Source organism: Zea mays, chromosome 9, assembly GCF_902167145.1.
Source record: "Zea mays cultivar B73 chromosome 9, Zm-B73-REFERENCE-NAM-5.0, whole genome shotgun sequence".
In the NCBI taxonomy this organism is placed as follows: domain Eukaryota; kingdom Viridiplantae; phylum Streptophyta; class Magnoliopsida; order Poales; family Poaceae; genus Zea; species Zea mays.
Window position 1 is genome coordinate 149,662,191 of NC_050104.1, and position 71,590 is coordinate 149,733,780.

Here is a 71,590-nt window from a genome sequence, read left to right on the forward strand (position 1 = left end):
GGATGAGCCACGGCGGCCCAGTCCACCCGGATATGGTGATCCTCGCAAAAATCCAAGAATTTTTTGCCGGTGAACTGGGTGCCGTTGTCGGTGATGATGGAGTTCGGGACCCCGAAGCGATGGATGATGTTGGTGAAGAATGCCACCGCCTGCTCGGACCTGATGCTGTTCAGAGGTCGGACCTCGATCCACTTGGAGAATTTGTCGATGGCGACCAGCAGGTGCGTGTAGCCCCCGGGCGCCTTCTGCAAGGGACCGACGAGGTCCAGACCCCATACAGCGAAGGGCCAGGTGATGGGTATTGACTGCAGAGCCTGAGCGGGCAGGTGTGTCCGCTTCGCGTAGAATTGGCACCCTTCGCAGGTGCGGACAATTTTAGTGGCGTCAGCCACCGCCGTTGGCCAGTAGAAGCCTTGCCGGAAAGCATTTCCGACAAGGGCTCGGGGCGCTGCGTGGTGGCCGCAAGCCCCCGAGTGTATTTCTTGCAGCAGTTCCCGACCTTCGGCGATGGAGATGCATCGCTGGAGGATGCCCGAGGGGCTGCGATGGTAGAGCTCCTCTTCGTCGCCCAGTAAGACGAATGACTTGGCGCGTCGCGCTACCCGCCGAGCCTCGGCTTGGTCGAGGGGTAGCTCTCCTCGGCGGAGATATTGCAGGTACGGGGCCTGCCAATCTTGATCTGGCGTGGCCCCGCTCTGCCCTTCCTCGATGTTCAGTGCCCCGCCCTCGGGGGCCGAGGGTACCTCGGGCTGTGCCGAGGGTACCTCGGGCTGAGCCGAGGGTACCTCGGGCTCGGGCGCGTCGTCGAGCTTGACGGAGGGTCGATGCAGATCCCGGGAGAAGACGTCCGGGGGGACTGTCGTTCGCCCCGAGGCTATCTTAGCCAGCTCGTCTGCGGTTTCGTTGTAGCGCCGAGCGATGTGGTTGAGCTCGAGCCCGAAGAACTTGTCTTCCAGGCGCCGAACCTCGTCGCAGTAGGCCTCCATCTTCGGGTCGCGGCAGTGGGAGTTCTTCATGACTTGGTCGATGACGAGCTGCGAATCACCGCGGGCGTCGAGGCGTCTGACCCCTAGCTCGATGGCGATCCGCAATCCGTTGACCAGAGCTTCGTACTCGGCCACATTGTTGGACGTCGGGAAATGGAGGCGCAGCACGTAGCGCAAGTGCTTTCCGAGGGGCGAGATAAAGAGCAGGCCCGCGCCGGCCCCCGTCTTCATCAGCGACCCGTCGAAAAACATGGTCCAGAGCTCCGGTTGGATCGGAGTCGTTGGCAGCTGGGTGTCGACCCATTCGGCCACGAAATCCGCCAACACCTGGGACTTGATGGCCTTCCGAGGGGCGAACGAGATCGTTTCGCCCACGATTTCCACCGCCCACTTTGCGATCCTGCCCGAGGCCTCTCGGCACTGGATGATCTCCCCCAGGGGGAAGGATGACACCACAGTTACCGGATGAGACTCGAAGTAGTGTCGCAGCTTCCGCCTCGTCAGGATCACAGCATACAGCAGCTTTTGAACTTGTGGGTAGCGGATCTTAGTCTCGGACAGCACTTCGCTGATGAAGTAGACCGACCTCTGAACGGGCAATGCATGCCCTTCCTCTTGCCTTTCGACCACAATCGCGGCGCTAACCACCTGAGTGGTCGCGACGACGTAGACCAAGAGGGCTTCTCCGTCCGCCGGGGGCACCAAGACAGGCGCCTTTGTAAGGAGCGCCTTCAGGTTGCCGAGGGCTTCCTCGGCCTCAGGGATCCAAGCGAAACACTCGGCCTTCCTTAAGAGGCGGTACAGAGGCAGACCTCTTTCGCCGAGGCGTGAGATGAAGCGGCTCAAGGCCGCGAGGCATCCCATGACCCTCTGTACCCCTTTTAAGTCCTTGATGGGTCCCATGCTGGTGATGGCCGCGATCTTCTCCGGGTTGGCTTCGATGCCTCGCTCGGAGACGATGAACCCTAGGAGCATGCCTCGGGGGACCCCGAAGACACACTTCTCAGGATTAAGCTTGACTCCTTTCGCCTTGAGACACCGGAATGTCACTTCAAGGTCGGAGAGGAGGTCGGAGGCCTTCCTTGTCTTGACTACGATGTCATCGACGTAGGCCTCGACTGTGCGACCGATGTGTTCGTCGAACACATGGTTCATGCACCGCTGGTACGTCGCGCCCGCATTCCTCAATCCGAACGGCATGGTGACATAGCAGTACATGCCGAACGGCGTGATGAAAGAAGTCGCGAGCTGGTCGGACTCTTTCATCCGGATCTGGTGATACCCTGAGTAGGCATCGAGGAAGGACAGGGTTTCGCACCCAGCGGTGGAATCCACGATTTGGTCGATGCGAGGCAGAGGGTAGGGAACCTTCGGGCATGCTTTGTTGAGACCAGTGTAGTCTACACACATCCGCCATTTCCCCCCTTTCTTCCTCACAAGCACAGGGTTGGCAAGCCATTCGGGATGGAATACCTCTTTGATGAACCCTGCTGCCATTAGCTTGTGGATTTCTTCGCCAATCGCTCTGCGCTTCTCCTCGTCGAATCGGCACAGAGGCTGCCTGACGGGTCGGGCTCCGGCCCGAATATCCAGCGAGTGCTCGGCGACATCCCTCGGTATGCCGGGCATGTCCGAGGGACTCCACGCAAAGTCGTCGGCGTTTGCACGGAGAAAGTCGACGAGCACTGCTTCCTATTTGGGGTCGAGCCCGGAACCGATCCGGACCTGCTTGGTGGTGTCGCCACTGGGTCGAGAGGGACGGCCTTGACCGTCTCCGCTGGCTCGAAGTTGCCGGCGTGGCGCTTCACGTCTGGCACCTCCTTGGAGAGGTTCTCCAGGTCGGCGATGAGGGCCTCGGACTCGGCGAGGGCCTCGACGTACTCCACGCACTCCACGTCGCATTCGAACGCGTGTTTGTACGTGGGGCCGACGGTGATGACCCCGTTGGGGCCCGGCATCTTGAGCTTCAGGTAGGTGTAGTTGGGGACGGCCATGAACTTCGCGTAGCATGGCCTCCCTAGCACGGCGTGGTAGGTTCCTCGGAACCCGACCACCTCGAACGTCAGGGTCTCCCTTCGGAAGTTGGAGGGTGTCCCGAAGCAGACGGGGAGGTCGAGTCGCCCGAGGGGCTGGACGCGCTTCCCAGGGATGATCCCGTGGAAGGGCGCAGCGCCTGCTCGGACGGAGGACAGATCGACGCGCAGGAGCTTGAGGGTCTCGGCGTAGATGATGTTGAGGCAGCTGCCCCCATCCATCAGGACCTTGGTGAGCCTGACATCGTCGACAACGGGGTCGACGACGAGCGGGTATTTCCCCGGGCTCGGCACATGATCGGGGTGGTCGGCCTGGTCGAAAGTGATGGGCTTGTCGGACCAGTCTAGGTAGACTGGCGCCACCACCTTTACCGAGCAGACCTCCCGGCGCTCTTGCTTGCGGTGCCGAGCCGAGGTATTCGCCGCACGCCCTCCATAGATCATGAAGCAGTCGCGGACCTCGGGGAATTCTCCTGCTAGGTGATCTTCGTTCTTGTCGTCGTCGCGGGCCCTGCCACCCTCGGCGGGTGGCCCGGCCCTGTGGAAGTGACGCCGAAGCATAACGCACTCCTCGAGGGTGTGCTTGACGGGCCCCTGATGGTAGGGGCACGGCTCCTTGAGCATCTTGTCGAAGAGGTTCGCACCTCCGGGGGGCTTCCGAGGGTTCTTATACTCGGCGGCAGCGACAAGGTCCGCGTCAGCGGCGTCGCGTTTCGATTGCGACTTCTTCTTGCCTTTCTTCTTGGCGCCGCGCGGAGCAGACGCCTCGGGAGCCTCTTCCGATGGGCGGCCCTGGGGCTGCTTGTCTTTTCGGAAGATAGCCTCGACCGCCTCCTGGCCAGAGGCGAACTTGGTGGCGATGTCCATCAGCTCGCTCGCCCTGGTGGGGGTTTTGCGACCCAGCTTGCTCACCAGGTCGCGGCAAGTGGTGCCGGCGAGGAACGCGCCGATGACATCCGAGTCGGTGATGTTGGGCAGCTCGGTGCGCTGCTTCGAGAATCGCCGGATATAGTCCCGGAGCGACTCTCCCGGCTGTTGCCGGCAGCTTCGAAGGTCCCAGGAATTCCTGGGGCGCACGTATGTGCCCTGGAAATTGCCAGCGAAGGCTTGGACCAAGTCGTCCCAGTTGGAGATCTGCCCCGGAGGCAGGTGCTCCAACCAGGCGCGAGCAGTGTCGGAGAGGAACAGGGGGAGGTTACGGATGATGAGGTTGTCGTCGTCCGTTCCACCCAGTTGGCAGGCAAGGCGGTAGTCCGCGAGCCACAGTTTCGGTCTTGTTTCCCCCGAGTACTTTGTGATAGTAGTCGGGGGTCGGAACCGGGTCGGGAATGGCGCCCGTCGGATGGCCCGACTGAAGGCCTGCAGACCGGGTGGTTCGGGCGAAGGACTCCGATCCTCCCCGCTGTCGTAGCGCCCCCCACGCCTGGGGTGGTAGCCTCGGCGCACCCTTTCGTCGAGGTGAGCCCGACGGTCGCGTCGATGGTGCTCGTTGCCGAGGTGGCCCGGGGCCGCAGGCGCGGTGTTGCGCGTGCGCCCGGTGTAGACCGAGGCTTCCCGCATGAATCGAGAAGTCGCGACATGAGGTTCCGAGGGACAACCTTGCCTTCGGGAGGCAGTGCTCTCGGCCCGCCGGGCCGCAGCGCCTTCCAGGAGATTCTTGAGTTCTCCCTGGATTCGCCGACCCTCGGTGGTTGACGGCTCCGGCATCGCGCGGATGAGCATTGCTGCGGCTGCCAGGTTCTGACCAACCCCGCTGGATGCGGGCGGCGACCTGATCCTGACATCGTCGGCGACGCGGTGCTGGAGACCTTGGGGCAGGTGACGTATTTCTCCGGCCAGGGGTTGGCCCACCCACGCCTGTCCGGCGTCCCGACGGATCGGCTCAAGCGCTCCTGTTCCCTCGTTGAGCCTGGCCTGCGCCTCGCGGACTTGCTCGAGTTGTGGGTCGTAACCCCCCGCCGGAGCGGGGACCACAGCTAGCTCCCGTGGGATGTCGGCGCGAGGCACCGGCCTAGGGAGATCACCGTCCTCCGGCATGCCAAGATGGTTGCCTTCGGAGGGATCCCTTAGCTCGATGTGGAAACATTCGCGGCTTGGGCCGCAGCTCTCGTCGCCAAGGCTGCGGCTTCCATCGGAACAGTCGGATAGGCAGTAGTCACATGCGGTCATGGAGTCCCACACGGCGCTGGGGTTGCCAAGTTCGGAGAAATCCCAACCGATGCTGGGATCATCATCTTCCTCGGACCCAGAGGGCCCGTAGGTCGAGACGTCCGTCAGTCGGTCCCAAGGCGACCGCATACGGAACCTCAGTGGGGTTGCACTCGCCTTAATGAGAGCGCCCGCCAAAACGAGGTCGTTTGGCGGGTTGAGGCCGAGTCGAAATGACGCAAGATGGGAGTTAGTCGTTACCTTTTGGTCGACGAGGAGCGACGTAGTCACATCGGGGACTGGTTGCACCATCATCTCTGGTCCGAGGGCGACGTCCTGCAGGCTTTCCGTGAGCGCGCCGGCGCCGTCTTCTTGCTCGGGGTCAGCGTGCCGCGGGGGGACGGCGCTTGCCTCCGTCTTGAACGCGAGGTCGACGTCCGGCGTGCCTTCCGTCGGGGTGTCGGGGGCGTCGATTTGCTCGACGGCCGACGAAGCGCGGCCTCCCACCTGGCCTTGACGGCCCCGTCTCCTCCTCCGTTGGCGGGGGAGAGAACGGAGCGAGCCCGAATGTTGCCCTTCCACCACGCGGGGAAGACGTCGTCGATTCCGCCGCCGGCTGGCGGGTTGTCGGCCGCCATTGTCGTAGTCGCGCGGCGGTGGAAGGAGTATCATGTCGTAGCTGCCGTCGAAGGACATGAACTCAAGAGTCCCGAAACGAAGCACCGTCCCGGGGCAGAGAGGTTGCTGGAGACTGCCCATCTGGAGCTTGACGGGGAGCTGTTCGTCAACACGCAGCAGGCCCCTACCTGGCGCGCCAACTATCGGCGTTTCGAGACAGGGGGGGTCCCTAAGCCGACGAGTGAGTGTGCTGCGTGCCCCAGCCCAGATGGGTCGAGCGCGTGGGCGAGCGCGAAGGGGGGAGAGGCGAGGTGGCCGAAGTCGAGCGTGAGAGAGGTGGAAGTCCCGCGGCCTTCGTGTTCGTCCCGCGCCCAGGTCGGGTGCGCTTGCAGTAGGGGGGTTACAAGCGTCCACGCGGGTGAGGGAAGCGAGCGGCCCCAAGAGAGCGCCTGTCCCGTCCTCGGTCCCGCGCGGCCAACCTTCTCTGAGAAGGCCCTGGTCCTTCCTTTTATAGTCGTAAGGAGAGGATCCAGGTGTACAATGGGGGGTGTAGCAGAGCGCTACGTGTCTAGCGGAGGGAGAGCTAGCGCCCTAGGTACATGCCAATGTGGCAGCCGGAGAGATCTGGGCACCCTGCTGGTGTGATGTCGTGGCTGTCGGAGGTGCGGCGGAGCTTGGCGGAGGGACAGCTGTTGGAGCGGTCGAGTCCCTGTTGACGTCGTTCTGCTTCCGTAAGAGAGCTGGGGGCCGCCGTCGTCATAGAGCTTGTGGAGCGCCATTATTGCCCCTCTGGCGGAGCTGGCCGGATGGGACGCCGATCTTGTTCTCCGTGACCCGAGTCGATTCGGGGTAGGATGATGATGGCGCTTCCTGTTGACGTGGCGGTCTGTGCCCTAGGCAGGGCGACGTGGGGGTTCCTCCGAAGCCGAGGTCGAGTCCGTCTTCTGTTGCCGTGGCCGAGCCCGAGCCATGGGGTCGGGCGAGGCGGAAGTCGTTCGGCCGAGTCGAAGTCCGAGCCCTAGGGTCGGGCGAGGCGGAGTTTCGTTCGGCCGAGGCGAAGTCCGAGCCCTGGGGTCGGGCGAGGCGGAGTTTCGTCGTCTTCTGGGTCTTAGCCCGAGTCCGAGCCCTGGGGTCGGGCGGAGCGGAGTTTCGTCGTCTTCTGGGTCTTAGCCCGAGTCCGAGCCCTGGGGTCGGGTGGAGTGGAGTTCGCCGTCTTCCGGGTCTTAGCCCGAGTCCGAGCCCTGGGGTCGGGCGGAGCGGAGTTCGCCGTCTTCCGGGTCTTAGCCCGAGTCCGAGCCCTGGGGTCGGGCGGAGCGGAGTTCGCCGTCTTCCGGGTCTTAGCCCGAGTCCGAGCCCTGGGGTCGGGCGGAGCGGAGTTCGCCGTCTTCCGGGTCTTAGCCCGAGTCCGAGCCCTGGGGTCGGGCGGAGCGGAGTTCGCCGTGGCGCCTTTGTCAAGACCTGACTGCCGGTCAGACTCACTCTGTCGAGTGGTGCTGCAGTCGGAGTGGCGCAGGCGGCGCTGTCCCTCTGTCAGACTGGTTAGTGGAGCGGTGGAGTGACGTCGGTCACTTCGGCTCTGCCGGGGGCGCGTGTCAGGATAAAGGTGTCAGGCCACCTTTGCGTTAAATGCCCCTGCAATTTGGTCAGTCGGTGTGGCGATTTAGTCAAGGTTGCTTCTGAGCGAAGCCAAGGCCTCGGGCGAGCCGGTGATGTGTCCGCCATAAAAAGGGGGCCTCGGGCGAGACGGAAGTCTCTCGAGGTCGGCTGCCCTTGGCCGAGGCTAGGCTCGGGTGAAGCATGATCGAGTCACTCGTGTGGACTGATCCCTGACTTAATCGTACCCATCAGGCCTTTGCAGCTTTATGCTGATGGGGGTTACCAGCTGAGAATTAGGCGTCTTGAGGGTACCCCTAATTATGGTCCCCGACAATATGGCACAAGAAGGGGACACAATATTGATCTTCAGAAGAATGTTTTTTTAAAAAAAGGAGAAAATCATGCTAAGTCGTAAGCAGATACACTATTGATCTTCGGAAGTGTAGCTTCGGAAAATATCTTTACGAAGCTTGGATATCATTCATCAGAGCACTACGGATATTGTTGTGATAAATAAAAATTCTTCTTCACGAAGCATGAAAAGAAGGGAAGGTGTTTTTTCGTCAATGACTCAAAAACGGTACGTCTGTAAAATTTCATGCATCGTAAAGAATTGAACAATAAAAACAGGTATATTATATTTAGGGCTACAAGATGTTACACATGTTATATTTCAGAAGTTTTTACAATAGTACTTAATCTTCTCTCAGAACAACTTCCGCAGCTTCGTTCAGAAGCCGATCAACAACTTCATCCATGATAGCTTCAGCCATCTTTTTAATTTCATCATCTCCTTTCGGGTGAGGGCCCGGAGACGCTTTAGTAGGATCTGAAGGAGGACAAGATACGGCTACATTGCTATTACAAGTTGTGAACGAAGTGTAAAACCAAAAATTACAACACAATAAAAACCATTAGTTAATACCTATTTGCCCTTCGGGCTCTGCGCTTTTTTCAGCAGCCTCAGCTACTTCTCTAGCATCGTGAATACCCTTTTCGCTTTTTTGGATAATTTCTCGGGCCATTTCTCGGCCACCATTATCCCAGACATCGGTGAAAAATTTTCCACCAACCATGCTAGCTTCGGCTGAAGGATCTCTTGCATCTTCGAAGGACAAGGCAGCTTCGGATTGCGCTAAAATCTTTACATGCTCGCAGCCCTTTTTCTCCAAAATGGTGGCAATTCCTCTGGCACCCGAGAAAGCACATATGTCTCCGCGGCTATTTAAAATTTCCTCGAAGGCCTCAGCTTCGTGAGTAATCCATTCGATGGGACCTTCGGGGTTGCCTCTTGTAAAGTTCTCTTCGCTCGAGAACGCACCGACACTGGCGAAGCTAGCTTTCAACTTCGTGGCACACTCTATAGATTTGTTATAACATCTTTTCTTGGATGAACGAAGCTCTTCAACAGTTCCCTCTAAATGATTTGCCCATTGGTCGCTAAGTTCTCGCTTCGTTTCTTCAAGTATGTGTTCCTCTTTGGCTCTGGCCAGTTGTTTTCGAAGATCTTCAATTTCACGCTTCTGAGCCTCAGCTTGACCTTTAAAAGTAGCTTCGTCTTCTTTTATTCTATTTATCAATGAATGTAATATTTTATCTTTTCCGAGACCTTCGTTCCTCAGTTCAATTACTTCGGAACGAAGGTTGCTCAGGGCTATAGCGCACCCTTCGTCTTCGGCATCGTTTTGGGCCCTGAGGGCATTGCTAAGTATAAGGCCCTGCAAAGAAAAATGTATGTGCATCAATAGATTTAAGCAAACGAAAAATTTTTGGTCTCAAGAAAAATACAAAGATCTCATTTCTTGCACCTTTAAGCTATTGTATGCCAGGCTGTCGGCCAGTTCGTTTTTCGACAGCACCGAGAGCCCGTCTTCTAGTGTTGGGAATCCGAAGCTCTTGCTCATCTCCCGACAGACAGAAATCTCCTTGCTGTCAGGGAGACAATACAAAAAGTCTTCTTCTCCACTGCCGTTGAATATTAATGCCCCCTTTGGATACTTCAGTTTTTGGGCATAAAGCTGGGCCTCTTGTTTTTCTTTTTCTGATAATTTTTTCCCCGAAGCATGACGAACAATATAATCAAGGACTTTGGGGGATGCTTCGGGGGCAATAGCACTGATTTCTTCAACAAGAATTGGCTCCGTTATTTTTTCTTCCTCGATTTCCAAGGATTTTACTTTCGTGGGCTCTGAGGGCCCAGCTTCAGTTTCAGTTTCTTGCTCTGGAGCCTTAGTATCAGAAATTTCAGTTTTCGCTTCGGAAGTTGCAACAGTCTTCTTCGGAGTTGTGCTTGAAGACTTAATTGTTTCCAGAACATCTAACACATTGACCATTCTCTTTCTTTTCGGAGTCACCGCTGGCCCCTTTTGGATTTTTGTTGTCTCAACATTTGCTGAAGGACTTAAAACTTCTGATATTTTTGATCCTTCAGCTCATCCTTTTGCTTCTTCCATTTTTTCTGACGATGGCGCTTCGGCCATCTCTTTGGTTTCTGATAACATAATCTTTGGTTCTTCCAATTCTGTTTTTGTTGGCGCTTCGGCTATTTCTACGACTTCTGGCAGCAAGGTTGGCTTGATTGGCTTTTCAGCTTCGGTGGCCGAAGAGGCCTCTCCGGCGAACTCAGGCACCGAGGCTGGTTCAATATAGCGTGGCCGATGTGTGAGGACTTTTATCCTTTTTCTTTTCAGTGCTGGCTCACTAGGAGCAGTTGCAGCTTCTTCTTTCGCAGAGGTTGTGTTTTTTCTTTTCTGCCCTCGAATGGGATAACGATAGTCAGGGTAGACGAACCCAATTGCGTCAAACACCCGGTTCAGTCTTTTCTTTTTTCGGCCTCCGAAGGCTGCTGACAATGCAGTATCTTCGGCCTTCGAATAAGCCCCAAGCAGTTCATCACTTAAATTTTCAATACTTTTTAGCCAGTCATCATCTGGCTCAACGAATTTATCTCCGAACTTGAAAGTATACTTCAGCCTGATAAGTCCACCTTCGTCAGCCTCCTTTATGGTTTCTTGCGGCATTTCCCATTTTTCCGCGAGCGGCCATACTCTAAAGGCAATATGCTCTTGTACCAAATCTCTCGTTCCAATAAAAGAACAAATAACACCGAAGGCTCTCTGGCATTCTTCGGCAGCTTCATTCATTTCAACCTTCGGCCTCCGCAGGCCGAAACTTTGCCAAATGGGGCGCATAATTATACTTTTGATATCTTCTCGCACTTTCAGGTCATTCTTCACATAAAACCATTCTGTCATCCAGTCGTCGGGCCATCTCTTCCGAAAGGTTGGCACGGGACAGCTTGACCCAGACCGAGAAACGAAACTGTAGCAGCCAAAATTATTGTGATATTGTTCCTTACCCCAAGGTTTTGTCTCGTATAATAATTCGTGTATATTGCAGAAACTTTTCGCATCAGGTTCCAGACCTTGGCTTCTCACGGCCCACACGAAGATATTCAGCCTTATGATTGCTTCGGGGGTAAGTTGGTGAAGATAGACTTCGAATATTTTCAGCACCTCTACGACAAAGTTGCTCAGGGGAAATCTAAGTCCAGCTTTCAAAAAGCTTCGGTACACTATGACTTCATTTTCTTCAGGGTTCGGACAAGTCTTTTCTCCTTCATCGGCCCTCACAACGGACAAGTCCCGGAAATACCTTCCTCTCATGTTGACAAGATGATTTTCTTTGATATTTGATTTGCCGAAAACCGCATGGCTTGGTCGCCAAGGGCGATCTTCGGAGTCTTCACCACCACTATCCACATCATAACTGTCGTTGTCATCAGTATCTTCAGACAAACCTTCTAAAATCTCTTTGGTGATTTTTTCTGTATTGGTCTTCGACATTGCTATAAGAAACCCCAGATTCTTCTCTTCAGAGAGACTTAGCTTCATCTCGGCAGCAGCCTTCTTATCTTCAGACATCTTCGGAAACACTAAAAAACTGTTTTCAAATGTCGAAGCTTCAAAACTTAAAAAGCTAAGCAAATCTTGGTGCGCAAGAGCTAAAAATTGAGTGAGCAAGAGCAGATGGCAAGAGAGCGTGCCAAATGAGCTTGCGGTATGCTCTTATTTATACGCCCAGTGCGTTGAAAATTGAAAGACCCCGCCTGTCAGTGAATGTTGCTATTCTAGCAAAGGGAAGGTGTTTTTTCGGACCTTCGGCTTAAAGCCTTCGTCCATGTCGCAATCTAAATTTATTATTTTAACAAATTAATATTGCGAGGGGCTACTGTTGGGGGCCTTCGGCTTACGAAGGTCCTCAAAAACATGATTTAACAGTATTTCTGGAGTATAATGTGTGAACAGGTATCTTCGGACTCGAGTCGATATCACAGTAGGAGAAGCCCAAAATAATACGAAGGTTGATACAGCGCCGAAGATGTGAGCGGAAAAGCTTCGGCGTAGTAGCAGAAAATGAAACCGACTTAAAGATGAAAAGGCCATTCAGACCTCGGTGGATTACTATAGAATTATTACCAAATGTAAAGGGCATGAATGTAATTTTGTATGGGTTGTGTCCCGTGCCTATAAATAGGTGAACAGTATCCCCGTACTGTTCACGATGATTTGGCATTTGCTTTTACGTCGCACCTGTACTTTCATCTCCTTCCAAGCTGTAAGTACATTTGTAATTCGATGTCATTTCTGTTTCTTCATAATAATAATGCAAAAAGTAAGTTGGCAATAATATATAATTGTCTATGTTAACCTTCATATTCCTTATGATTTATTCTTCGTCATCGCATGTTGTAGTTATGAAGGTACGTCCTTCATAACCTTCGTCCGAAAATCATTATATCCTAAGGGAAATAATGCTTCGAAGGACGAAGGATCTTACCGATTAACATTTTCTGTGTTGCCTTGTTCTTAACTCATAGCATTTGAGAACAAGTCCCCAACACAAACCATACTTGGTAATGAATGCCGTCTTCGGAATGTCCGAAGGTTGAATCCTGAGCTGATGATAACCTGACCTCAGATCAATCTTGGAGAACACACTAGCTCCTCTCAACTGGTCGAACAGATCTTCTATTCTGGGCAAAGGTTATTTGTTCTTGATCGTGACTTCATTCAAAGCTCGATAATCGATACACATCCTTTTGGTGCCATCTTTTTTCTCCACAAATAGGACAGGGGCGGCCCAAGGCGAGGTGCTTGGCCGGATGTAACCTTTCTCTGACAGCTCATCAATCTGCTTCTTAAGCTCAACCAACTCTGGTCCGGATATTCTGTAAGCTCTCTTAAAGATAGGGGCGGTTCCAGGAAGAAGCTCTATGGCAAACTCAACTTTCCGCTCTGGTGGCATACCCGGTAAGTCCTTTGGAAACACATCTGGGAACTCAGACACAACCTTGATACTCTCAATTGGGTTTGCTTCACTGCTATCGACAGCCATCTGGTAACAACTTCCTTTCTTTGGCTCAGGCGGGACTAACTCGGTCACCACTTCCTCTCCTAGTGGGGACACCAACCTGATTGTCCTCTTATCAGAACTGATAACTGCCTGATACTTATCTAGCCAATTCATCCCTAGGATGACATCTATTCCCTGAGTACCCATTACTATGAGGTTAGCGGGAAACGCTATCCCCCTTATTTCCACACTTACATTCAAACATATGCTATCAGCTCGAATTCTACCACCGGCTGAGTCAATTTGAATGGGTGTTGACATGGTAGTAATTGGAAGATTATGTGCTTCTACCCATGATGCAGTAATGAAAGAATGCGTTGCTCCAGTATCAAATAACACTTCTGCAATATGGGAGTCGACTGGGAACATACCTACTATCATGCCGGGGGTCTCCTGAACTGCTTCAGCCTCCAAGTGATTCAGTCTCCCATGATTGTAACGCGGCTGAGAGCGGTTGCCTGCTCCAGGCTGAGACACATTCTGCTTTGTTGGGGCATTGGGGCCTGACTGCTGCTGGGCTGCCTTCTTCGGACATTGCATCACCCAGTGGCCTTGCTCTCCACAGTGGAAACATGCTCTGTTTCCAACCTGAGCTGGTGCTGCCTGATTGTTCCGCTGGCTTGCTGGGGCAGGAAGACGAGGTGCCTGCTGATTCTGCCTCTGAAACTGACCTCCTGACTGATTGCTCTGACGGTTCTGATACTGGTGCTGGGGATACTGCCTTTGGAACTGCTGATGCTGCTGAGGTGGACGCTGGTTCTGCCTGAACTGCTGAGGTTGATTGCCTGAGAAACGAGGACGGTTGCTGCTTCCAGGCTGGGGTCCACTGATCTTACGCTTACGATCCTCCATCTCCTTACGCTTCCTCTCTGTCATGATTGCTCTGTCAATCAGGTGCTGGAATGTCGGGAAGGTGTGATTCATCAGTTGGTACTGCAGAGGGTCAACCAAGCCTCTCAAGAAACGATACTGTCGCTTGGCGTCGGTGTTGACATCTTCAGGAGCATAGCGAGACAACTGCAGAAACCTGTCCCGGTACTCACTGACAGACGATGACCCTTGCTTGAGGGCTAGGAACTCCTTCTTCTTCACTGTCATCAGACCTGCAGGAACATGGTACTGACGAAAGCTTCCTCTGAACTCTTCCCAGGTGATGGCGTCGGGGTGGGCATGGGTGGCGAGGTAAGACTCCCACCATGACTGAGCTGCTCCTCTCAACAGACGGGGACCATACAGGACTTTCTCCCTGTCGTCACATTGAGCGGTATGCAACTCCCGCTCCACAGTGCGCAGCCAGTCTTCAGCATCCATGGGGTCAGAAGAGTGAGCGAACGTTGGTGGATGACCTCTCATGAATTCAGCACGCTTGTCTCTGGGCATCTGAGGCATCTGAGGCTGAGGTGGTGCTTGCTGCTGTTGCTGCTGCTGCTGAATGGCGGCCAGAGTCTGACCGATGGCTTGAACTGCCTGAGTCTGCATCAGAAACATCTGCTCGATGGACATCGGGGGCGGGGCGGCAGGTGCTGCTGCTGGGGCACCTCATCCTACGGAGCGGCTCGCTCCTGCTGAGCACGCCTACCTCCTTTGCGCCTGTTCTCTGACATCTGCAGAATGCAACCACACATCAGAACTGTTCTGGCAAATCTTGCAGCATAAGAAAAGAGTATAGAATCCTTCAACAGCACTGAACAGATGAGCATCTTCACTGATCTCCAACACAGACCACACAGCTTCTCAGATAAAGAGGAAAGTGGAATAAAAGGTTTCCCAACTATATAACTAACTCCATTAACATAATAGGTAAACCAAAATGCAGGGGATACCCACACTCTGGTGACAGTCATTACAAAAATCCAAACCAAACATAGTTCATCATGACAAACATAGATGCATAGAATATAGCAAACTACCCTGTCTAACTGAGACTAACTAAAAGCGAGACTAACGCTAAGACTGTAGCTTCTACGTATATATTTTGTATTAATTACAAGATCCAACTCTAGCGATCTATGGTTCTAGATTTATCTTGGTCTTGCAGTCGGGATTGCCATAAGACTGGCGTCCACGCCGAGGTGAGCGGTATGGGTGCTGAGTCCCGACGGGAGCGGGGGAACCATCATCCAGGTGACGACGTTCTGCGCGCTCAGCCCACAGCAGGGCGATCTCAGCACGATCCCTACTCAGCTCGTCTAATGCATGGTCCAGCTCCGTGTTTAGCACGGCGGCTAGGTTGACTGTGCTGCTCAACCTAGGATTGTCCTCACCAGCAGGTGAAACAATCACGCCTCCTGTGCTGCCAGATGGACGGCGGGGGTAATACTTCAGGTCGAGACCGTCAGCTACCCCACCGAGAACCGAGTAGTAGTGCGAAAGCGCACGCCGTGCAGCATCTTGCATGGCTGCCTCAGCTGAGTCCCGCTCAGAGATAGAATAGTGCTCTGAGCAGGCCTCTGCACCCTGGAGACTGTTCTCCGGACGGCGCACCAAGCAGGTCGCCTCCCAGCGGTCCGGGTAGACCCCGCGACTATGCTGGTAGACCACACAGCGATACTCGATGGACCAAGTACGCCGGTCAAGTGCCCGACGTACCAGGGTGTCGAGCGCATCATGGAAGTGACACCCGCGAGCAGCGTCGCGAGTGATGGGTCGAGCAACCCATCCTTCCGGCTCATGGTCAGCAGGGAAATCGGTGTCGTGGCTCGGGCTGTCGTCGCCACCTCCGTCGTCTGGGTCTCCTCCAGCAGCTACTCCAGGGGCTGGGGCGCCCAGTGGTGGTGCAGGGGGCGCCTCCAGAGGAAGCACAGGGGAGCAGCTCCTCACGGACTCTATCTCCTGCTGGAGCGAGAAAGAAGAGCCCTGCTGTTCCTGTCGTCGATGTTCCTGCTCCTCATGCAGGCGGTGGTGCAGTCTCTCCAAGTGGCTGGACTGACCGGCCACGGGACGGCGAAGCGGACGCTCCGCAAGGCGGGAGGGTAAGAAGGGGATGACGGACTTTCGTGCAGTGTGTCTAAGACGAGCCATCTACAAAAGACACCGCAAGCAAAAGAGTGAGAACAGAATTAATATGACCAGCAAATAATGAATCATAAATAAATGAAGGATTAGAATAAAACATAATTTTCAGCAAGGTATAATATATAGTAGAACATAGGTTTGGTCGATATGACCAACTTTTGAAGGGGTACCAAAATCAAGGCAGGGACAGAGGTCTATAATCCTTAGAACGACCATTCTACTCTAGGTTAGTGGTCCTATAGTCAGCACGACTTTGATACCAGCTATGTCACACCCGGTTTCAGAAGGCAAACCGAATGCGAACCATGTACGTGCCAGGATCAGTTATTCACGTACACAGCAGTTACATAACATGGACATCATCACACAGTGCTCAAAATAGCATTAAAAAGGGAAAATAGTCGATTACATCATACGTCTGAGACGTCCATATAGTCCTTACAATAAATCAAAGTGCGAAAACGAAACGTAGATAACACGGCCTTCACAGGCAGCCGGCTGGGGGTTGCCGCTAACCCACACCTAGAACTCGTCGTAGTCTTGGAACTCCTGGAAGTCTCCTTCCACAGCTTCATCTTCTCCTGAGCAGTGGTTGCAATGCTGACAACCTGGGGGGGGGGGGGGGTTTGGTGTGTAGAGCAAGGGTGAGTACACATCAACATACTCAGCAAGTATCCTGTTTGGCTGTAGTGGACTAGCTTTATGTGGGGATAAGTCAAGCAGTTGCTTTTAGTTGGTCAAATTATTACTTACTAGTAGAAAGCCAGGTTTTAGCATTAACCCAAGTTATTAGCCTGATGTACCCTTTCCAAATGGAAAGAATACCACTTACCAGCACCATAGTCATAACCAGAACCATCGGTCTCATTGCCACCTGTAAACCAAAATGTCTCTGATCAAGTACCACTAATCACTGGAGCTCCCTTGGCCGCTCATAACCGCGAGCACGGCTGATATATCAGTTTTCAAACACTCTGCAGAGGTTGTGCACTTTACCCACAAACCGTGATTCCCTCTTGCCTCGGGCCGATCAAACCCTTAAACACTACCAAGGTGAATAGGCAGGGTTTCACTACGTAGCCTTTACAAAGATTCCCCGGGGCTGTAGCCACCCGTTAGGTTTCCTAAATGTACTGCACTCCTCCCCAAGGGACAAATCGACCTTGGCAGAGCGAGCCGCATACACCGAGCCCCATTGACGGCACGACGGCGAAGCGAACTACACCTCGGATCCTCTAATTATTCAGCTAAGGGCGTCCCACTCCACCCTCATGGTTGCACTGTTTTCCCGGGCGGTCATCCATAGAACAGGTCCTTACGGAGAGGCACTCGAGAAACCGCTCGAGCCCCCTTAAAGGCCACAAGTACAACATCATCATAAGAGAAGGGAAAACAGCGTATCATATATAATCACAACATGTTCATTGATTAGAGTTGAGCAATAGCATGAAGCTAAACAATAATAATAATCCAACCCAAATCGGTAAACAAGGACATGGATAACAAAAGCTAGTCAATCCTTAGGTATAAATGTGTAATGCGGGAGGTGAATTAAAGAATGAATAGGAGAGAGATAGGTCAAAGGACACTTGCCTCCACCAACCGACTGCTGCTCAGGGGCTTCTCCTGCGAGTTCTTCGGGCTCTTCGACCGGATCGTTCTCTATGCGATTGCAAGCATACATACATCCATCCATTCAAATTAGGAAACAAACGGTACACCATTACGAAAGAACAAATAAAGTAAATATGCATAGAATATCACATACGATAATGAACTTACCAAGGTTAGAAAGAAATGGGGAAAGGTTTCGCGAGAGTTAAAGCTTAAGCCCGAGACGCACTACGGGTTGACAAATAACTAGACGTCACGTGCTCTAGGTCTACTTAGCTTCAATGATAAGAATTAGCTACATGCACTAGTGTAAACGTGACCATTTTTAGTAGATTAACATTGAATAAGACAGACGATTAGTTATACAATTTAACTAACGTAACCAATTTCCAAATTGAGACTCCTATCTTATTAATATAAACAACGTGATTAGCGCATATAGGATACGGGGGGGGTAGACGGGGCTAGGGGGTAGACGATCGTGTCGCGAGCGCGACAGGGCGCTATGCGTCGCGTCACGAGCACGACGAGCTACGCCAGAACGCTGCGCGAACACACGCACGCGCAAAGCCACACTTAACGTGCCGCGAACGAGTCGCGCACGCGTCGGGGCCGTGCGCTGGTCGAGCTCGAGGCCGCGCGCCGAAGGCACGCTGGGCCGAGCTCGAGGCCACGCCGAGGGCCGACACGACGCGAGCAAGGCACGGCGGGGCGAGCGGGCAAACATGCCAGGGCAAGCGAGCACGGGCGAGCGAGGACGCCGCGGACCACTGCGAGCGAGGCACAGACGGGGCGAGGACACGGTCGGGCGAGGCCGGGCGCGGGGGCGGGGCGACCGGGCCGGGGCGCGATGGGAGCGGCCGAGCCGGGGTCGGGGCGGGGCGGTTGGGCCGAGCGCGGGGGAGGGGCGGCGCGGGCGGCCGAGCCGGGGGCCGGGGCGGTTGAACCGGGGGGGGGCGGCCGAGCTCGCCGGGAGGCGGGCGGCCGAGCCAGGGCGGCGCGGGGCGGGGCTCGCGCGGGCGGCCGGGGTGGCCGGGGCCGGGCGGGGTCGGGGGCACGGGCGGCCGGGGTGGCCGAGCCGGGCGGGATCGGGGCGTGGGCGGGCGGGGTCGGGGCGTGGGCGGCCGGGGTGGCCGAGCCGGGCGGGGTTGGGGGCGCGGGCGGCCGAGGTGGCCGGGGCCGGGCGGGGTCGGGGCGCGGGCGGCCGGGGTGGCCGGGGCCGGGCGGGCGCGCCCATGGCGCGGGAGCGGGGGACGCCGGTGGGAGGGAAGGAGGAGGGAGGGAAGGAGAGGAGGAGGGGGGAAGGGAGAAACCTCACCGGAGGGGAGGACGGCGGTGGCGGCGCCGGGGAGGGGCGGCGGCGGCTAGGGTTAGGGTGAGGATGGGGGAGAGAGAGAGGGAGAGGGAGGGGATTTTTGGAAAAAGAAAAAAAAGAAGAGGGGGGACGGTTGGGCCGGCTGGGCCCAAAGGGGGAGGGGGGCGCGGCTGGGCCGCCAGGCCGGCCCACAGCGGGGGAGGGGGCGGCTGGGCCGAAATGGGGAAGGAGGGGGGAGGGGAGGAGAAAAAAGGTTTTCCTTTTTCTAAAGTCTAATTTCCTCTAGATGAAAGCATTCACATTTTTAATCAATCAAAAAGTATGCATGGTTCCGCATGGTGCATCACACAAAGTAAAGTATTTTTAAGGTTTTGCTTTACATGAGGTCTAAAGCCAAAACCCGCTATGACTTTGGAAAAGATCAAGGTTTAGCGAGGGGAAAAGGGAAAAGAAAAGGGTAATGCCTGAATTTGGTGAGAGAAAAGAAGAAAAAATTCTTCCCCCAAATTCAGGGCGTTACACTTGCCGAGGCCAATGAGCGCCTTGCCCAATGGAGCGCCGAGGTGGCGGACCTTCGGTTGCTCTGCGATGGGCTGAAGTCGGAGGCAACAGTGGCGCGGATAGAGGCGGCGTCAGCATGAGCGGAGGCTTTGTCGGCCTGGGGGCAGGTGGCTTCCCAGGCCGAGGAGATGCGGCAGCGGCAGCTGGAGCTTGGCCAGGCTATCGGCGAGCGGGACCAATCTCAGAGCCAAGCTGTCGAGGCCGTGAGCCGGGCTGAGGCCCTTAGGGGTCAGCTGGCTGAGGCTACGGAGCGGCTAGCCGAGAAGTCCGCTCGGGCCGGGACCCTTGCGGAGAGCCTAGCCGAGGCCGTCGGGTCTGCCCAGTCCGCCCAAGCCGAGGCCTCGCAGCAGCGTGCCTGGGCCGAAGGTGTGTTTTGCCCGCTTTGTGACTTTGTTTTTGTCTCCATTCTTCTCCTTGCATCTGAAGAATGTTGTCCTGCTGTCTGCAAGGTTCGAGACGGCTCTTAACGAGTCCGTCAAGAACTGCAAGGCGCTTGCCCAGGCGGCTGAGCAGAAGGAGGCCGACCGTGTGGCCATGTCCGAGGCCATCTCGGCTTTCTGCCAGGCCTTTGGCCTCGACGACATCTCCTCGGGTAGCTCTCCCCAGAGTCATCTGCGGGCCTTGGGCGGCCATGTGCGTAGCAGACTCCACGGGGCGCTGCACCATGGCGTTAGGTGGGCCTTCGTCGTGCTCGCTTCCCACTACGACGTGGATTTGGAGCGGGTCAGCGAGGGGTACTGCTTACCCGATGAAGAGGAGGCTGCCTTAGCCGAGGTCCAGAGGCTTGACGCGGCTGTCGAGGGCCCAAGCGCGGCGCTAGCTTCCTCCTTCGAGGTGGAGATCCTTCCGCCCGTGTCACCGTCTGAGGCCGGGCTAGATTCTGCCGAGGGTGGAAACATCGCCGAGGGTGCTGCTCCCCCCCTGCCGATGTCTGATCCTGTAGGAACAGTTTGTTTTAAGTGTGCGTATGTTTTTTGCGGCCGCTGAGGCCTAAATATTTTAATTGTCGGATTATAAAGCTGTGTTTTCTTTCCTCTTGTTTCATGTGTTAGGACTTGTTCGGTAGCAGAATCGCTTATCCGAGCGTGAGTTACTTTTCGCGGAAGGTGATGAGTGAGGTATCCGTATCCCGGAGGCGTAGGAGTCCCTCGGCTCGGTCGGCCTTGCCGTTTAAGGTTCCTCTCATCGTTTTTAGGATTCTGTTATCGATATAGTCGAAAAGCACGAAAGTCGTTCTGCTAACAGACTTTTCCGAGGAAAATTTTGACGCAGACGGGGTTCCCCCCTTCTAGCCCCCGAGGGAGGGTCGGGCTTTGCCGAGGCAAGGCTGATCCTTCCTTGATGGTTAGACTTTATTTATGCATGTAAAGAAAGCGAGATACATGAACGACTTGAAACATTTTAAGGATAAAAGCGACGTAGTTGTTCGATGTTCCAAGCGTTGTTGTAGACCTCGCCTTAGTCGTTGGCTAGCTTGTATGTCCCGGGCTTCAAAATCTTGGCGATGATGAACGACCCTTCCTAGGGAGGAGTAAGCTTATGGCGTCCTCGGGCGTCTTGTCGCAGTCGAAGTACCAAGTCTCCCACTTGGAAGTCTCGAGGCCGAACCCTTCGGGCGTGGTAGCGTCGCAGAGACTGCTGATACCGCGCCGAGTGTAGTAAGGCTACGTCCCGAGCCTCTTCCAGCTGGTCCAATGAATCCTCTCGGCTGGTCTGGTTGCTTTGATCGTCGTAAGCCTTTGCCCTCGGGGAACCGTATTCCAAGTCCGTGGGTAAGATGGCCTCGGCCCCATAGACTAGGAAAAACGGCGAGAAGCCCGTGGCCCGGCTCGGCGTCGTCCTCAGACTCCAAACCACCGAGGGTAGTTCTTTTATCCACCGCTTGCCAAATTTGTTGAGGTTGTTGTAGATCCTCGGCTTTAGTCCCTGCAAAATCATGCCATTGGCGCGCTCTACCTGCCCATTTGTCATTGGGTGAGCTACGACGGCCCAATCCACACGGATGTGGTGGTCTTCGCAGAAGTCCAGGAACTTTTTCCCAGTGAACTGCGTGCCATCGTTGGTGATGATGGAGTTTGGGACCCCAAAGCGATGGATGATATTTGTGAAGAATGCCACCGCCTGCTCGGACCCGATGCTGGTTAAGGGTCGGACCTTGATCCACTTGGAGAATTTGTCGATGGTGACCAGCAGGTGCTTGAAGCCCTCGGGCACCTTCTACAAGGGATCGACAAGGTCCAGACCCCATACGGCAAATGGCCAAGTGATGGGTATTGTCTGTAGGGCTTGAGCGGACAGGTGCGTCTGTCTCACGTAGAATTGACACCCTTGGCAGGAGCGTACAATCCTAGTGGCGTCGACCACCGCGGTCGACCAGTAGAAAACTTGTCGGAAAGCATTTCCCACGAGGGTCCGAGGTGCTGCATGGTGACCGCAAGCCCCCGAGTGTATTTCTTATAACAGCTCTTGTCCTTGGGCAATGGATATGCATCGTTGGAGGATGCCCGAGGGGCTGCGATGGTACAACTCTTTTTTGTCGCCCAGTAAAACGAACGACTTGGCGCGCCGAGCCAGTCGCCGAGCTTTGGCCTTGTCGAGGGGCAGCTCTCCTTGAAGGAGATATTCTAGGTACGGGGTCTGCCAGTTTTGGTTTGGCACAACCCCGTTTCGTTCTTCCTCAACGCGCAGGGCCTCACCCTCGGCGGCCGAGGGTACCTCGGGCTGGGCCGAGGTCTCCTCGGGTTCGGGCGCGTCGTCGAGTTTGACGGATGGTTGATATATGTCCCTGGAGAAGACATCCGGGGGAACTGTCGTTCGCCCCGAGGCTATTTTCGCCAGCTCATCTGCGTCTTGTTGTACCGTCGAGCAACATGGTTGAGCTCCAGCCCATAGAACTTGTCTTCCAAGCGCCGAACTTCGTCGCAGTAGGCCTCCATTTTCCGATCGCGGCAGTGAGAGATCTTCATGACTTGGTCAATAACAAGCTGCGAGTCGCCACGAGCGTCGAGGCGCCGAACCCCTAGCTCGACGGCGATGTGCAACCCATTAACCAAAGCCTCGTACTTGGCCATGTTGTTTGATGCCGGAAAATGGAGGCACAGTACGTAGCGTACATGTTTCCCGAGGGGTGAGATGAAGAGCAAGCCAACACCTGCTCCTGTTTTCATAAGCGACCCATCGAAGTACATGGTCCAAAGTTCGGGTTGTATTGGAGCTGTCGGCAATTGGGTGTCAACCCATTCAGCCAGGAAGTCTGTCAAGACTTGAGATTTTATGGCCTTCCGAGGAGCGAATGAAAGTGTTTCGCCCATGAGTTCCACTGCCCATTTTGCTATCCTACCCGAGGCCTCTCGGCACTGGATGATCTCTCCCAGGGGGAAGGATGACACCACAGTCACCGGATGAGACTCGAAGTAGTGTCGCAACTTTCGCCGTGTCAGAATTACTGCGTACAGTAGCTTCTGGATTTGTGCGTAGCGGATCTTGGTCTCGGATAGAACCTCGCTGATGAAGTAGACCGGCCTCTGGATGAGCAGTGCATGCCCTTCTTCTCGTCTCTCGACTACGATCGCGGCGCTGACCACCTGAGTGGTTGCGGCTACGTAGACCAAGAGGGCTTCTCCCTCAGCGGGGGGCACCAAGATGGGCGCATTAGTAAGGAGTGCCTTTAAGTTTCCGAGGGCTTCTTCGGCCTTGGGGGTCCATGTGAAGCGCTCGGCCTTCCTTAAGAGGCGGTACAAGGGCAATCCCTTCTCGCCAAGGCACGAGATGAAGCGACTCAGAGCCGCAAGGCATCCCATGACCCTTTGTACTCCTTTTAAATCTTTGATGGGTCCCATGTTGGTGATGGCTACGATTTTCTTCGGGATGGCCTCGATGCCTCGTTCGGAGACGATGAACCCTAGGAGCATGCCTCGGGGGACTCCGAAGACACACTTCTCGGGGTTTAGTTTTACGCTCTTCGCTTTTAGACACCTGAATGTCACTTCAAGGTCAGAGATGAGGTCGGAGGCTTTCCTTGTTTTGACAACAATGTCATCGACATAAGCCTCGACCGTTCGGCCGATGTGCTCTCCGAACACATGGTTCATGCACCTTTGGTAGGCTGCGCCTGCATTCCTCAAGCCAAATGGCATAGTAGTATAACAATACATGCCGAAGGGTGTGATGAAACAAGACGCGAGCTGGTCGAATTCTTTCATCTTGATTTGGTGATAGCCTGAATAGGCGTCGAGGAAAGACAGGGTTTCGCACCCAGCAGTGGAGTCCACAATTTGATCGATGCGAGGCAGAGGGTAGGGAACCTTTGGACATGCTTTGTTTAAACCAGTGTAGTCTACGCACATCCTCCATTTCCCACCTTTTTTCTTTACAAGCACAGGGTTAGCTAACCATTATGGATGGAATACCTCTTTGATGAACCCTGCAGCCATTAGCTTGTGGACTCCTCGCCTACGGCTCTGTGCTTTTCTTCATCAAAACGGCGCAAGGACTACTTCACGGGTCGGGCACCGGCTCGGATGTCCAGTGAGTGCTCGGCGACATCCCTCGGTATGCCGGGCATGTCCGAGGGACTCCACGCAAAGATTTCAGCGTTTGCGCGGAGAAAGTCGATGAGCACTGCTTCCTATTTGGGGTCGAGCTCGGAGCCGATCCTGACTTTCTTGTCGGCGTCGTTGCTGGGGTCGAGAGAGACGGATTTAACCGCCTCGGTCGGTTCGAAGTTGTCGGCGTGGCGCTTCGCATCAGGCACCTCTTTGGAGAGGTAATCCAGGTCGGTGATAAGGGCCTCGGACTCGGCGATGGCCTCAGCGTACTCCACGCATTCCTCGTGAAAGGGAAATGTGCCCTTGGGCCATTTCTAAGTGTTTTGGTGATTTAGTATCCAACACAAGTGCCTAAGTGTTGATCTAAGCAAAGTGATGGACAAAGTACAAATCAAGTCAAAAGGTATGTTTCTAGACTTAGTACATTGTTTTATGGACTAATGTATTGTGTCTAAGTGCTGGAAACAGGAGAAAACAAATTGGAGAGAGATAGCTCTGTTTCAGCCAAAGTCAGCTCGGTCTGGGTGCACCGGACAGTGTCCGGTGTGCCAGACTGGCTCAGGCGAACTTGCTGCTCTCGGGAAGAAATAAATGGCGTACGGCTATAATTCACCAGACTGTCCGGTGAGCCAACGGTCGCCGGGCCAACGGTCGGCCGCTTAATCCGGGCGCGACGCGTGGCCAAGCCAACGGCTAGAAGGAGGCACCGGACTGTCCGGTGTGCACCGGACAATGTCCGGTGTGCCAACGGCTCCAAGGCTGCCAACAGTCGGCTTCGCCAAACAAGGAAGGAAATCCGCACCGGACAGTGTGCGGTGGTGCACCGGACTGTCCGATGCGCCAGGCGACAGAAGGCAAGAATTGCCTTCCCTGATTGCTCTCAATGGCTCCTAGCTGCCTTGGGGCTATAAAAGGGACCCCTAGGCGCATGGAGAAAAACACCAAGCATTCCTTGAGCACTCTTGATCACTCACACTCCATTCTTGCGCACTTGTTTGACATTCTAGTGATTTGAGCTCCGTTCTAGTGTGCTAGTCTCTTGAGCTTAAGTCTGGGTCTTGTGTGTGCGTATTTGCTGTGATCTTTGTGTCTTGTGTGAGTTGCTAATCCCTCCCTTACTCCGTGCTTCTTTGTGAACATCTTTGTAAGGGCGAGAGACTCCAAGTTGTGGAGATTCCTCGTGAACGGGATATAGAAAAGAAAAGCAAACACCGTGGTATTCAAGTGGGTCTTTGGACCGCTTGAGAGGGGTTGATTGCAACCCTCGTCCGTTGGGACGCCACAACGTGGAGTAGGCAAGCATTGGTCTTGGCCGAACCACGGGATAAACCACTGTGCCATCTCTGTGATTGATCTCTTGTGATTATTGTGTTTCGCTAAGACTCTTCTCTAGCCACTTGGCAATAATGTGCTAACGCTTAACCAAGTTTTTTGTGGCATTAAGTTCAAGTTTTACAGGATCACCTATTCACCCCCCTCTAGGTGCTCTCAATTGGTATCAGAGCCGTTCTCTTCAAGTAAGGGACTAACCGCCCGAAGAGATGGATCCTAAGGGCAAGGGGATTGTGATCAATGACAAGGAGAAGGAGTCATTCGTCAACGAGTCCAAGGATGACAAGCCTACCGACTCGGGCTCGGGCCACAAACGCAAAGATGGGAAGAAGAAGAAGACAAGACGCATCAAGGAGATCGTCTACTATGACGACAGCGATGAGTCCACTTCTTCTCAAAAGGACAACGATGACAACGACTACGAGAGAAGGAAACCGGTTAATTCGAACTTCTCTTTTGACTACTCTCGTATTCCGCAAAGTACAAATGCTCATTTGCTCTCCATTCCACTTGGCAAACCTCCTCACTTTGATGGAGAGGACTATGGATTTTGGAGCCACAAAATGCGTAGTCACCTGTTCTCTCTCCATCCGAGCATATGGGAGATTGTGGAAAGTGGAATGAAATTTGATAGCTCGGACAGTCCTATGTTTATCAATGAACAGATTCATAGAAATGCACAAGCTACTACTGTGTTGTTAGCCTCTTTGTGCAGGGACGAGTATCATAAGGTGAGCGGCTTGGACAATGCCAAGCAGATCTGGGACACCCTCAGGATCTCACATGAGGGGAACAACGTCACCTTACTCACCAAAATGGAGTTGGTGGAGGGCGAGCTTGGAAGATTCGCAATGATCAGGGGAGAGGAGCCAACCCAAACATACAACCGGCTCAAGACCCTTATCAACAAGATAAGGAGCTACGGAAGCACACGATGGATGGACCACGACGTCGTTCGTCTAATGCTAAGGTCCTTCATTGTACTTGATCCACATTTGGTGAACAATATCCGTGAAAATCCTAGGTACACCAAGATGTCGCCCGAAGAAGTTCTTGGGAAATTCGTAAGCGGGCGAATGATGATCAAGGAGGCGAGATATGTCGACGATGCTTTGAACGGTCCAATCCATGAGCCTCAACCCATTGCTCTCAAGGCAACAAGGAGCAAGGAGGCGCTACCTAGCAAGGTGGCGCAAGTTGAGGCGGCCGGGCTCAATGATGAAGAGATGGCCCTCATCATCAAGCGCTTCAAGACGGCGCTAAAGGGTCGCAAGGGGCAGCCAAACAAGACCAAGACAAAGGGGAAGCGCTCATGCTTCAAATGTGGTAAGGTTGGTCATTTTATTGCTAACTGTCCCGATAATGATAGTGACCAGGAACAGGGGAACAAGAGGGAGAAGAAGAAGGTATACGAGAAGGCTAAGGGCGAGGCACACCTTGGCAAGGAATGGGACTCGGATTGTTCGTCATCCGACTCCGATAATGAAGGACTCGCCGCCACCGCCTTCAACAAATCATCCCTCTTCCCCAACGAGCATCACACATGCCTCATGGCGAAGGAGAAGAAGGTATGTAATCGAAACAGTGCCACTTATGATTCTTCTAGTGATGATGAGTCTAGTGATGAAGAAATAGATTACTCTAGTTTGTTCAAGGGATTGGATAGAACTAAAGTAAATAAGATTAATGAATTGATTGATGCCTTGAATGAAAAGGATAGACTCTTAGAAAAACAAGAGGATCTTTTATATGAAGAGCATGACAAATTTGTAGAGGCACAAAAATCTTATGCTTTAGAAGTTAAAAGAAATGAAATGCTTTCTTGTGAACTATCATCTTGCCATGAGACAATTTCTAGCTTAAGGAGCATGAATGATGGTTTGAATGCTAAGTTAGAAATAGCTAGTAAATCTAACTCCTGTGTAGAACATGTTATGATTTGCAAGAAGTGTAAAGATTTTGACATTGATGCTTGTAGTGAACACCTAGCTTCAATTTCCAAATTGAATGATGAATTGGCTAGTCTTAATGCCCAACTTAAGGCTAGCAAGAATGAATTTGACAAGCTAAAATTTGCAAGGGATGCCTACACGATTGGTAGACACCCCTCAATTAAGGATGGACTTGGCTTCAAGAGGGAAGCCAAGGACTTAACAAGCCATAAGGCTCCCATCTCCGCCAAGGAGAAAGGGAAGGCTCCTATGGCTAGTAGTGCTAAAAAGAACCATGCGTTTATGTACCATGATAGAAGACAGTCGTATAGGAGTTGTAATGCTTATGATGCTTTTGACTCTCATGCCATGTTTGCTTCTAGTTCTTCCTATATGCATGGTAAAGATATGTCTAGGAGATATTTTGTTCATATGCCTAGGAGAAACGTTGTTAATGTTCCTAGGAAAGTTAATGAACCTACTACAATATATCATGTTTTAAATGCTTCCTTTGCCATTTGTAGAAAGGATAGGAAGATAGTTGCTAGAAAATTAGGGGCAAAATGCAAGGGAGACAAAACTTGCATTTGGGTCCCTAAGACAATTGTGACTAACCTTGTAGGACCCAACAAGAGTTGGGTACCTAAGACCCAAGCCTAAATTTGCCTTGCAGGTTTATGCATCCGGGGGTTCAAGCTGGATTATCGACAGCGGATGCACAAACCATATGACGGGGGAGAAGAAAATGTTCACCTCCTACGTCAAAAACAAGGATTCCCAAGATTCAATAATATTTGGTGATGGGAATCAAGGCAAGGTAAAAGGGTTAGGTAAAATTGCTATTTCATCAGAGCACTCTATATCTAATGTGTTTTTAGTTGAGTCTCTTGGATATAATTTGTTATCTGTTAGTCAATTATGCAATATGGGATATAATTGTCTATTCACAAATGTAGATGTGTCTGTCTTTAGAAGGTGTGATGGTTCACTAGCTTTTAAGGGTGTATTAGACGGCAAACTTTACTTAGTTGATTTTGCAAAAGAGGAGGCAGGTCTAGATGCATGCTTAATTGCTAAGACTAGCATGGGCTGGCTGTGACATCGCCGTTTAGCACATGTGGGGATGAAGAACCTTCATAAGCTTCTAAAGGGAGAACACGTGATAGGTTTAACTAATGTGCAATTCGAAAAAGATAGACCTTGTGCAGCTTGTCAAGCAGGCAAACAGGTGGGAGGCTCTCATCACACCAAAAATGTGATGACCACATCAAGACCCTTGGAGATGCTTCATATGGACCTCTTCGGACCCGTCGCCTATCTAAGTATAGGAGGAAGTAAGTATGGTCTTGTTATAGTTGATGATTTTTCCTGCTTCACTTGGGTATTCTTTTTGCAAGATAAATCTGAAACCCAAGGGACCCTCAAGCGCTTCCTCAGGAGAGCTCAAAATGAGTTTGAGCTCAAGGTGAAGAAGATAAGGAGCGACAACGGGTCCGAGTTCAAGAACCTTCAAGTGGAGGAGTTCCTTGAGGAGGAGCGGATCAAGCACGAGTTCTCCGCTCCCTACACACCACAGCAAAATGGTGTGGTAGAGAGAAAGAACAGGACGCTCATCGATATGGCGAGGACTATGCTTGGAGAGTTCAAGACCCCCGAGCGGTTTTGGTCGGAAGCCGTGAACACGGCCTGCCACGCCATCAACCGGGTCTACCTTCACCGCCTCCTCAAGAAGACTTCGTATGAGCTGCTTACTGGTAACAAACCCAATGTGTCTTATTTTCGTGTATTTGGGAGCAAGTGTTATATTCTTGTGAAGAAAGGTAGAACTTCTAAATTTGCTCCCAAAGCTGTAGAAGGGTTTTTATTAGGTTATGACTCAAATACAAAGGCGTATAGGGTCTTCAACAAATCATCAGGTTTGGTTGAAGTCTCTAGCGATGTTGTATTTGATGAGACTAACGGCTCTCCAAGAGAGCAAGTTGTTGATTTTGATGATGTAGATGAAGAAGAAGTTCCAACGACCGCAATACGCACCATGGCGATTGGAGATGTGCGGCCACAGGAACAAGATGAGCAAGATCAACCTTCTTCCTCAACAATGGTGCAACCCCCAACTCAAGATGATGAACAGGAGGCGTGTGCTCAAGGGGGAGCACAAGACGATCATGTAATAGAGGAAGAAGCACAACCGGCACCTCCAACCCAAGTTCGAGCAATGATTCAAAGGGATCATCCCGTCGACCAAATTTTGGGTGATATTAGCAAGGGAATAACTACTCGATCTCGATTAGTTAATTTTTGTGAGCATTACTCCTTTGTCTCTTCTATTGAGCCTTTCAGGGTAGAAGAGGCCTTGCTAGATCCGGACTGGGTGTTGGCCATGCAGGAGGAGCTCAACAACTTCAAAAGAAATGAAGTTTGGACACTGGTGCCTCGTCCCAAGCAAAATGTTGTGGGAACCAAGTGGGTGTTCCGCAACAAATAAGACGAGCACGGGGTGGTGACAAGGAACAAGGCACGACTTGTGGCAAAAGGTTATGCCCAAGTCGCAGGTTTGGACTTTGAGGAGACTTTTGCTCCTGTGGCTAGACTAGAGTCCATTCGTATTTTGCTAGCATATGTCGCTCACCATTCTTTCAGGTTGTTCCAAATGGATGTGAAGATCGCTTTCCTCAACGGGCCAATCAAGGAGGAGGTGTATGTAGAGCAACCCCTTGGCTTCGAGGATGAACGGTACCCCGACCACGTGTGTAAGCTCTCTAAGGTGCTCTATGGACTTAAGCAAGCCCCAAGAGCATGGTATGAATGCCTTAGAGACTTTCTAATTGCTAATGCTTTCAAGGTTGGGAAAGCCGATCCAACTCTTTTTACTAAGACTTGTGATGGTGATCTTTTTGTGTGCCAAATTTATGTTGATGACATAATATTTGGTTCTACTAACCAAAAGTCTTGTGAAGAGTTTAGCAGGGTGATGACTCAGAAATTCGAGATGTCGATGATGGGCGAGTTAAGCTACTTCCTTGGGTTCCAAGTGAGGCAACTCAAGGATGGAACCTTCATCTCCCAAACGAAGTACACACAAGATTTGATCAAGAGGTTTGGGATGAAGGACGCCAAGCCCGCAAAGACTCCGATGGGAACCGACGGACACACCGACCTCAACAAAGGAGGTAAGTCTGTTGATCAAAAAGCATACCGGTCTATGATAGGGTCTTTACTTTATTTATGTGCTAGTAGACCGGATATTATGCTTAGTGTATGCATGTGTGCTAGATTTCAATCTGATCCTAAGGAGTGTCACTTAGTGGCTGTGAAGCGAATTCTTAGATATTTAGTCGCTATGCCTTGTTTCGGGATCTGGTATCCAAAGGGGTCTACCTTTGACTTGATTGGATATTCAGACTCTGACTATGCTGGGTGTAAGGTCGATAGGAAGAGTACATCGGGGACGTGCCAATTCTTAGGAAGGTCCCTGGTGTCATGGAGTTCTAAGAAACAAACCTCCGTTGCCCTATCCACCGTTGAGGCCGAGTACGTTGCCGCAGGACAATGTTGCGCGCAACTACTTTGGATGAGGCAAACCCTCAGGGACTTTGGCTACAATCTGAGCAAAGTCCCACCCCTATGTGATAATGAGAGTGCTATCCGAATGGCGGATAATCCTGTTGAACACAGCCACACAAAGCACATAGACATCCGGCATCACTTTTTGAGAGACCACCAGCAAAAGGGAGATATCGAAGTGTTTCATGTTAGCTCCGAGAACCAGCTAGCCGATATCTTTACCAAGCCTTTAGATGAGCAGACCTTTTACAAGTTGCGTAGTGAGCTAAATGTCTTAGATTCGCGGAACTTGGATTGATTTATAGCATACATGTGTTTATGCCTTTGATCATGTTCCTTATGCATTTTGTTGTTTATTTATGGTGCTCAAGTTGTACAAACACTCCCCGGACCTTACAAGTCCATTTGCAAGTGATGCACAAATTTAGGGGGAGATGTGCTACAACTTGACCCCTTGAGACTAACTGTGCGCTTGAGTTTGCTTAATTTAGTCTCAAAGGAGGATTGAAAGGGAAAAGGTGAACTTGGACCATGCAAGACTTCCACTGCACTCTGATGAACGAGTAACTTCTTCCAAGTTCATCTTACTACTCTTATTGCCTTTTACTCTTAGTTGAAGATTTTTGGTGAGGCAATGGGGTTATAGGGCCAAAATTGATCCCGTTTTGGTGTTTGATGCCAAAGGGGGAGAAAATAAGGCCAAAGCAATAAATGGATCAGCTACCACTTGAGAATTTTGAAAAAGTAGAGTTAGAGTTTTTGTTTTTGTTTGTCAAAATACTCTTGTTTGCTTCTTATTATCAAAAGATTAGTCTCTTGTGGGGAGAATGGTGGATTATGGGAAATAGGGGGAGTTTTTGAATCCTTGATCAATTTCTCGTGAAATATCTCTCTTTATGTCTCAACATGTGTGTTTGACTTAGAGATAGGAAATTGAGTTTGATTTGCAAAAACAAACCAAGTGGTGGCAAAGAATGATCCATATATGTCAAATTTGAATCAAAACAATTTTGAGCTCTTATTTGAAGTGATTTTGCACTTGTTCTACTTGCTTTATGTTGTGTTGGCATAAATCACCAAAAAGGGGGAGATTGAAAGGGAAATGTGCCCTTGGGCCATTTCTAAGTGTTTTGGTGATTTAGTATCCAACACAAGTGCCTAAGTGTTGATCTAAGCAAAGTGATGGACAAAGTACAAATCAAGTCAAAAGGTATGTTTCTAGACTTAGTACATTGTTTTATGGACTAATGTATTGTGTCTAAGTGCTGGAAACAGGAGAAAACAAATTGGAGAGAGATAGCTCTGTTTCAGCCAAAGTCAGCTCGGTCTGGGTGCACCGGACTGTCCGGTGGTGCACCGGACAGTGTCCGGTGTGCCAGATTGGCTCAGGCAAACTTGCTGCTCTCGGGAAGAAATAAATGGCGTATGGCTATAATTCACCAGACTGTCCGGTGTGCACCGGACAGTGTCCGGTGAGCCAACGGTCGCCGGGCCAACGGTCGACCGCTTAATCCGGGCGCGACGCGTGGCCAAGCCAACGGCTAGAAGGAGGCACCGGACTGTCCGGTGTGCACCGGACAATGTCCGGTGTGCCAACGGCTCCAAGGCTGCCAACGGTCGGCTTCGCCAAACAAGGAAGGAAATCCGCACCGGACAGTGTCCGGTGGTGCACCGGACTGTCCGATGCGCCAGGCGATAGAAGGCAAGAATTGCCTTCCCTGATTGCTGTCAACGGCTCCTAGCTGCCTTGGGGCTATAAAAGGGACCCCTAGGCGCATGGAGAAAAACACCAAGCATTCCTTGAGCACTCTTGATCACTCACACTCCATTCTTGCGCACTTGTTTGACATTCTAGTGATTTGAGCTCCGTTCTAGTGTGCTAGTCTCTTGAGCTTAAGTCTGGGTCTTGTGTGTGCGTATTTGCTGTGATCTTTGTGTCTTGTGTGAGTTGCTAATCCCTCCCTTACTCCGTGCTTCTTTGTGAACATCTTTGTAAGGGCGAGAGACTCCAAGTTGTGGAGATTCCTCGCGAACAGGATATAGAAAAGAAAAGCAAACACCGTGGTATTCAAGTGGGTCTTTGGACTGCTTGAGAGGGGTTGATTGCAACCCTCGTCCGTTGGGACGCCACAACGTGGAGTAGGCAAGCGTTGGTCTTGGCCGAACCACGGGATAAACCACTATGCCATCTCTGTGATTGATCTCTTGTGATTATTGTGTTTCGCTAAGACTCTTCTCTAGCCACTTGGCAATACTGTGCTAACGCTTAACCAAGTTTTTTGTGGCATTAAGTTCAAGTTTTACAGGATCACCTATTCACCCCCCCTCTAGGTGCTCTCACCTCATCGCACTCGTAAGCATGGCGGTATGAGGATCCGACAGTGATGGTTCCGTTGGGGCCTGGCATCTTGAGCTTGAGGTACGTGTAGTTGGGGACGACCATGAACTTGGCGTAGCACGGTCTCCCCAACACCGCGTGATAGGTCCCTCGGAACCCGACTACCTCAAAAAGTGAGTGTTTCCTTTTGGAAATTGGAGGGAGTTCCGAAGCAGACGGGCAAGTCAAGTTGCCCAAGGGGCTGGACACGCTTACCAGGGATGATCCCGTGGAAAGGTGCTGCACCGGCCCGGATCGTGGACAGATCGATCCCCAAGAGCCCTAGGGTCTCGGCGTAAATGATGTTGAGGCTGCTGCCTCCGTCCATGAGAACCTTGGTGAGCCTAGCGTTGCCGATGACAGGGTCGACGACGAGAGGGTACCTTCCTGGGCTCGATACGCAGTCGGGGTGGTCGCCTTGGTCGAAGGTGATGGGCTTGTCAGACCAGTCTAGGTAAACCGGTGGCGCTACCTTCACCGAGCAGACCTCCCGGCGCTCCTGCTTGCGGTGCCGAGCCGAGGCGTTCGCTATCTGTCCGCCGTAGATCATGAAGCAGTTGTGGACCTCTGGGAACTCCTCTTCCTTGTCGCCCCCTTCTTGTTGTTGCCTTGGTCCTTGCCACCTTCTGCCGAGGGTCCGACCTTGTTGAAGTAACGCCGGAGCATGTCGCACTCCTCAAGGGTGTGCTTGACGGGACCCCTGTGATAGGGGCACGACTCCTTGAGCATCTTGTCGAACGCGTTGGCCCCTCCGGGAGGCTTCTGAGGGTTCTTGTGCTCGGCAGCAGCGACGAGATCCGCGTCAACGGTGTCGCGTTTTGCTTGCGCCTTCTTCTTGGCCTTCTTCTTTGTGCCACGCTGGACGGATGCCTCGAGGGCGTCTTCCTTCTGTCTTCCCTGAGGTTGCTTGTCCTTCCAGAAGATGGCTTCGACCGCCTCCTGACCAGAGGCGAACTTGGTGGCGATGTTCATCAATTCGCTCGCCTTGGTGGGAGTCTTGCGTCCCAGTTTGCTCACCAGGTCTCGGCAAGTGGTGCCAGCGAGGAATGCCCCGATGACGTCCGAGTCGGTGATGTTGGGCAACTCGATGCGCTGCTTGGAAAACCGCCAGATGTACTCTCGCAGAGATTCCCCTGGCTGCTGGCGGCAGCTTCGGAGATCCCATGAGTTCCCAGGGCGCACGTACGTACCCTGGAAATTTCCAGCGAAAGCCTTGACCAGGTCGTCCCAGTCGGAGATCTGCGCAGGAGGCAGGTGCTCCAGCCAGGCCCGAGCAGCGTCGGAGAGGAAAAGGGGGAGGTTGCGGATGATGAGGTTGTCATCGTCCGTCCCTCCCAACTGGCATGCCAACCGGTAATCCGCAAGCCACAACTCCGACCTTGTCTCCCCTGAGTACTTGGTGATGGTGGTCGGGGCTCGGAACCGGGCCGGGAACGGCGCCCGTCGTATGGCCCGGCTGAAGACTCGCGGACCTGGTGGTTCGGGTGAGGGGCTCCGATCCTCCTCACTGTCGTAGCGTCCTCCGCGCCTGGGGTGGTAGCCTCGGCGCACCCTTTCCTTGAGGCAGGCTCGACAGTCGTGACGGTGTTGCTCGTTGCCGTGGCGATCCGGGGCTGCAGGCGTCCCGTCCCGCGTGCGCTCGGTGCGGATCGAGGCCTCCCGCATGCGTCGGGAGGACGTTGCGCGATGCTCCGAGGGGCACCCTCGCCTTCGGGAGGCAGAGCTTTTGGCTTGTCGGACAACGGCGTCTTCCAGGAGGCCCTTGAGCTCGCCCTGGATACATCGCCCCTCTATGGTGGATGGCTCCGGCATTGTTCGGAGTAGCATCGCCGCTGCAGCCAGGTTCTGACCGGCCCCGCTGAAAGCCGGGGGGCAGCCCCGCCCTGGCATCGTCGACGATGTGGCGCTGGACGTCCCGGGCCCGATGACGCGCTCCTCCGGCGAGTGTCCGGCCTGCCCATTCCTGCTCGATGTTTTGCCGGAGCTGCACAAGCCGCCCTGCTTCTTCGTCGAGCTTGGCGTGCATCTCGCGGAGTTGCTCAAGCTGTGTGTCCTGACCCCCCGCAGGGACTGGGACCACAGCTAGCTCCCGCGGGATCTCAACGCGAGACGCAGGCACAGGGGCATCGTCATCTCCTGGCATGCCGAGGTGGTTGTCTTCGCCATGATCCCCCTGATCGATGTGGAAACACTCGCGACTTGGGCCATAACCCTCGTCGTCGAGGCTGTGGTCATCGTCAGAGCAGCCAAAGAGGCAGTAGTCACATGCGGACATGAAGTCTCGCATGGCACTAGGATCACGGAGCCCGGAGAAATCCCAACCGAAGTTGGGGTCGTCGTCTTCCTCGGAACCCGTGAGTCCAGAGGTTGAGACGACCGTCAGTCGGTCCCCGATTGACCACATATGGTACCCTGGAAGGTCAGGATATGCCCTTGCGAAAGCGCTCACCGAAGCGGGGTCGCTTGGTGGATCGAAGCTGAATCTAAAGGGAGTAGGGTGGAAAACGGATGGTACCTCTTGGTTGATGGACGGTGGTGAAGTCGCGTCGGGGACGGACTGCACCGTTATCTCAGGTACGAGGCTAACGCCCAGCAAGTCCTTCGCGAGGGTGCTGGCGTCATCAGTCTGCTTAGGGTTGGCACGTTGCGGGGAAGCGACACCCGTTGTTGTCTCAGGTGCGAGGACAACACCCGACATGTCCCCCGCAGGGGTGCCAGTGTCATCGACTCGCTCTGGTCCGACAGCCGACGAGGTGTCGGCTCCTGCCTGGCCACAATTGCCCCGTCTCCTCCTCCTTCGGCGAGGAGGGTGGCGGGGCAAACCCGGGTGTTCCTCTTCTGCCACAGGGGGAAATCGTCATCGAGTTCGCCGCCGCCGGGCAAGCCGACAACTGTCGTTGCTGTCGCGCTGCGAGGGGAGGAGTACCATGTCGTAGCTGCCGTCGCGGGACATGAACTCGAGACTCCCGGAGCGGAGCACCGTCCCGGGCCGAAGAGGCTGCTGAAGGCTACCCATCTAGAACTCAACGGGAAAGTATTCGTTAACACGCAGCGTGCCCCTACCTGGCGCGCCAACTGTCGGTGTTTTGGACCCGCGAGGACCCTCAACCAACTAGTGAATTTGTTGCTGCGTCCCTGCCCAGATGGGTTGATGCAAGATGGAACACAAGAGGGGAATGAGGATTATGTTATCTTGCACCGGGGTGCTCGTAGTAGGGGTTACAAGCGTCGCGAGAGAGAGAGAGAGAGTTCGGTCTTGTGGTGAGGTGCCTGAGCTGGCCTCCGTCGCGTCTCTCCTACTCTGCCTGCCTTCGCTCGTCCCTTTCTCCCTGCGTCCCTCTATCCGTGTTATGTCTCCGCTGTTGCGTGCCTGTTGTCCCTGTGCCTTAGGAAGGCCCTGGACATCCCCTTTTATAGATACAAGGAGATGTCCCAGCTGTACAATAGGGTGTAGCTATGTGCTAACGTGACTGGCGGAGAAGTGCCTTGAGCCCTGCACGTGTGCTAACGTGGCTGTCGGAGAAGTGCCTTGAGCCCTATAGAAGCATAGCTGGTGGTGCAGCATGGATGCTGCTGACGTTCCCTTGCTTTCGTAGGAGGTTGGGAGCAATCCGATGTCATAGGCGCACGCGGGGAACCATCATTACCTGTTACCGGAGTAACCTTAGATGGGACACCGGTCTTGTTCCTTCATAGCCTGAGGCAGCTAGCTAGGAGTAGGGTAATGATGTATCCCCTGTAGCGTAGTCGGTCCGAGGCTGAGGTCGGGCGAGGCGGAGGCTTCTCCTGAGGCCGAGGCCGAGGTCGGGCGAGGATGTGACTCCTCCCGAGGCCGAGGCTGAGGCCGAGCGAGGATTCGACTCCTCCTGAGGCCGAGGCTGAGGCCTAGGCCTGGGGTCGGGAGAGGCGGAGACCTTCTCCCGAGGCCGAGGCTGAGGCCGAGGCCTGAGGTCGGACGAGGCGGAGCTCCCTGTTGCGCCCGAGGCCGAACTCGTGGGAGATCATGACTCAGTTTTACCCTGGTGGTTGGCACAGTAGTCGGAACGGGATGAATAGTGCTGTTTTCCTGTCAGAACAGTCAGTAAAGGGGCGAAGTGACTGCGGTCACTTCGACCTTGCCGACTGAGGCGCGCGTGTCAGGATAAGGTGTCAGGCGATCCCTGCATTAAATGCGCATGCGATACGGTCGGTTGGTGAGACAATTTGGTCGAGGTCGCTGCACGACAAAGTCTGCCCGAGCTGGGCTTCGGGTGAGCCGAGGGTGCGCCTGCTGACTAAGGGGACCCTCGGGCGAGGCGTGAATCCGTCCGGGACTACCGTCCTTGCCCGAGGCTGGGCTCAGATGAGGTCGCGTCCCTTGGTAGACGAGACATGCGCTTTATCAGTCGCTTATGGTTTGTTCTGAAAATGTTTTCCAACCAGATTAAAAAGCATTGAGGGTACCCCTGATTACAGTCCCCAACAATTATCTACCTAAAAAATCAGCTATGGGACGGGGGTTTGCCGACGACGACGGGAGAAGCTCGAATGGGCCACGCGGGTGCCGAGGCGGTAGCGCCTGTAGGTGCCGTTGGTGGGAGCACCTGATCCGCGACCCAGGAAGCGAGGGGGTGGCTGCACTAGACAGGGGAAGAGGGAGGAAGATACAACCATGGGAAGGAGGTTGTGGTGCTTAGGAAAGAAGAGGAAGGGGATCCACGGCGGCGGCTAGCGCCGGAGGAGGGACTATGGCGGTGGTGTGGGCTGGAGGAGGGGCCACCACGATGGTGGCGCTCATGGTTGAAGGGGACTATCGCGTGTGGATGAGGAAGGGCCTCCAGCCACCACGAGTGTGAAGCAAAGGAGCGGGTGCGTCGTAGGGAGAAGAGGCTGCCGACGTGGTTCCACCAGCGACGCATAAGAGAGTAGCACCAGTGACGGGCGGTGCGACAGCGGATGTACAGGCCCAACGACGAGGAGCGTGGAGCTCGGCCATAGACCTCCGCTGTCGGGGAGAGAGAGGCGGCGACGTCCGGGATCGTGGTCGTGCGGTGGAGAGGAGCGATCCAGAGAGAACGTCACCCGAAGTACTAGCCGCGCCGCCTTTGGCGGGGACGCAACCATGATGATGCAGGGATGGATTGGTGGGCGGAGGCGATCTGGACTGGAGGAAGAGGGTGAGGGCGCTATTGTGGCCATGCTGACGGCAATGGGGAAAAGGGAGTTGGCGGTTTGGATAGGATTGTCGCCCTTGGGAGGGAAAGATGAGAGTAGGGATGGCAATCGGGCGGGTAGAACGCGGATATATGGTTCGCGTATCCATACCCATGAGATAAAACCAAACCCATACCCATACCCATTTACGCTCGTGGGTACGGATCTATATCCGTACCCGTACCCGCCGGGTATCCGTTATCCAACGGATATCCGTTACCCGCTCGCCCACTAAAATTTCAGCAACATTCCATTCTAACAGAAATTTATCACAATCTGTACAAACAAAATCTATTCATCCATACAAGTAATCTTTTCAAATCCCTACAAGCAATCTGTCCAAAACTCTAAATTGAAACACTAATTTATCCAAGAGACCAAGTATGTTTAATTTACCAGAGAATACTCGACGCTCGGTGGTGGCTCGGCTGCTCGGCGGCGACTGCCTCGGCTACTCGGCTGCTCGGCGGCACGAACACGACGGCTACCCTATGCTCGTCGGCTTGCTGGTCGCTGCTGTAAGGAAAATGGACCCCGGGCCTTTTAGCTAATTGAGTTTTGGTGTTTGATGAACAACACAATCCGTGAACTAATAAGTTTTCTAGTGTTTGTGTTTGTAGTTCACAGGATGCAAAGAGAATTGGACCAAGGCAATGAGAATGCAACACCTCAAAAGAAGACATAAAAAGATGCATAGGAGTCCAATACTCAAGAACAAAGAAGCCCGAAGAAATCAGCGAAGAAATCCAAGACGAGGGCTGTCAGCCAGCGCCTGGTGGCGCACCGGACATCGGTGTCCGGTGTGCACCGGACTGTCCGGTGAGGCACCGGACAGTCTGCGCAGAGAGGCCGCACACAGGCGCTCTCTGGCTGTAGCACCGGACTGTCCGGTGTGCACCGGACTGTCCGGTGTGCCAACGGGCAGACTGCAACGGTCGGATCCAACGGTCGACTGCTACAGGCGCCAACGGTCGGCTGACGTGGCGTGCACCGGACATCTACTGTGCAGTGTCCGGTGGTGCACCGGACTGTCCGGTGCACCCGACGACAGAAAGCTGCTGCTTTCTGTCCAACGGCTAGTTGGGGGTGTGGAGGCTATAAATACCACCCCAACCGGCCATTCTCAAGTGTGGGAGCCCAAGCAACATACCAAGGCATATAGTGCACATTTCCAAGAGCTCAAACACCCAAGTGCTTAATAGAATCACTCGGTGATTAGCGTAGGTGCTTTGCGAAGTGCTTAGGTTAGTTAGACCGCTTTAGCGCTTGCTCTAGGTGAACCCTAGTTAGTTGAGTGAGTTTTGTAAAACCACACAACCCCTCGGCTCTTGCGTGAGTCGTTGTAATTGTACCGAGTGGGGCGAGAGTCTTGCGAGACCGTGACAACCGCGTTTGTGTCACGGCCGCCACCGTGTACCGGAGGGAACGAGGCCCGCGGCGTTTCGGCCGGAAGCTCGATAGTGGAGACGGCGGGGAGCGTCCGAGAGGAGCCGGAAGCGGAGCACCACTTGCGCGTGGAGAAGGCCCGTGGCTCTCTACGGAGTTACTCGACCGTGGTGCTTGGCCCTCGTGTGGGCTTCCCTTTGCGTAGGGGCACCAACGAGGATTAGTCGGAACCTTGCGTGGTTCCGGATACCTCGGTAAAAATACCGGCGTCATCCACGAGAGTTTGCTTCTCTACTTAGCTCTTTACATTCCGCATTTATATTAAGCATTTAAGTTTCAATCTTATTGTCATACTTATTTAGTGTAGATTGAAACTTAGCCTATGCCGTAGAGATAGCAACACTTAGACAAAACCGAGTTTGCACATTCTAGTTTTGATTATTTGCATAGGTTTTGCTCTAGGGATTTAATTGTGGCCTAGTTTAGTAAAAGTTTTAGAAGTCCTAATTCACCCCCCCCCCCCCCTCTTAGGCGTCACCCGTTTCCTACAAGTGGTATCAGAGCCCGGTTTGGCTCATTTGAAACGCTTTAGCTTCACCGCTAAAAAGAGTCGACGCTTTTTAGAGGAAGGGATGGATACCCATAGGCCACCACACTTTGACGGCACTAACTTCCCATATTATAGTGCTAGAATGGCTTGTTACCTAGAGGCCGTTGATCTAGGTGTTTGGAGAGTCACTCGTGACGGGATGAAACCCCTCAAGAATCCCGAGAAACCCACCACGAGTGAAGAAAAAGAAATTCATTTAAATGCTAGAGCCAAAAATTGCTTGTATGAATCTCTTAGCATGGATATTTTCAATCAAGTATTTACCCTGAAAACTGCTAATGAGATTTGGCTAAAATTGCATGAGCTCCATGACGGCACATCCAATGTCCATGAGCAAAAACATTGCCTAGTCTTAAATGAGTATAACTCTTTTGCTATGAAAGATGATGAGCTTGTTAGAGACATGTATTCTCGCTTGAATCTAATTATCAATGAGCTCAATTCTATTGGCATTAATAAGCTAGGTGATGCGGACATTGTGAGGAAGATTATCTCCCTGCTACCACAACAAAAATATGGGAGCATCATCACCATCCTTCACAACATGGAGGACTTAAGCAACATGACCCCGACCATTGTGATTGGGAAAATCGCGGCCTTTGAGATGTCGCGAAAAATGAGTCAGGGAGAGGAGCCAACTTCCTCAAGACCATATGCTTTTGCATGTGATGAAAGGAAGGGCAAAAAGAAGGCTTCCACTCCAAGTTCCTCAAGTGAAGAAGAGGAAGAAGAAGAAAGTGATGATGATGAAGATAATCAACCATGCACATCATCCTCCGAGGACGAAGAAACGATCCGACGCGTCGGAAAGGTAATGGGGATGATCCGCAAGATTAATCTAATGGGTGTGCCCCTGCAGGTCGAGGATCTTCTCTTTAACATTGACAGGAAAAAGCAAAGGAAGAGAGGATGCTTCGCATGTGGGGAGAAGGGTCACTTCAGGGACAACTGTCCAAATATGGCCAAACCCAAAAAGAAGAGGAGCAAAGGCAAGGCGCTAACAAGTGTTAGAACTTGGGATGATTCTTCAAGTGAAGATGAACCTCCAAGGACACGCAGCCACCGGTCCTCGTCACGATCATCACGGTCATCACACAAATGCCTTATGGCAAGAGGTAACAAAAGCATTCCATCCTCTAGTGATGAAAGTAGTAGTGATGATGAAGGTGAGGGAAAGCCCTCTCTAGATGAGCTTGCGGAAGCCGTAGAATTTTTCCAGGATGTTTGCACTAAGCAAAAAGCTCAACTTAAAACTTTGAAAAATAAGTTGGTTAGCTCTCAAAATGATTACAAAGGTTTGCTAGAAAAATTTGAAACTTTTGCAAACTTAAATAGTGAGCTATCAACTAAAATTGAGCTATTAGAATCTAGTGCTCCATCCACTGCTACCGATGATAGCCTTATTAAAAAGAATGAAAAACTTAAGGCTAAGTTAGCTAGCTCCCAAGAAGCTATTGAAAATTTGCTAGAGAAAATGGAAATTCTTAGCATACATAACAATGAGCTAACTACTAAGCTAGAAAACATTGGTAGCACCCCAGCAGCATCTTTAGTTGAAATACCTGAAATAATTAAGAAAGATGCTTCTACTTCCTGCTTCGATTTAATTGATGATTCTAACCCCTGCAACCAAGTCGTTGTTGAGAATATTGTTGTAGAGACATGTACGGATGAGGTTGCAAAGGAAAATGAACAATTAAAGCAAGAAGTGGCTCGCCTTGGCAAGGCCTTGTATGACAAGAAAGGCAAAGCCAAACAAATCCAACCTCCACAGGATAACACCACTGCAGGAGTGAACAAGCCTATGGAGGGAGAAACTGTAATTTGTAGGCTATGCCACAAGGAAGGCCACAAGTATTTCCAATGCAAGGCGATGACCGGGGATAAACAAAGACAAAAGCTCAAGCAAAAGCCATCAAGCAAAATCTCAAACACCTACATCAAAAAGGTGAACAAAAAGGATGCTACACCATATTTGATCAAGAAGAAAAAGAACGGAAAGGTGATAGCAATCAAGGCCAACAAGCAAGCCAACAAAGGAAAGGGGGCCAAACGCATCTGGGTGCCAAAGGAGATAATTTCAACCATGAAAAGCACCAAGAAGGTTTGGATCCCGAAAGGGAAGTGAGTGGTCCGAAGGTCTTCGGGAAATTTGGAGACTTGGCTAAATTGGGATGTATATCATGGGATACATCATATTGGATCAAGTTTATTGCCAAGTAGGTTAGTGAAAATTTTGGACCCAAATTTCCCACCCATGACTAAGGTAACTAGTTTTATTGTATTTCTCGTTTTTAGATATGTGTATCTATTTATCTTTTATATAGTTTACCTTTCTTGCCTAGTATTACATTTGTTATGTACTTTTGTTCAAAATCATGCATACTAGGTAAATCATATGGTAGGATTGCTAGTTTTTAAATTCATATACTTAAACAAACCTACATGGCTTAAAATATTTAGTTAAAGCACGGCACATAGCTCTTATATCACTCCATAGTAAATGATGCATCAATTGAAAATTTTGATTTCTACAAAGTGTATCATTTAACTTATATGTGTCAAAGTTTGGATTATGGATAATTTGCCCCTCTTGATATCAAATCAAAAGTGCATGTCTCCTACAAGTATTCAAAACTTGTATGCACACCTTTAGGGGGAGGTTACTCTATAATCTAACACTTTGAGACTAACACCTTTTCAAGTCTATTTCATGTGATAGTCTCATTGTAAGGAAAATGAAGTCCCCGGAGAAAGACAACAATCTTCCACTGCAAAATCTCCAAGAACTCTCATGTCTCTCAAGCTCGCCATTGATCTTCAATTGGTATCTTTTGAGACTACATTCAGTATCATTTACATGTCTTCTCCAATATTTGATTAGACTATATTTCATATCAGATACTTCCATGTTGCTAAAAATGCATAAGTGGTTAACTCATATTCTGTTACCTATGCATAAGGGAAGTTAGTCTTTTCAAATCATGTCTTGCACCTCTAATTTTCACATGCTTTTTCCTAAGTAGAGGATCTCTGTCAAGGGGAGTATTTCTTCATCTCTAAAGGGGGAGAAAAACTCTTTCTAAAGGAGACAACTCATTTAGGGGGAGTAATCTTTTGAGGACTCTTTCAAGTGGTATCACTCACATAGTTTAATTTAATATCCACATAGTGATATCTTTTGATATAATTCTTGATGAGGGCAAGCTTTTATTTACTTCCTACATGCTTTTAATGTCTTCCTTTTCGGTGGTTGATGCCAAAGGGGGAGAAGTTTTGGGACCAAAGCAATGCAAACTATATCAAACACCAAACACCACCCATTTAAAATTTTATATCTACAAATAGCTTTTCAAATGGTTTTGGATATTTGGTCCAAAAATAGGAAGTAAGTGAATTATGGAGTTAGGGGGAGGCTTAAGTCCATAATATCACATTGTGGGGACAATCATGCATCTTAGCAAGTAGATTGCATATTTTCACTCAAATACTTGTATTATTTGCTTGCTTTGGTTGTGTTGTCATCAATCACCAAAAAGGGGGAGATTGTAAGGAAAATGGACCCCGGGCCTTTTAGCTAATTGAGTTTTGGTGTTTGATGAACAACACAATCCGTGAACTAATAAGTTTTCTAGTGTTTGTGTTTGTAGTTCACAGGATGCAAAGAGAATTGGACCAAGGCAATGAGAATGCAACACCTCAAAAGAAGACATAAAAAGATGCATAGGAGTCCAATACTCAAGAACAAAGAAGCCCGAAGAAATCAGCGAAGAAATCCAAGACGAGGGCTGTCAGCCAGCGCCTGGTGGCGCACCGGACATCGGTGTCCGGTGTGCACCGGACTGTCCGGTGAGGCACCGGACAGTCTGCGCAGAGAGGCCGCACACAGGCGCTCTCTGGCTGTAGCACCGGACTGTCCGGTGTGCCAACGGGCAGACTGCAACGGTCGGATCCAACGGTCGACTGCTACAGGCGCCAACGGTCGGCTGACGTGGCGTGCACCGAACATCTACTGTGCAGTGTCCGGTGGTGCACCGGACTGTCCGGTGCACCCGACGACAGAAAGCTGCTGCTTTCTGTCCAACGGCTAGTTGGGGGTGTGGAGGCTATAAATACCACCCCAACCGGCCATTCTCAAGTGTGGGAGCCCAAGCAACATACCAAGGCATATAGTGCACATTTCCAAGAGCTCAAACACCCAAGTGCTTAATAGAATCACTCGGTGATTAGCGTAGGTGCTTTGCGAAGTGCTTAGGTTAGTTAGACCGCTTTAGCGCTTGCTCTAGGTGAACCCTAGTTAGTTGAGTGAGTTTTGTAAAACCACACAACCCCTCGGCTCTTGCGTGAGTCGTTGTAATTGTACCGAGTGGGGCGAGAGTCTTGCGAGACCGTGACAACCGCGTTTGTGTCACGGCCGCCACCGTGTACCGGAGGGAACGAGGCCCGCGACGTTTCGGCCGAAAGCTCGATAGTGGAGACGGCGGGGAGCGTCCGAGAGGAGCCGGAAGCGGAGCACCACTTGCGCGTGGAGAAGGCCCGTGGCTCTCTACGGAGTTACTCGACCGTGGTGCTTGGCCCTCGTGTGGGCTTCCCTTTGCGTAGGGGCACCAACGAGGATTAGTCGGAACCTTGCGTGGTTCCGGATACCTCGGTAAAAATACCGGCGTCATCCACGAGAGTTTGCTTCTCTACTTAGCTCTTTACATTCCGCATTTATATTAAGCATTTAAGTTTCAATCTTATTGTCATACTTATTTAGTGTAGATTGAAACTTAGCCTATGCCGTAGAGATAGCAACACTTAGACAAAACCGAGTTTGCACATTCTAGTTTTGATTATTTGCATAGGTTTTGCTCTAGGGATTTAATTGTGGCCTAGTTTAGTAAAAGTTTTAGAAGTCCTAATTCACCCCCCCTCTTAGGCGTCACCCGTTTCCTACAGCTGCCGAGCTGCTCGCTGGTCGCCTGCACGAGCACGGGCGCACCGCACGGTTGGAAGCCTGGAACTTCAAGTCTTCAAGCTTGGCGGTTGGCACTGGCTAGGGTTAGAAACTTGGAGTTGGAGACAAGAGAAAGTGAGACTGTGAGAGAGAGAGACCACCAGCCGAGAGCCCGAGAGGCCGCAGGGGCGCTGTGCGCATGCCGCAGGGGCACGGGCTGTTCGCTCTGGAATTCTGGTCCTGGCCTCCTGGGCTACAGGCCGCTTGGACTTGGACTGCTGGCCACTGGCGGACCGCAAACTGCTGGGTGCTGGCCACTGTTTGGGTCCACATGTCATATGTCCATCGGGTGACGGATATGGATAGCAGGTATCCATACCCACGAAATTATTATCCGTGGATATCGTATAGTATCCATACCCGTACCCGCGGATATAAAACTCCACCATATCCGTACCCAACGGGTAAATAACCGCGGTTATTTACCCGTATCCGTACCCACTGCCATCCCTAGATGAGACTCTCGAGGACGACAGCGCGGAAGCATATGCCGGTGGCTGTGCAAGAGGTGGCCAGCGGATGTGGGAGGGAAGGGTGGGTGGAAACCTAGCTTTTGATAGCATGTAAGAGAATGGAAGGCTCGTTGTATTACATAGAGGATGGTTAAATATATATAGACCTAAGGAATGCTAACCCTAATAGGTTGATAATACGACAGTGATACCAACCCAACTACACATATATATAGGAACACACTCTAACAAGATAGAGAATGGTAAATAGTCTATTTAAATTGTTCAATAATTTACAATTGTTACGCCTAGGTAATTAGTATAAAATGTGTCGAGCTTCTTCTCGTCACGCTTCTTCCATTGAGAGCGACGTCCACCTCTAGCACCCGCTCGATGGATTGGTCCCGCAAGCTGCACGACGCCCGCACGCTCGGCACCAATGACATGGCCGACAAAGAGGAGGCTATGACTGGAGCGACGACGAGAGATGACGAGCCGAACAGGGTGGGCGAGATCGGGCAGCTAGCGAGAGGGGAGCAGGGGAGAGCAACAACGAGAGGTGATGAGCCAGGCCTAGCGTGGTGGGGTGGGCCTGCGCGCCTGTGCCACTATGGTTGTTAGGCTAGAGGCGATTGGCGCAATGATCGCTAGGGATTGGTGTGAGATGTTAGGGCGAGCTCGTGGCTGACATGAATCTATGCCACTTGGACCGCAGGTTGATTACATAAAAGTACTCCCTCCGGTGCAGTAAAAGAAGTCATCCTGCGCGTGACCGAGCGTGCACAAAAAGAAGTCATAGCACGTGTAGGTCTGGGATTTGGACGTTGTTGCCCCTAGTAATTGCACAAAAAAATATGCATTTAAGAGGAATCGAACTTGAGACCTCTAGTCTAGAATGCCTTGGAGCTGCTGCAGCAACCAATCAAGCCTAATTGTTTTAATGACGTTAATGCACCCATATCCCTATTTAATAGGGGCAAACAGGGAAAACTCTATGATAATTAATCACTCCTTGGTATGCACAATCATGTCCTAAACGACTACCTTTACTGAACTGGAGGGAGTATAAGGGTTTTTTGTACATAAAAATATAAGGACTTTTTACAAAGAACTATTGAATCACGAAAACTAATACTTTAATATAGTAATAAAGACTGATGGGTGACGTGAATCTAGGCCACTTGGACTGCGGGTTTATTACATAAGAGTAGAAGTTTTTTTCTTAAAAACAACGACAATGGAACCGTTGAACCACGAAAACCGGTGCTTTAATATATTAAAAGGTGTCTTAAATACAACAGTAAAGTAAAAATTAGTCTATAAATTATCTTAATTATCAAAATCAACCATGGAGTTTTCAACTAGTCCACAAAAATCCTACATTGTCACATCCGATCTGATTGCCGTGGGATAACTCGGCCGGGGAGGGAAAGACCGCCCTCCCGGTATTCCATATAAGAAGAGACCGAAACAATGGTCCCGGCCGAGAAAATCCCCGAACCCTGGCCCCCATCACTAACGGGTCGGCGTCAACTGTCCACTCTGCAATGGCCCAACCGGAGGGTGGCGCACAGGACATCGAAACCCGAGAGCGGATGGAGCACAACGAGGGGATTTTTTTAACCAAGCCTGAAAATTCGCTCCCGATAGGAATCGAACCCAGGACTTGGGATAACCCATGTGGGCATACTATTTTAGATGTAAACCGGAAAAAAGAAGTGCACAATCATTTGATGGACATTAGGCAAACTGATCTTATACACGAACCCCAGAAGCTTTACTTGTATCCAAGTGCTTGTATGTGCTTTATGTACAAGGACAACACAATTACATGGAGTGGTTAGCACATCCGTTATGTTATCTTACAACAGCACGAGCACCTCACGTATGCATCAAATCCGCATCTGTTGGATATTCTTCAGCGAAATGCAGAATTGGAGGTTCCTTCCTAACCAACACAGCAAGTCGTAGAAACCGTAACATCCCCAGTTCTACATGATCGACGGAATCGAGTCATTCTTATCCGAGAAGAATGACAGGTTTCGAAATGCATCGAGGCTATTTGCCATCAGGCGGTTCCAATTCCAACTACTTTGACTGTCCCCTATCAGTATGTCATCGGTTTGATATCTCACGGCCGGTATGTCCAAGTCCAGTGGTCCGAGTGAATCAGGCTGCCAAGAAAAGAAAAAAATGTAAGCTCAGCTAAGATAATGCCAGTACAAAAGAACATTATAATTTCATCAAGTACCCAATATATGTCAGCTAAAGGTTGATCCTTCAACTCATTAGTTTTGTCATTTCGAGGTGGTGATTTAGCATAAAACTCCTCTTCGTCTTTGGCGTCATCATTACAAGGATTATCAGCATCAGTCTCTCGTCCAGTCAAGTCCTAATACATTAAATAATACATAAATAAACAAGGTCAACAACTCAAACGTATAAACTTATTTTGGTTCTAGGAGAACACAAAAGATGTCAGCAGACCTGAAGAAAACCTCGAAATCCTTCTGAATTTGAAGGATGAACTTCATTGTCAGTATCAGGAGAGCTGCTAGAAGTGTTTGACCCTTCTTGCTTCCTGGAGGCTGACAAATTAAAACTGAACTCATCACATGTTTCTTCTGCTCCCCATATGTTTGAATGGGGAGCATGGGCTGGCTGTTCTGATGCTTGATAACGAGAAGCATGAAGGGCAACAACAGCATCAAACGAGTCATAGCTGCATGGATTCTCAAGAAACAAAGGATCTTTTACACTAGTCCCCACGCAATCTAAATCTTTGGATGCTTCTGTCAGTAAGTGCTCAACACTGATATCTGTAAGGGTATCTGCCCACTCTACTTCAGATATTGCCACACAATTCATTCCCTGATCATCCTGAAGTACACGTGGATACTAAGTTATAATAAGAGAAAGGAAGGCCATAGAAACGTTTATTTGTCAGAAGGATGCAAGAGACAGAAAATATAACCTCAAAAGCTTGGGTTACAGGAACCTGCACTTGCTTTTGGCTGCCAAACCGAGAGTGGGGCACATTAGCCGGCTGATCCGGAAGCTCAGAGTTCTTGCCTGTACTGGATGGTGTCATATGCAATAACATTGAACTGCAAGGATATGACTCATGAGTGCAATTACTGAGCAAAGTACCATCCTTTTGCACACAAGCCTTATCTCCTGATGGTGATTTGACTTGGATGACTTCCGGTCTCATGCAATCTTCAAAATGTGTTAAAGATATGTCACTTACTCCTGCTCCAAGCTCAACAAGGGAAAACCAACCATACCTTAACAACAAAATGTTGACACAAAATTAGCATCATTATGCATCTACAACTGACCCATTAGGTTGCGACTTTCTATCGATCAGAGAAATTATATACCTTAAACGGAAAACAGAAGGGCTATTCACAGAAAGAAACACATCAGCGACTGCAACAGTATCTCTTGTTGTCCATCTCTGATATGTAGCCAAATCCTCTTGATTAGCACAATACGGAAAAAGAATAAGCTCTCCAGATGCGATGTTTGAGTTACCCCATTTTCGGTTTAGATGTTCTAGCACAGATGATATTTTCTTCCTAGAGCTTAATGTGAGCTCTAAATGAGGATTATGGTCATCCTGATAAGAGGAGAAAAGGCAACATGTAATGTTCAAATTGCTCACAGATTGGAGAACTGAACAGAACTGACCCCAAATCAATTACAAAGAAAAGTTTGCGCAAAATGCAAAGGGAGCTATTTGTCGTCTTTCGTCTATAACATGCATGAATTCAACAACAAGAACCTGAGTGCTCGGTCAATAATTCACGAGTAACAACTGTCATGTTAAAAATACAGCGACTGAGGGAAATTGTGATTCATATGCAGTTTGCTAGTAGCGAGAAACAATGTTTACCTTCTCCAATGCCTTTCGAGTAGCTTCGTTTATTGGAAATAACTGTAGCTTCAGCTTCACAGGTGCTTGTGAATCTGTTTCCTTCATATGATTTGTGCTAATGCCTGCAAATGCAGAACAAAAACATCATGACAGTAGACCTGTATCTGCTACTGTTAATTTCAATGTGTGTTGAACAAAGTTCAACAACTACAAGAACTAAAATCCAGTTGCTACAAGCCATACCATCACCAGTAGAAAGTCTGTCTGATGATGAAGTCAGTGTTCTTGCATCAACATTACATAACATGCCTGGGTTAATCGTGTTGCGCTCGAGCTCCTCAGCCGCATCAGCAACTAAAGAAACACCAGCCATGGCCGCTCTCTCCCATTTTTTATATGCGGCAGATGCAACAGCACCACCTAAAACACAGGTCACCATCTATCCACATTAATGCAATGTAACAAAGGTTCACCACTAGAGAGCTCTTCTACATGATAGTTTGATAGTTTCAATCATCAACGATTTCACCGAGACTCAAATCACACAGATTGTGTGGCAAAAGATAAGCAAGGCTAGGTCATAACAAAAGAACAGACTAACAGAGAACATGCGCCCACCTGCCTTCCTTTTCTGTTTCACGGTTCTTGTGGCAGAGAGGTCCCCTTTAGTTGTTCCTGACTTGTTAGAAATTGGTTCTGCAATCCGCTTGAAAATTGTCCCTTTAGGAGATGCTACTCTGCTACCATTTTGAGAATCTATTGACAAGAACTTTACAGGAGGAGTCTCATCCCCAGGAGCCTTGCTGATAACTGGAGATGGAGAAGATATGCACATATCCACTCGTGAATGCTTTTTCCTGGACTTATTTCTGTCCTTCAGCAGTTGTTTTCCCTAGCAAACAAAAGGAGATACACATAGCATGAGAAAGAAGAAACAAACTGAAACATTTTATAATGAGAAAAAAAACATGGGGAGTTGGGGACAAAGCAACTCACCAATGCTTCTACAAATGTTTTGAACCTCCGAGGCTTCAGGTGCAGCTTTGATGCACTGCAGCTAAATTTCTCAAGCAGAGACCACCTGCATCAAAACCAGCTAATATTGAACTGCCAGCAATTGAGCAAGCATATCCTTAAACGAAACTGCCATTATTTACTCGCCTTCTACAAAAGCTAAGTTACCTGTTTTCACGAATTATTAAGAAAAGAGTTCTCTAAAGAAGGGAGGAGCCATATGAGATGGAAACCTCATGTACAGTTTGGAATGGAATTGTTTTTTTAAAATGAATGCACAGCCATGATGGATTTTGGCTTTATCCAAATGAAATAATGCAGAAGCATTGCAAAATTATTATGAAGCTAAATGACTAGAGATTGAATTTAGATTGTGTATGTAACACAAGAATAAACCAAGCACGTCAAAATCAATAGAAAGGTACACAACAAATCAGTAAATATGGCAAGATATCCACTACATAGCGGAACTATAATGAGTGGTAGTCACAGCCTCCAGATGCCATAGATAGCTATATACAATCTACCATCATGATCTGTAATAGAAAGACAAGATGTTCAAGTCCCTATAAATATCATATGCCAAAGAGATAACGCATAAAACATTACAAAGTAACAGCTAGTTTTTGCTTCTATGGTGTATAAATAAAATCAACAATGAACTATACTTTATCAAGCAATTAACAGATGACGAGATATATTCAATTACCAGCGAAGCATAGCAGCAATGGTATCCTTGGAGTTTTTTGCATCAAGTGAGAACCTAGGACCCAATAGCTTCTTCATGCGTCGAACAAGACGATAATAGTAATGCCTGACCTGTATGGCACATAAAGCATTGAATCTTTTTACATTAGATTCATATACAACAAAATTAAAACTTCAATATAATAAGATAGGCTAATATTGCAAGAAAAGATTAAACATCTTTAGAGTAATATAAAATGTAAACTCTAGTCATCATAAAGACAGGAAGTCCTTAGAACAACTCATACATAACAAAATTTCAGTCTAGTGCATATCTGTTTCACCTAAAACATCTTGGTTGAAAAATAAATACCTGATCCTTGTTTTTACTCTGAACACGGTGTGTAATCTTGTCGAAGTTCTAGGAAAAAACAATATGAGATTACCCATCAATTGATTGTTATGTGCTAATTAGATTGCAAATAGCAGAAGAGCATTGTATCCAGAAATTATGCCTCTTACTTTCCCTACTTGCCGCAGTGCATTGAAGAAATTCTCCTCCTCTTGGTGTGTCCACGCTGCCCATTGTCGAGTCTGCTTTTTTGCTACATGAATCAGACACAGCGCAAAAACTATCAGGCGAAATTCAGAACTGTGATAAACAGGGAGTCTGAAAAACATACGAAAATAGTTCACAAAAAACGAACCAGGTTGCTTATTGGGATCGGAAGACTCAGGGGCGGACCCGGTGAAGGACATGCGTGTGCACATGTACGCCCTATAACTTTTGGAAAATAAAAATAAAAATAGAATTTATTAGGCATAATAGATATATAAACTTGTAATTATATTAGATCCGAATAAAATACACAAGTAGACAAAGTTAGGGTCCGATGGTCAGTTTCACACAGCAGGAAGGGGAGAGAACGGATGCGCATACCTGGTAGGTGTTGATAGCCGAGGAAGGACCCGAGCACGTAGGACGGCGGCGGCGGTCGCCTAGTAGCGGCAGGAGAGCGCTCCCCGCAGCCCGCACACGGTGGACGGGAGAAGAAAAGGCAGGCGGTGAATGGATTTTGGATGGGAGTCGGAACGGGAAAGGGAAACGTTTTGATGGTTCAAGACGTGGGTTATGGATTGGAAAATACTCCTATGTGGGAATGGGGAATGGCTACTATGCATCAGGCAAAAGAATGGGTAATCGATTGCAAAACGCTACTACCATTTGGTATGGATCAGGCAAACGAATGGGTAACAGTGGACCAGAATGCCCATAAAATCTGTGGAGCATTGGTTTCTTGTAAGTCATGTTTCCAAGATCACGTGTATTGTAGATACTCCTCTATCCCAAATTAGAATTCATTTTAGGTTATTATGAGATTCATACACTGCTTAATGTATTAGAATTTGTTTTAAGCTATTATAAGATTCATACACTACTTGATGTATGTGTTTTATATAAGTGTCTAGATTATCATCCATTTGAATATAGACATAAATAAAGTGTTAAAACGAATACTGTTTTGGGACGGACGGAGTATTATTTTACCCTCATGAAACTCATTTCAACCAATAAAGCTTTTTTACCTGTCTCTTTATTTACACTATGATATGTTAGCTTATTTGATGTTCATAGAACACATGTAAAGCTTCCATTGATTCTAACCTAAGTAACTTCACAAGTCGTAACCTATTTCCCACCCCATAACCTAGCCCTCTAGTATGGATGTCGTCAAAGTCCAAAAAAGGCATATTCTGTTTATTGGCAAAATGTCTTTTAAAACTCAATTGTCAAAGTCCAAAATAGGCATATTTTGTTTATTTGCAAAATGTCTTTTAGAACTCCATCAGCGAAAGATTGAATTACAATAAACTTGACTTGGTGTCAATCTTACATCCTCGGGGGCAAGCCCATGTCGATCATGCTCACGTCCTACAAGATGAGGGTTTTATACATTAACCCTTACACACTTCCCAAGACGTCATGTAAGGATCTTGTTTGGTTTTTGTAATTGTGTGACAACTAAAGTGGATTGATATATATTTATATTGAGATACACGTGATTATAAGCCTAGATGCTTTCATAGAGAACATAAGGTACTATGCTCAGATGGCCCAAACCACTCTATATCGTGTGTGTGTGTGTGTGTGCATGCAATCATGTCAGCATCTATTATAGTGGTCCTAGGCCTACACCTCTCTCTCTCTCTCTCTGGTTATTTGGTATCATGATGTCGTAGCATAACGATATTTGGCACATCCGGTAGGGCATGGTGCACTTTAATGTGTTGCACTGACATGGCTTCGTAGACACTCTCGGTCGATAGAGTAGTGGTCTCTAACACCGACTCTAGCAGTGGTTGACCATGCACCGCATCATGGACATTGTGCGGTCTTGCGTAGTCCATCCCTCCGCTACCTCAAGCAGGGCTAGGGTCGGATCAGACTCATTGTCCTCTTCTGGCATTGCCTAGACAACTCTCTCGAACGGTCTAGTCTGACAACCTTAGTGGGGTCATATGTGATGTCACCACTGGCTCCACTCCTATTCATGGTCCTTTCAACTCACATGACACCTTGGGAGCTTTACGATGAGCACCTCTTTGAGTGCTAGGAAACCACCATCATTCGACACGTGTCACTCCTCTAGCCTTGCTCTGAAGACCTACTAAGGTGGACTCCAAGTTTAGTGGCTGGTCTCAACAATGGGCATCATGATAGACACATTATGCCTCAATTTAAGCGATATGTTATTGTCAACATAAATCTCAACCTTAACACTGTAGCAAGAACTCTACTGTGCTAGGAAAAACACGATGGCGAGTGGTGAGGAGGATAGAATCAAAGGGTGTTTTGCTCGCTCACTTGTGTCAAGGAGAAAAAGGTCAAGATGCCCAAGAGGGGGTTGAATTGAGATTTTCTAAATTTTATTGCACAAATTAAATCCTAACATCAAGTCCAAACTTCACCATGAGTGCTTATTGATGTGATAAAAAGTTTGGCACCCTAATTTTCAATTCTATACTAGCATAGAAATTCTAGGAATGTAATTCTTGAACTAAATTTCTCAAATATAAATGTGTATATTAAATAAATAATTAAAAGACTCCTCAATGTTTTGCTAAGGTCTTAGAGACTTCATACTCGCTACTAATCCTTGTTGAAGCACCCGTGTAAGGGTGTTGCTCCTCCTTGGTCCATGCACGGAAACAACCGACTTCGCTAGGGAAGAAAAGAAATTGCCTACGTGCAGTGTCCTGTGTGCACTGGACAGTCCGGTGCACCCACGAGCAGAAGGCAACCAGGACCTTCCAAATGAAGATCAAACGACTCCTTGGTCACTTGGGGCTATAAAAGGACGCCCTATGTGCATGGAGTTGTTACCCAAGCACTTTTTGAACACACTACAACTCTGAACCTTTGCAACCATGCTTTTGATTTGCTAGAGAGAGATTTGGGCACGTTCTTGAGTTGTAACTCTGTCATTTTGTTTTGTACGCTCTCTCTTTTTGCTTGTGTGTGTGGTGTTGCTGCGTTGTGATCTTGTGTGCATTTCTACTCCCATCCTTACTCCGATTTTAATTGTAATCATTTGTGTAAGGCATGAGAGACTCCACTTTGTGAAGATTCCTCACAAAGGGATTTTGGTATAAGAAAGATATCTGTGACACTCAAGTTTGATCTTTGGATCACTTGAGAGGGGTTAAGTACTTGAGTGCAACCATTGACCAAAGGAGGTCACCACAACGTGGAGTGGGCATTGGCTAAACCATGGTAAAAATCGTTGTGTCTCTTATCCATTTACTTATTGTGATTACTGTATTGCTTCCAAGTTTAATACTCATCTTAAAGAAGCAACCAAGTGAAGAGTTCTCTCTTCTTCTCTCTTCACATCCTAACTTGGTTTTAGTTCTCACTAACTGAAAGGGAAATGTGCCCTTGGGCCATTTCTAAGTATTTTGGTGGTTTAGTGTCCAACACAAGTGCCTAAGTGTAAAAAGGTGGACAAAGTACAAATCAAGGATAAAGGTATGTTTCTCAGACTTAGTACATTGTTTTATGGACTAATGTATTGTGTCTAAGTGCTGGAAACAGAAAAAATCGAGTTGGAGAAGAGATGGCTCGAGCAGCCAAAGACTGCTCAGTCTGGGTGCACCGGACTGTCCGGTGGTGCACCGGACAGTGTCCGGTGCGCCAGGCTGGCTCGAGCAAAGTGGTTGCTCTCGGGACTTCGACAACGGTGTACGACTATAATTCACCGGACTGTCCGGTGGTGCACCGGACTGTCCGGTGGGCCGTTTACAGGCGAACTCATCGCTCTCGGGAATTCATCGTCGACGTACGGCTATAATTCACCGGACTGTCCGGTGTGCACCGGACTGTCCGGTGAGCCAACAGTCGGCAGGGCCAACGGTCGGCCGCGCGATCTGCGCGGGACACGTGGCCGGACCAACGGCTAGAAGGGGGCACCGGTCTGTCCGGTGTGCACCGGACATGTCCGGTGCGCCAACGGCTCTCTGGCTGCCAACGGTCGACTGCGCCGTTTATGGAAGGAAATCGGGCACCGGACAGTGTCCGGTGTGCACCGGACTGTCCGGTGCGCCAGTCGACAGAAGGCAAGATCAGCCTTCCTAGATTGCTCTCAACGGCTCCTAGCTGCCTTGGGGCTATAAAAGGGACCCCTAGGCGCATGGAGGAGAAGACCAAGCATCTCCTAAGCATTCCTAAGCACCAAGACATCGATTCCGCGCCTTTGATTCTTTGCGATAGCGATTAGAGCTCTAGTTGAGTGGTGAACTCATTGAGTTGTGTTGTGAGCTCTCGTTGCGACTTGTGTGCGTGGTGTCGCTGTGATTTCTTGTCTTGAGTGCGTTGCTAATCCCTCCCTTGCTCCGTGTTCTTTGTGAATTTCAAGTGTAAGGGCGAGAGGCTCCAATTTGTGGAGATTCCTCGCAAACGGGATTGAGTAAAGCAAACAAAACACCGTGGTATTCAAGTAGGTCTTTGGACCGCTTGAGAGGGGTTGATTGCAACCCTCGTCCGTTGGGACGCCACAACATGGAGTAGGCAAGCGTTGGTCTTGGCCGAACCACGGGATAACCACTGTGCCATCTCTGTGATTGATCTTGTTGGTTATTGTGTTTTGTTGAAGATTCCTCTCTAGCCACTTGGCGGTTATTGTGCTAACACTTAACCAAGTTTTTGTGGCCTAAGTTTTAAGTGTTACAGGATCACCTATTCACCCCCCCTCTAGGTGCTCTCAATTGGTATCAGAGTCGTTCTCTTCACAAAGGGACTAACCGCCCGAAGAGATGGATCCTAAGGGGAAGGGTATCGTGATCAATGATAAAGAGAAGGAATCCTTCGTCAACGAGCCGAAGGACGACAAGCCTACCGACTCCGGCTCGGGCCATAGACGGAAGGAAGGGAAGAAGAAGAAGACGAGGCGCATCAAGGAGATCGTCTACTACGACGACAGCGATGGGTCTACTTCCTCTCAAAAGGACAACGACTACGAGAGAAGAAAACCGGTCAATTCGAACATTTCTTTTGACTACTCTCGTATTCCTCAAAGTGCAAATGCTCATTTATTATCTATTCCACTTGGTAAACCTCCTCATTTTGATGGAGAGGACTACGGATTTTGGAGCCACAAAATGCGTAGTCACCTATTCTCTCTCCATCCTAGTATATGGGAGATTGTAGAGAGTGGAATGCACTTTGATAGTTCGGATAGTCCCATGTTCATTAATGAGCAAATTCATAAGAATGCACAAGCTACTACTGTTCTTCTAGCTTCATTGTGCAGGGATGAATATCACAAAGTGAGTGGCTTGGATAACGCCAAGCAGATCTGGGACACCCTCAAGATTTCTCATGAGGGGAACGACGTCACCTTGCTCACCAAAATGGAGTTGGTGGTGGGCGAGCTTGGACGGTTCACGATGATAAGGGGCGAGGAGCCAACTCAAACATACAACCGGCTCAAGACCCTTATCAACAAAATAAGGAGCTACGGAAGCACGCGATGGACGGACCACGACGTCGTCCGACTGATGCTAAGGTCCTTTACCGTTCTTGATCCTTATTTGGTGAATAATATTCGTGAGAATCCCAGGTACACCAAAATGTCACCCGAAGAAGTCCTTGGAAAATTCGTTAGCGGGCGAATGATGATCAAGGAGGCGAGGTACGTGGACGACACTTTGAATGGTCCGATCAACGAGCCGCAACCCCTTGCTCTCAAGGCAACAAGAAGCAAGGAGGTGCTACCTAGCAAGGTGGCACAAATTGAGGCGGCCGGACTTAATGATGAAGAGATGGCCCTCATCATCAAAAGATTCAAGACGGCGCTTAAAGGTCGCAAGGGACAGCCAAGCAAGACCAAAGCCAAGGGGAAGCGCTCATGCTTCAAATGCGGTAAGCTTGGTCATTTTATTGCTAACTGTCCCGACAATGATAGTGATCAGGACCAAGGGAACAAGAGGGAGAAAAAGAAGAACTATAAGAAGGCAAAGGGCGAGGCACATCTAGGAAAGGAGTGGGATTCGGATTGCTCCTCCTTCGACTCCGACAATGAAGGACTCGCCGCCACCGCCTTCAACAAGTCATCCCTCTTCCCCAACGAGCGTCACACATGCCTTATGGCAAGGGAGAAGAAGGTTTGTACTCGAGACTCTACTTATGCTTCTTCAAGTGAGGACGAATCTAGTGATGAGGATGAAGTAGATTATTCATGTCTATTTAAAGGCCTAGATAGAACCAAGGTAGATAAAATTAATGAATTAATTGATGCCTTGAATGATAAGAATAGGCTTCTAGAAAAACAAGAAGATTTGTTGTATGAAGAACATGACAAATTTATAGAAGCACAAAAATCTCATGCTTTAGAAGTTAAAAGAAATGAAATGCTTTCTTGTGAATTATCTTCTTACCATGAGACAATTTCTAGCCTAAGGAGCATTAATGATGATTTGAATGCTAAGTTAGAAATAGCTAGTAAATCAACAACTTGTGTAGAAAATGTTGTTATTTGCAATAGATGTAAAGATTTTGATGCTTGTAGTGAACACATAGCTTCTATTGCAAAGTTAAATGATGAATTGGCTAGTCTTAATGCCCAACTTAAGGCTAGCAAAAGTGATTTTGATAAACTAAAATTTGCTAGGGATGCCTACACGATTGGTAGACACCCCTCCATTAAGGATGGACTTGGCTTCAAGAGGGAAGTCAAGAACTTAACAAGCCATAAGGCTCCCATCTCCACTAAGGAGAAAGGGAAGGCCCCTATGGCAAGTAGTACTAAAAAGAACCATGCTTTTATGTACAATGATAGAAGACAGTCTCATAGGAGTTGTAATGCTTTTGATTCACATGCCTATGATTCTTATGCTATGTATGCTTCCAGTTCTTCCTATATGCATTGTAGAGATATGCCTAGAAAAAATATTCATCATGTTCCTAGAAAAGTTGTGAATGGTCCCTCTACAATGTATCATGCTTTAAATGCTTCCTTTGCTATTTGTAGAAAGGATAGGAAGATAGTGGCTAGGAAATTAGGGGCAAAATGCAAGGGTGATAAAACTTGCATTTGGGTCCCTAAGGAAATTGTGACTAACCTTGTAGGACCCAACAAGAGTTGGGTACCTAAGACCCAAGCCTAAATTTGCCTTGCAGGTTTATGCATCCGGGGGCTCAAGCTGGATTATCGACAGCGGATGCACAAACCATATGACAGGGGAGAAGAAGATGTTCACCTCCTACGTCAAGAATAAGGATTCCCAAGATTCAATCATATTCGGTGATGGGAACCAAGGCAAGGTGAAAGGTTTAGGCAAGATTGCAATATCTAATGAGCACTCTATCTCTAATGTGTTTTTAGTTGAGTCTCTTGGATATAATTTACTATCTGTCAGTCAATTATGTAATATGGGATATAATTGTTTATTTACAAATGTAGATGTGTCTGTCTTTAGAAGATGTGATGGTTCACTAGCTTTTAAGGGTGTACTAGACGACAAACTTTACTTAGTTGATTTTACAAAAGAAGAGGCCGGTCTAGATGCATGCTTAATGGCTAAGACTTGCATGGGCTGGTTGTGGCATCGCCGCTTAGCACATGTGGGGATGAAGAACCTCCACAAGCTTCTAAAGGGAGAACACGTGATAGGTCTAACCAATGTTCATTTCGAAAAAGATAGACCTTGTGCAGCTTGTCAAGCAGGTAAACAAGTGGGAGGAGTACATCACAGCAAGAATGTGATGACCACGTCAAGACCTCTGGAGCTGCTGCATATGGACCTCTTCGGACCCGTCGCCTATCTGAGCATAGGAGGAAGTAAGTATGGTCTAGTTATTGTTGATGACTTTTCCCGCTTCACTTGGGTGTTCTTTTTGCAGGATAAGTCTGAAACCCAAGGGACCCTCAAGCGCTTCCTAAGGAGAGCTCAAAATGAGTTTGAGCTCAAGGTGAAGAAGATAAGGAGCGACAACGGGTCCGAATTCAAGAATCTTCAAGTGGAGGAGTTCGTTGAGGAGGAGGGGATCAAGCACGAGTTCTCCGCTACCTACACACCTCAGCAAAATGGTGTGGTAGAGAGGAAGAACAGGACGCTCATTGATATGGCGAGGACTATGCTTGGAGAGTTCAAGACCCCCGAGTGTTTTTGGTCGGAAGCCGTGAACACGGCTTGCCACGCCATCAACAGGGTCTATCTTCACCGCCTCCTCAAGAAGACCTCATACGAACTGCTAACTGGTAACAAACCCAATGTATCGTACTTTCGTGTATTTGGGAGTAAATGCTACATTCTAGTGAAGAAGGGTAGGAATTCCAAATTTGCTCCCAAAGCTGTAGAAGGGTTTTTATTAGGTTATGATTCAAATACAAAAGCGTATAGGGTCTTCAACAAATCATCGGGTTTGGTTGAAGTCTCTAGCGACGTTGTATTTGATGAGACTAATGGCTCTCCAAGAGAGCAAGTTGTTGATCTTGATGATGTAGATGAAGAAGACGTTCCAACGGCCGCGATACGCACCATGGCGATTGGAGATGTACGGCCTCATGAACATTTGGAGCAAGATCAACCATCTTCCTCAACTATGGTGCATCCCCCAACCCAAGATGACGAACAGGTACCTCAAGTGGAGGCGCATGATCAAGGGGGAGCACCGGATGTTCAAGTTGAAGAGGAAGAAGCACCTCAGGCACCTCCAACCCAAGTTCGAGCGACGATTCAAAGGGATCATCCCGTCGACCAGATATTGGGTGATATTAGCAAGGGAGTAACTACTCGTTCAAGATTAGTAAATTTTTGTGAGCATTACTCTTTTGTCTCTTCTATTGAGCCTTTCAGGGTAGAAGAGGCCTTGCTAGATCCGGACTGGGTGGTGGCCATGCAGGAGGAACTCAACAATTTCAAGCGCAATGAAGTTTGGACACTGGTGCCTCGCCCCAAGCAAAATGTTGTGGGAACCAAGTGGGTGTTCCGCAACAAACAGGACGAGCACGGGGTGGTGACAAGGAACAAGGCTCGGCTTGTGGCAAAAGGTTATGCCCAAGTCGCAGGTTTGGACTTTGAGGAGACATTCGCTCCTGTGGCTAGGCTAGAATCAATTCGTATCTTGCTAGCATATGTCGCTCACCGTTCTTTCAGGATGTACCAAATGGATGTGAAGAGCGCTTTCCTCAACGGGCCGATCAAAGAGGAGGTGTACGTGGAGCAACCCCCTGGCTTCGAGGATGAACGGTATCCCGACCACGTGTGTAAGCTCTCTAAGGCGCTCTATGGACTTAAGCAAGCCCCAAGAGCATGGTATGAATGCCTTAGAGACTTTTTAATTGCTAATGCTTTCGAGGTTGGGAAAGCTGATCCAACTCTTTTTACTAAGACTTGTGATGGTGATATTTTTGTATGCCAAATTTATGTCGATGACATAATATTTGGTTCTACTAATCAAAAGTCTTGTGAAGAGTTTAGCAGGGTGATGACGCAGAAATTCGAGATGTCGATGATGGGCGAGTTGAACTACTTCCTTGGGTTCCAAGTGAAGCAACTCAAGGACGGCACCTTCATCTCTCAAACGAAGTACACGCAAGATTTGCTAAAGCGGTTTGGGATGAAGGACGCCAAGCCCGCAAAGACGTCGATGGGAACCGACGGACACACCGACCTCATCAAAGGTGGTAAGTCCGTTGATCAAAAATCATACCGGTCCATGATAGGTTCTTTGCTTTATTTATGTGCTAGTAGACCGGACATTATGCTTAGCGTATGCATGTGTGCTAGATTTCAATCCGATCCTAAGGAGTGTCACTTAGTGGCTGTGAAGCGAATTCTTAGATATTTAGTCGCTACGCCTTGCTTCGGGATCTGGTATCCAAAGGGGTCTAACTTTGACTTGATTGGGTACTCAGATTCCGACTATGCTGGATGTAAGGTCGATAGGAAGAGTACATCGGGGACGTGCCAATTCTTAGGAAGGTCCCTGGTGTCATGGAATTCTAAGAAACAAACCTCCGTTGCCCTATCCACCGCTGAGGCCGAGTACGTTGCCGCAGGACAGTGTTGCGCGCAACTACTGTGGATGAGGCAAACCCTCCGGGACTTTGGCTACAATCTGAGCAAAGTCCCACTCCTATGTGATAATGAGAGTGCTATCCGAATAGCGGAAAATCCTGTTGAGCACAGCCGCACAAAGCACATTGACATCCGGCATCACTTTTTGAGAGACCACCAGCAAAAGGGGGATATCGAAGTGTTTCATGTTAGCACCGAGCACCAGCTAGCCGATATCTTTACCAAGCCTCTAGATGAGAAGACCTTTTGCAGGCTGCGTAGTGAGCTCAATATCTTAGATTCGCGGAACTTGGATTGAATTGTAGCATACATGTGTTTATGCCTTTGATCATGTTCATTCTGCATTTTGTTGCTAATTGTGGTGCTCAAGTTGTACAAACACTCCCTGGACCTCACAAGTCCTTTTTAGAAGTGATGCACATATTTAGGGGGAGCTGTGCTACAACTTGACCCCTTGAGACTAACCATGTACTTGAGTTTGGCTGTTTTTAGTCTCAAAAGAGGATTGAAAGGGAAAAGGTGGACTTGGACCATGCAAGACTTCCACTGCACTCTGATGAAAAGAGTAACTTTTCCAAGTTCATATTTATACTCTTATTGCCTTTGTGTTCTTATTTGAAGATTTTGGTGAGGCAATGGGGTTAAAGGGCCAAGATTGACCCCGTTTTGGTGCTTGATGCCAAAGGGGGAGAAAATAAAGGCCAAAGCGATAAATGGATCAGCTACCACTTGAGAGATTTTGAAAATAGTAGAATAGAGCTTTTGGTTTGTCAAAACTCTTTTATTGTCTCTCTTGTCAAAAGTTGGCTTCTTGTGGGGAGAAATATTGATTATGGGAAAAGGGGAGTTTTTGAAATCTTGAATCAATTTCTCTTGGAATGACTCTCTTTATGTCTTAACTTGTGTGTTTGACTTAGAGATAGAAATTTGAATTTGATTTGCAAAAACAAACCAAGTGGTGGCAAAGAGTGATCCATATATGTCAAATTTGAATCAAAATAATTTGAGTTCTTATTTATAGTGATTTTGTACTTGTTCCACTTGCTTTATGTTGTGTTGGCATAAATCACCAAAAAGGGGGAGATTGAAAGGGAAATGTGCCCTTGGGCCATTTCTAAGTATTTTGGTGGTTTAGTGTCCAACACAAGTGCCTAAGTGTAAAAAGGTGGACAAAGTACAAATCAAGGATAAAGGTATGTTTCTCAGACTTAGTACATTGTTTTATGGACTAATGTATTGTGTCTAAGTGCTGGAAACAGAAAAAATCGAGTTGGAGAAGAGATGGCTCGAGCAGCCAAAGACTGCTCAGTCTGGGTGCACCGGACTGTCCGGTGGTGCACCGGACAGTGTCCGGTGCGCCAGGCTGGCTCGAGCAAAGTGGCTGCTCTCGGGACTTCGACAGCGGTGTACGACTATAATTCACCGGACTGTCCGGTGGTGCACCGGACTGTCCGGTGGGCCGTTTACAGGCGAACTCATCGCTCTCGGGAATTCATCGTCGACGTACGGCTATAATTCACCGGACTGTCCGGTGTGCACCGGACTGTCCGGTGAGCCAACGGTCGGCAGGGCCAACGGTCGGCCGCGCGATCTGCGCGGGACACGTGGCCGGACCAACGGCTAGAAGGGGGCACCGGTCTGTCCGGTGTGCATCGGACATGTCCGGTGCGCCAACGGCTCTCTGGCTGCCAACGGTCGACTGCGCCGTTTATGGAAGGAAATCGGGCACCGGACAGTGTCCGGTGTGCACCGGACTGTCCGGTGCGCCAGTCGACAGAAGGCAAGATCAGCCTTCCTAGATTGCTCTCAACGGCTCCTAGCTGCCTTGGGGCTATAAAAGGGACCCCTAGGCGCATGGAGGAGAAGACCAAGCATCTCCTAAGCATTCCTAAGCACCAAGACATCGATTCCGCGCCTTTGATTCTTTGCGATAGCGATTAGAGCTCTAGTTGAGTGGTGAACTCATTGAGTTGTGTTGTGAGCTCTCGTTGCGACTTGTGTGCGTGGTGTCGCTGTGATTTCTTGTCTTGAGTGCGTCGCTAATCCCTCCCTTGCTCCGTGTTCTTTGTGAATTTCAAGTGTAAGGGCGAGAGGCTCCAATTTGTGGAGATTCCTCGCAAACGGGATTGAGTAAAGCAAACAAAACACCGTGGTATTCAAGTAGGTCTTTGGACCGCTTGAGAGGGGTTGATTGCAACCCTCGTCCGTTGGGACGCCACAACGTGGAGTAGGCAAGCGTTGGTCTTGGCCGAACCACGGGATAACCACCGTGCCATCTCTGTGATTGATCTTGTTGGTTATTGTGTTTTGTTGAAGATTCCTCTCTAGCCACTTGGCGGTTATTGTGCTAACACTTAACCAAGTTTTTGTGGCCTAAGTTTTAAGTGTTACAGGATCACCTATTCACCCCCCCCCCCTCTAGGTGCTCTCACTAACACCTATTTAAAACCAAGTTTGTGTTGTTTAGAGTTAATTTTGCAGGATCACCTATTCACCCCCTCCAGGTGCTCTCAATTGGTATCGGAGCTATTCTCTTCATCAAAGGACTAACCGCCTGAAGAGAAGGATCCTAAGGGCAAGGGGATTGTGATCGACAACAAGGAGAAGGATACTGAAGCGTCCCGATCCTCTGGGACTCAAATGTGACACAATTACTAGTCCCAGGAGGCTAGTAAACACATTTATACAACAGATGATTCCAGATCTGTTTAAATGAGACAAACCTATAAAGGTGGCGATCAACTTTAAGAGTTGGTCCACAACTCGAGACATATCATCAGAGTGAGGCTGAAGCAGCCCGATATACGCAGCGAAGCAAATCAGCGGTCCAACAGCCACAGGCAAGGTTGGGAACAGTCGTAACTCTTACTCGATCTCATTTTTCTGAAAAACAACAAATAAGCAAGGGTGAGTACAAATGTACTCAGCAGCCCACCTTCACCCGCGGAATGGGGAAATCAGATATAATGCATGGAATATGTGGAGCTCAGGATATTTCGCAGAAACAGCAATATTTTATGCAGGGTTGTTTTGTAAAACATTTTATATTTTGCAAAGCGCATCCTCTCCCAAAGGAGTAGGAAGTTTTTCAATATTAGAACAAAATCCCCTGGACTAAACCATCCAGGTATCTCAGCAATTTCCCACTGGTTTTTCCTTTTTCAAAAACAGCTACTGGACTTCCCGTCCACCATAGCTCACGGCTCAACCGCCGGACCTTTTAAAAACCACTTTTCAAAAGCACCTCTTTCTTTTTGAAAACAAAACACTAATTGCCATACCACATCAGACTCGTCCATTCCTTTGGACATAGACTATTCGAATAGGTTTGAACTCTGCATAGAGGGGTACACTTTACCCACTAGTCCGGCTCTGCGATCCCATGGCTAATGAGATCCGAATCCGAATCTCTTTCTTCCCTCGCACGTCCTAACCATAACGGTTATACCGGAAGGAGTCAGGCCACCGCCATGTCCAAACCGGACAAAACATTCCCCCTCCTTATCCTCTCGATGCTCCCCAACCTTCATAACCCTGGGGTTGGACCGTACGAGTTCAGATTGAGTGACTGTCCACACAGTCTCGAGTGGTTGTACTTATCATGAGTACAGGTAGTGAAGGATGACAAATCGGTCCTTATATGAGGGGACAATCCTTCTGCTCACACCTAAACCAGCTGAGCCATCACCTTAGGCCCTCCCCTAAACCAGGGAGTCCCTGATCATCCCTACTCAAAGGTGATAAGGGTGAAAACCCTTCATCATACAAATTTTGAAAAGCATTTTCTTTGAAAAACTCACACCTTTTCTCAAATCACTTGTAACAAATATATTAAGGATTGATTGCGGCAAGCAGCTTGGGTGGCCATAATAACTTGTCTCAAAACCATATCATGCATAAAATAACAGGCTGAGGGTTGTGGTTGAAAAATCATAGGTAATTTATGCATCAAAGGGGTCCAGTGAGCTTGTCGTGCTTATCCGGTGAAGGGGGAAGGAGAGCTCGCGGAACTGGCTTCTGGCTCCACCGCCTGGCGTAGACTTGCAGATCTGGCCTCCATGAGACGGCATGAACGCTCCGATAACTATGCAACATGAACAAGCAAACATACAAACCAGCAAGTATACCAACAAATATTTAGTATAGTGGTCAGAATAGCGATATATGGATGGATAAAGTCTTGAGTAGAATCTGTGTCATGTGGTGTTGTGATATTACTGGTGGTGGAGCGGAGGTGCTTACCAGGAGGGTGGACTGGAGGCGAAGCGACACTATGTGTGTAGCCGATAGAGCGGAGTAACTGAGTGGGTGGGGTGTTTGCCTTGGCTGAGGGTGTTGAGTGTGTGTGGAGAGGGAGAGGGTAGCTGGGTGTATTTATAGCTGATTGTATGTGGTGTAGCACAATGAAGTTCACTGTTGGTGAGAATAGTGACGAATGAATCGTCTGACTTAGTATGAACAGGAGAGTTATAGGCAGAATATGGGACAAGAGTATTTTGGGAGTTTTCTGGAATATGAACCATGCTTAAGGGATGACATGGTTGGATAGGGAATAGTTTGATAAGAATTTAGAAACAAGAATTATTGGAATCAGAGTTTGGAAGCCTGGTTCGAAGGAATCTCAAAGTTAAGCATGCTCAACTTGGAGAAACCTGGGATGGGTGACCAGATGGGAAGTTCCCTACTGGAAGGAAAATCATAGTCACCGGAGTTCGTATGACTGGAATACGGGTCTGGCTGGTCTTAGGTGGACTGGACAGCATGATGGATGAGTAATTGAAATTTGGGGCGATCGGATGATCGATGAATAGTAACGATGAAAAGTTATTATAGATATCATCGATGAATAGTAACGATGATGAATAGTAATGGTGAATAGTGATGATGAATAGCCATATGAACGATGGATAGTGATGGTGAACGAACGATGAACGATGAATAGGAACTATAAACGAACGGACGAACGAACGATCGGAATTTCGGCAGCATAACGGCAGGACAAAGATTATCTGGAAGAACGATGAATAGGGACTATGAACGAACGATGAACGATGAATATGAACTATGAACAAACGATGAACGATCGAATGATCGAACGAACGAACGATCGGAATTTCAGCAGCATAACGACAGGAAAAAGATTATTTGGACGAACGAACGGACGAACGATCGAACGATCGGACGAACAGACGAACGAACCATGAACGATCGGACGAACGATCGAACGATCGGACGAACAAACAAACAAACTAAGAACAGGGGGACGAACGATCGAAGAACGACCGAACGATCCTTGTGCTAGTGTGTGCTTGTGTGGAACATGGAGTGGGTGTGGGGGGGGAAGAGAGTTGCCATGAAATGACTTGGGGTGGGATGAGAGGAGGCCCTTGCCCCTCTATTTATAGCCATGGTGGGGGGATTAGGGGGAGGGATGAGAGGATTAGTGGGAGGATGAGAGGATTAGTGGGAGATTAGCATGTATTTGTCTTGTATAAGTGAGATTAGCTTGTAGAGCTCACCGTATGACACTGGAGGCATACGTATACGTATGAGCATGAGGAAAGTTATGAAGAAAATATTTATAGGGACTTGAAAAATGATTTTGAAGGTATTTCTCAAGAGGAAAATACTTGGAGATATATTGGTGGAATATTTGGGCAATATTTCTGGAAAGAACTTGAAGGGGATTACTCGGGAAATATCTGGGCAGTATTTCTGGAAAGAATTTGAGGGGGATCACTAGAGAAACATTTGTAGGATATTTGAGGAGGATTTTGGAGAGAATATAGACCACTATATTTTATTTGCTGATATCAACTCGCAAACAAACATTTTGAAATGAAATTTAAAATTCATTTTGAATTTAGAGCGAGTTTGAGAAAATTCCAAGATTTGAATTTTTGGGATGCTACAAATCTACCCCACTTAAAAGGAATCTCGTCCTCAAGATTTGGCTTAGAAGGGTTATGGGTATAGCTTTACTTCAGGTACATATCTTCACTTTGCGGACTCTTCGAGGAGATGGAACTTCAACAAAATCTGGCCTTTGAGGAGCATCTGGTCGCCAATTGCAAACGCTGATTCTGGCTACTCAAGATCATCTTCAGGCTTCTAGGTTTCGCTTGGCAGCTAGCTTATTGAAGAATCATCAATGCCAACACGCAAACCTTTCTCTTGCGAACTCCCACATGGATTCCTTCCTTGATTAGTCTTCTCGTGCTTCATCAACGGAACTTGGGTGACCACTTCTCATCCAAAAACTTATAAGCTTCGATGATCTGGTCCTCCATAAGCTTGCTACAGGCCTTCTTCTTTTTCTCCATAGCAGGAACTTTACTAGAACACTACCCCACTTAAAAAGAATGAGGGTAGAACTCCTGAATCTTGGGGATTTGAACTCCTTGAAGTACCTCATAACAAGGGTGTTACGGGGCCTTCTTCTGCTGTTGCTGCTTAGGCAGGCTGCGAAGAAATGACTGACACATGGTTGATTCTGGGACAACCTTCTTCTCATCTTCTCTTCACTATCTTCTTTTCTCTTCTCACTTTTCACTGCCTCTTTCTTTCTCTTTGCTCTTCCCACTGGAGGATTCTATCAAAGAGTATTACCATCACACAGAGGAGGAAACCGAAGACTATGAACCATGTACAACAGTCTTCAACCCAAGAATCACCAAGCATTGTGATCTTAGGGGGCGAGGGAGTGGGAAAAAATGGAGCTGCTTGCGATTTGGCAGAGGGGATTTATCTGGAGTGTGCTTTGCTTTGAGCGAGATGGGAGTTGAGGGAGCTGGTGGGGGGTTTTATAGGCGAGCGGGGGTGCTCGGGGGGTGGGGTGTGGAGTGGTAGTGATGGAGCAGGTGACACGAGGCATCAGGTGCGACAAGGGGAAGGGGGGCCTGTTGCCGGTGACGATGGCGGTGGGTGCGCTGCAAAAGGGGGCGTGGGGCGGTGGTAGTGCGCATGGAGGCAGGTGTAGGATTACGGGGAGGCTACGCTAGCGCAAAACAAAATTTTCAACCCCATAATACCAAGAACTACTGCGGTTATAGGTCATGGAATTACCACTAGACGCGTAGAGCAGCGGAAGACGTCTCGATGTAGACGAACGCGTCGAGCAGTGTCGTGCAGTCGTCGGCGTCCTTCACGTCCTCGCACGGTTCGTCCTAGTGCTCCAGATGCAGCACCTCCGAGGTATCCACATGTACAGGGAGGAAGCGCCGCGTACCGAACTGCTAGGTTCGCGACGGCGGCTTGGCGAGGGCGAGAGGCGAGCGGCTACTCGTTTGATGGTGGCGAATTAGGTCAAGCCTAACCGCGCCCCCGCCCCTCATTATATAGGCGTTATGGTGGGCTTCTGACACCGAGGCCCTTCATTAACCCTAAAGCCCAGTCTAATTTCGGATCTAATCCGAGTTAGGCTTCCTTCCCCTTAAGTGTGTGACCCTATAGGTTCACGTACAAATAGACATAGCCCGAGTACTCTTACTTGGCCCAATAATTGACAGCGGCCTCTAGCAAGACATGTCAACTCCTATGCGCACGTAAAGATCATATCAGACGAACCATTGCAACATTACGTACATGTTGTTCCCTTTGTCTCACGATATTTGGTCTGGCTCTAAGCTGACCTCTCTTTTCTCGATACTGTGAATTGGAATCCTTTCAATGGTTAACTCTTAACCCTAGCACGGCCATGCATTTCTTGATCCAATCACTCGAGGGGCCCAGAGATATCTCTCTCACAAAGAGAGGGACAAATTCCATCTTGATTGACCATGCCTCACAGCATGCTTCCTGACAAACCCAAAACTACCTTTATAACTACCCAGTTACGTAATAGCGTTTGATAGTCCCTAAGTAAGTCAATTCACATCTTGAGAACATGCGACAATCTCAGGTCTAAGGATACAGTATTTATGTTGCAAAAAGAGAACTATATTACAATATCTCACGTTGGGTCGGTCTAGCCTCATGTCATACATGCGCCCACATTATTAGTTTAACATCTCCATGTTCATGACTTGTGAAATGTAGTCATCAACTAATACATGTGCTAGTCATCGACTCTGACTAGGGACATCATTTAGAATAACCATATAAGTAAAGAATCTCACAAACAATTCACATAATTGCTAATCAATACAAGGTGCCTTCCATGGATATTCAATTAAGCAATATATATATCATGGATACAAAAAAATATGCTCATCTCTATGATTATCTCTAGGGCATATTTCTAACAGTCTCCCACTTGCACTAGAGTTAATCTAGAAGATATCTAATACCCATAGATCTCATGTGTGCCTCATGCTTACGTTGTGGAAGAGGTTTTGTCAAAGGATCAGCAACATTCAAATCCGTATGTATTTTGCATATCTTTATCTCACCCCGCCTAACGAATTCCCGTATGAGGTGAAACTTCCGCAGTACGTGTTTGTTTTTCTGGTGGTTCCTTGGCTCCTTAGCTTGCGCAATAGCCCCATTGTTGTCACAGTAGAGGTTCAATGGGCTAGATGCATTAGGAAACACACCAAGCTCGATGAGGAACTTTCTTATCCAAACACCTTCCTTCGCAGATTCAGAAGCTGTAATGTACTCGGCTTCTGTTGTAGAATCAGTCACAGTCTCCTGTTTGGAACTCTTCCAACTAACAGCACCACCATTTTTTGTGAACACAAAACCTGATTGTGATTTTAACTCGTCTGGGTCAGTTTGGAAGCTAGCATCGGTGTAACCAGTTACAACGAGCTCCTCCTTACCCCCATATACCAGGAACATATCTTTAGTCCTTCTTAAGTACTTAAGAATGCCTTTTACCGCTGTCCAGTGACCCTCACCTGGATCAGCCTGGTACCTACTCGTAGCACTTATAGCGTATGAAACATCTGGGCGTGTACTTATCATGGCATACATGATTGATCCAATTGCTAAGGCGTATGGTACCTTACTCATGCGCTCCCGCTCATTAGCCGTCGCAGGACATTGCATCTGGCTAAGGTGTATACCTTGTGACATAGGTAAGAACCCTTTCTTGGACTGTTCCATGTTGAACCGTTTCAAAACCTTGTCAATGTATGTATCTTGACTTAATCCTATAAGCCTCTTCGACCTATCTCTATAGATCCTTATGCCCAAAATATATGTTGCTTCCCCTAAGTCCTTCATAAAAAAACTCTTTTTCAGTGAAGCCTTGATGGACTCCAGCATAGGAATGTCATTCCCAATCAATAATATGTCATCCACATACAAGATCAGAAATACAACAGCGCTCCCACTTTCCTTCTTATAAACACAAGCTTCTTCTTCATTATGATGAAAACCAAGCCCTTTGATCACTTCATCAAAACGAATGTTCCAACTCTGAGATGCTTGCTTCAACCCATAAATGGATTTCTGAAGTTTGCATATCTTTCCAGCATTGATCGGATCGACAAAACCCTCGGGTTGTATCATATACACGTCCTCATCTAGGTTTCCATTAAGGAAAGCTGTTTTGACATCCATCTGCCAAATCTCATAATCGAAATATGCGGCAATAGCTAGAATGATCCGAATAGATTTAAGCATCGCTACTGGCGAGAATGTCTCGTCATAGTCAACTCCTTGAACTTGTCGAAAACCCTTTGCAACAAGTCGAGCCTTATAGATGTGAACATTTCCATCCATGTCTTTCTTCTTCTTATAGATCCATTTGCATTCTATGGGTCTAACACCATCAGGCGGGTCAACCAAG

The 71,590-nt window shown here is 49.4% G+C and overlaps 1 protein-coding gene across 2 annotated transcripts; it reads right to left on the reverse strand.

The window, feature by feature from the left end:
- Nucleotides 1-47,421: 47,421 nt before the first annotated feature.
- LOC100383221 (uncharacterized) lies at nt 47,422-52,543 on the reverse strand. Of its 2 annotated transcripts, XM_008660627.4 has the most exons (15): nt 52,214-52,543; nt 51,981-52,057; nt 51,796-51,878; nt 51,647-51,694; nt 51,296-51,405; nt 50,569-50,653; nt 50,191-50,464; nt 49,816-49,992; nt 49,591-49,694; nt 49,076-49,314; nt 48,843-48,979; nt 48,667-48,764; nt 48,180-48,572; nt 47,944-48,084; nt 47,422-47,866 (listed from the first exon to the last, which is right to left on the reverse strand). In XM_008660627.4, the coding sequence occupies exons 2-15, from the start codon at nt 52,042-52,044 to the stop codon at nt 47,684-47,686; spliced, it is 2,136 nt and encodes a 711-aa protein (XP_008658849.1). In that variant the 5' UTR covers nt 52,045-52,057; nt 52,214-52,543; the 3' UTR covers nt 47,422-47,683. The 2 variants fall into 2 exon arrangements, with proteins under 2 accessions (XP_008658849.1, NP_001348894.1); NM_001361965.1 differs by having other exon boundaries at nt 47,450-47,866; nt 48,667-48,979; nt 52,214-52,417.
- Nucleotides 52,544-71,590: the final 19,047 nt, after the last annotated feature.

What these genes read in the sequence shown, in the direction of transcription:
- LOC100383221 (NM_001361965.1), bottom strand. Translation starts at nt 52,044, where the DNA reads ATGTGCACACGCATGTCCTTCACCGGGTCCGCCCCTGAGTCTTCCGAT. An exon ending in ATTGCTGCTATGCTTCGCTG is followed by an intron (nt 50,654 to 51,295) that starts GTAATTGAATAT and finishes GTTTTGATGCAG; the next exon opens with GTGGTCTCTGCTTGAGAAAT. An exon ending in GAAACAGAAAAGGAAGGCAG is followed by an intron (nt 49,993 to 50,190) that starts GTGGGCGCATGT and finishes CCTGTGTTTTAG; the next exon opens with GTGGTGCTGTTGCATCTGCC.